General features: G+C 49.8%; 2 protein-coding genes and 1 pseudogene across 2 annotated transcripts; 2 read left to right on the top strand and 1 right to left on the bottom strand.

The window, feature by feature from the left end:
* Positions 1-16,650: 16,650 nt before the first annotated feature.
* On the top strand, positions 16,651-17,595 carry LOC120379855 (paraneoplastic antigen Ma1 homolog). The gene has a single exon (XM_039497378.1). It carries the CDS (start codon positions 16,651-16,653, stop codon positions 17,593-17,595), a length of 945 nt encoding a protein of 314 aa, XP_039353312.1.
* Positions 17,596-33,735: 16,140 nt separating this feature from the next.
* Positions 33,736-43,510, bottom strand: LOC120379854 (annotated as a pseudogene).
* An 18,775-nt stretch (positions 43,511-62,285) lies between these two features.
* Positions 62,286-65,013, top strand: LOC120380953. The gene is made up of 3 exons (XM_039498893.1): positions 62,286-62,349; positions 63,550-63,613; positions 63,860-65,013. The coding sequence occupies exons 2-3, from the start codon at positions 63,587-63,589 to the stop codon at positions 64,904-64,906; spliced, it is 1,074 nt and encodes a 357-aa protein (XP_039354827.1). The 5' UTR covers positions 62,286-62,349; positions 63,550-63,586; the 3' UTR covers positions 64,907-65,013.
* The last annotated feature ends 6,470 nt before the right edge of the window (positions 65,014-71,483 follow it).

Here is a 71,483-nt window from a genome sequence, read left to right as displayed (position 1 = left end):
ATTTCAAAGCTCTACTCTATCTAACATGGCTTTGTCAGCTATTGATAATCATTGTTTGGTGTACTTTCCTCAGATGTCTTTATGCCCCTGCTCTCAATCCGGATGTCTGTGGGAAGTGGTGCTGTCACAGATGGGGGGGGGGGGGGAATCTGGTCACCCTGATCCACGTCCCTCTCCCAGGTCAGGGGAAGGGAGCAGTTGAAAAGGATCAAGGGTCCGAGGTCTGAGTCAAACCATGGCTCCCACCACAGTAGCACCAAGCATCACCCTCCACCCCCCAGGCACCTAAATACCTTTTAAAATCTGGCCCCGTGTCCACTAGTTTAGAGGAACTATACAAGCTTGTGTTTGTTTTCTTTCAAACTGATTGTTGCCCCCTTGGAAGTGATAGGAATTGTCTGGCCCAAGAAGAAAAATGAATATTGAAAGACAGAGGCACCAAATGTGTGTGTCACTTTGAAACATTAAAAGAAATTGCTTTAAAAGAGTGGGGGGGGGACCCAAAGAACAGGCTGGTTTAATACAGAAATGCAGTGTTAGAAATGACTAAATCATAAAGAGCCTCAGATGAGTGAAAAATGAGACAATGTTGATGCACCGTCTCCATCTACTGGCAGTGACAGAAGCAGCAGAGAAAGTAAGACCAGAAATCTGTGAGTCTTGGTAAGTGTCCAATAGAAAATAAGAGAATTGTCATCCTCCAATGAACCCCAAAACAGCATCAGAATGGTGAACTTTAGAGTTTTGCTGAAGCCACCAGTGAAGCTAGGGAACTGAGAAGTTCTACCAGACACAAGGACAAACCATATGTCCCGCTCTCTCCTGTCTCAGGCTTACCAGGCTGAGAAGAAGTGGTGAAACTTCCTGTCAGAGATTTCATCTCTAGGTGTTTCTTTAATGCAGTGTCTGAAAGTTCCCCTTTTGCATGTGCACTTCCTAGCATGTCCCCAAGGAACCACATCTTGGATTTTAACTTGGATGTTTCTGCTTCGACCATTCAAGTCAATGGCCTAAGAGAACGTCCTACAAGAAATTTAAGCAACTGCTTTTGATAGTAAAACTAGTCCCTTTGAAACCAAACACTAGATACAGTTAGGACCACATTACTAGCGTGCCTTCATACATAGTGCAGTAGAGACCTACTTGAAGAGTGGGGAATATATGCAAGATACGGAAGAACAAATGACTATAAAATAAATGAAGTAAGAAATCTGACTGGTTGGTTGGTCTGTGGCATAAGTGTTGGTCCCTAACACTGGTCTCTCTATGGCCACTGAATGCAAGACTGTGAGTAGTTTGAGTTTGGTACATCCCTATGATAACTGGTGTATCTAATCTTTGATCTGTAAAGCTGATGATTATATACCTTGTTGATTGTAGAAGTACTGTCCAGGGTAGAATTAGACCAGAGACGAGTTTAGCATTCAAATGAGAACACTAACGCTCGCTGGATTCAATAATACAGGGTTCTCATTATTAAATGTCATTCAGACATGGACTGCAAATCCAGTTTGCTAGATTTCAGCTTTCAGATCTACTCTGGCACCTTGGCAAATCCATAGTATTGACTCCTGTTCTCACTTACAACACTTCAGGGATTCCTCTGGTTTCTACCAAACTGTTGACTGTGAGGGAGCTCAAAGCAAACTATAGGCTGTGACTAACAGTAACAATTGGAGAGAGAACATGCCATTCAATCACCGACATTACAGGTGAGATTTGGAGGGAGGTTTGGGAAAGGCTGTGAAGGAGGTGGAGGAAGGAAAATGGAAAAAGGAGAAGAGGCTGGTGGAGAAGGTTAGGCAGGCTGTGTATGGTCATAATGAAAGCTGGTTGTATCTTTGGTTTTGCTGGAAAACTGGATTTATTTATTTATTTTATTTATTTTTGCAAAAACAAAATATTTACCGCAAGTGTTGGCTTCCCTCAAAAACTGTGTCTTTTTGGGAGCCAGAAAACCTGAAAATGCTTGGTTACAAATAAAACATTTTTCAGTTTGGGGGCACTTTTTTGTCGGACTAGGAGGAGAAATTTTTTGCCAGACCAGGAAGAGGTGGGAGAAATTTTGGACAGTTTTGGGAAAGATCTGAAGAAGCAATACTAGGACAACAAAGCTCACAAGGGCACATCCAGAATATCATCATGGTGCTGCATTCTCCATCCTCATGGGAGCTTAGGGGGCTGGAGCCAGTGGGATGCGGTCGGGTGGGTTGTTTTCTTTGGTGAAGTGGACGTCCCTGCAGAACAAGATGGGCTCTTGGCCTATGCCAAGACGGTACTGCCAGATGTACAGGTTCTTTTCTGGCTCCGGGGTCACCTGGATTGACTCATCTTCTTCTCGGGCTTCGGTCCAGTCCTCCTGCTCCGTGTGGATGCTTCTCCCACCGTACTCAGCCCTGAGGGAGAACTGGAGCTGGCTGATGAGCTTGATGAGCTCTCCAGTCCCAAGAGACATCTCAGCAGAAATGTTCCAGTTATGCTCAATGCTGGACATCTGCTGCTTGGTGTAGCCGATCCTGCAGATGACCTTGTCGGACCAGGTGACGGAGGAGTCGGAATCATTGTGGAGGGCCTTGAGGCATTCCCAGCCCCCGACTGAGGTGCTTTTTGTGAGGGTCAGCCCCACCCCCGGGAAAGAAGTGGAGTATGTTGGGGTGGATGGAATAGAAGGAGGTGAGGTTGGCAGAGCTAATCTCATTGTACAGGTAGAACTGAGCCCCTCACTTCTCATCCACCTTGATCAGGGTTACCAATTCCTGGATCCCGAAGTAGTAGAGCCCCTTGCAGCATTTGAGGTGGAGGACGGAGGTTTGTTCATCTGCAGCTTTCCTCAAATCATTCACCCACCAGATTTCACCCTGGTTTTGGAAAATGATGAAGAATCCCAAACCCGTCCTTCCATAATGCTCCCTGCCGCAGCACCTGGGATTCAAGTCAAAGACCTGGGGGTTCTCATCCATGCTCAGGTTCGTCACCACCCGGTAGGGGCCGCCTTTGAGGATGTAGATATTAGGTTCCCCAACGCAGCCTACATAGTATCCCCACCTTCACACGAGGAGTGAAGTTTCTGGATCTGGATGTTGCGCCCCTTCTCAAGTAAATCTTTCGTCTGCAGGTAGCAGCCCAGGTCGGAGTGGACGATGCAGTCTCCATTGTCATTGCGGAAGATGTCTGTGCCGGGGGAGTTCTTCCGAGGGACCAATGATCCAGTGACTTGCCTGGAGCCCTGGGGTGGGGAGAAAGGGGGAAGGGAGCAGATGGCAGAAGGCTCAAGGCACCTTGAGAAGATGATGTGTATGTGGGGTTGGACTGGGAGACATCACGGGACCTCTTTGTTTCTATCAAGGAGTAAACTTTTCAGTGACACCAGGAGTGAATCCCTCAGGGCAACAACCCATCTTCACTCACCCCAATGGACCTATGGCCCATTAAAACCAGCTGGGGTCTCAGCCATTAACACGAATGGAGCTAGGGACATTTGACATTAGCTCATCTGATCTTTTGTGAATCTTTGATGCTTGAAGGCCCCCTGGTTCCAACAGTGACCAGGCACCTGGAACAGGCGTTGGGCAGATCTGGGAGATGCCTGCAGTGAAGTCTCCTAGATGTGCCCTGCAGGCCTGTCTCCAGCAGGTGACATTGTCCTGTGGGAAGGAGAGGAAGGCAAATCCCAGGGTCCTGCCCTGGGAGGATTCTGCCTCACACAGGATCCCACTTACCACTGTTGATCTGTGTGACTGGGCCATGTCTCCTCCATCTCACCCCATACATACGAAGGGCTGCCCTGCGTGGGGATACAGAGGTGTGGAAATAAGAAAGAGATCCTGATGTATAACTCTGTGCCCAGCCAGGAGTCCATGAATAGAGCTCAAAAGAAAACAATGCACCAAAGTTCCCTCAATCCAACCTGAAGCTGCCTCCTAGCCCAGCCCTGGGTTCTGCACCACCCCCATTTCTGCCAGTGCACTGCAATCCTGACCCATAGCTCCTTGCTATCCCAGCCGTGGGCTCAGCCCTCCCCTCCCCCAGCTTTTCAGGTGCCCCTTAGTCCTGACCCGCAGCCCTCTGCTATCCTAGACCTGGACTTCACATCAACACCATCTCTGCCGGTGCACTGCAATCCTGATCCATAGCCTGATCCTATCCCAGCCCTGAGCAACCCCCGCCCCCCAGCTTTGCCGGTGCCCCTCAGTCCTGATCCATAGGCCCCTGGTAGCCCAGCCCTGGGCTGGCTGGTCATGAGGAAGATACTTACAGTTAGGAGTTGTGTTTGAAGTCCCTGTCCCTGTCTGGGTGTCTCCCTGTAGGGTGGATGGAGCTGGAGATTTCTGTGAGGGATCCTCTGCAACATGAGAGGCTCTCAGAGGAACCAGGTTATAACAAGTAGAGCTGGGCATTCCCTCCACCTTCCCCCGATCTGCCTCTCTGGGCGTCACCAACACACACTGCGCTTCCCTGGATTCCTGGAATTCAGTTCCCCATGCCCAATGCCTGCAGGGAGGGGATTACCAGACAGCCTCTCTGGGGCAGGGACACAACATTTAATGAGCCACCTGCGTGATGCTCTGCGCCTCAGAGTAAATTGTAATTTCACGTAAATAGTTATGAGCCTGAAAATGTGTCTTCATGGCTTAAAAAAAGCCCAGGCAAAAACTCTCCAGGAGCAGAGGCCCAGGCAAAGCTCTCCAAGAACAGAGAGGCAGTTCACACCTCATCAGGGCATGTATGGGACAAACCCAGCCCAGCCTCACAGAAACAAGGGACACTGGCTTAGGCAGCAACAAAATAATCTGTTAAACCCTCGAGGGAGTCACCCCCTTCCTTTGAACAGTTTGGGACTATGATGAGGTAATTCTCACCTGACTCTGAAGTCGGGGGCGGGAGGCAAAGCCAAAAGGGAAGAAAGAACGTGATAAAAAGGAGAGACATTTTGCCAGGCTCTGTCTCTTCCACTTACTTCTACAGATGCCACCACCAGCAAGCAATGAACCACTGATCAAGGGGGAGAGCCTGGCTGAAGAGCCAGCCTGTGATAAGAAGCAGCCTGGCTTGTGCTTAGGAAATTGCTTGGGAAAGTCCGACAAAGCCAGAGATAAAGAGCAGGGACAATTGGGATTGGTTACGCTAAAGGAACACAGCTCAGGGGTCTGCAGAGCCTGTGTTAGAGGCCCGGGTTAGCTTGACAATGAGCTGAAATGGCCATAGAATGGGAGGGAACTTTTATAGCTGAAAGCACTGAAACACGCTATGGCTGGTGAATGTCATTGGGATGAGGTTGCCATCCCTTCCTTGACTTTGTGTATCTGGGAATAACTCACGAGGAGCGAGGGACAGGTGGAGGGCAGGAGACCCACAAACCATCTCCTGGAATGCTGGGATTCACCATGACGCTCTTGGGCTTTCGTCCTCCAGATCCCAAAATATAGACTGGTCCAGAAAGGGATCCAGATGACTATGACGGGTTAGGTCACAGAAACTCCCTCAAGACTGTCACTAGATGTGCTGGGATACCACTGAGAGCAAACCGCCTGCCAGAGAAGGCTTCCCTCCACTCCCGTCTTGCTGAGTTAGACACTCCAGTCAGCTACAGCACAGACCAAAAGGTTGGGCCATGCCTCCCTGCAGTGCACAGAAACTAAGATTCACTTAGCCCAGGGGTTTCTAAGTTAACAGGGACTTTCCCAGCACCCATTATTCAGTCTTTCTGGGAGCCTAAACTCCAAATAAATCCATTTTACCCTGTATAAAACTTATAACTTGTCCACCCTCTATAACACTGATAGAGAGGTACGCCCAGCTGTTTGCTCCACCAGGTATTAATTACTTGCACTGGGTTAATTAATAAGCAAAAGTGATTTTATTAAATATAAAAAGTAGGATTTAAGTGGTTCCAAGTAATAACAGACAGAACAAAGTAAATTACCAAGCAAAATGAAACAAAACATGCAAATCTAAGCCTAATACAGTAGGAAACTGAATACAGGTAAATCTCACTCTCAGAGATGTCCCAATAAGCTTCTTTCACAGACTAGACTCCTTCCTAAAGGATTTCCAGAAATCCTTTGACAAGATCCCTCACCAAAGGCTGTTACGTAAATTAAGCTGTCATGGGATAAAAGGGAAGGTAATTTCATAGATTGAGAACTGGTTAAAAGACAGGGAACAAAGGGTAGGAATTAATGGTAAATTCTCAGAATGGAGAGGGGTAACTAGTGGTGTTCCCCAAGGGTCAGTCCTAGGACCAATCCTATTCAATTTATTCATAAATGATCTGGAGAAAGAGGTAAAAAGTGAGGTGGCAAAGTTTGCAGATGATACTAAACTGCTCAAGATAGTTAAGACCAAAGCAGACTGTGAAGAACTTCAAAAAGATCTCGCAAAACTAAGTGATTGGGCAACCAAATGGCAAATGAAATTTAATGTGGATAAATGTAAAGCAATGCAAATTGGAAAAAATAACCCCAACTATACATACCATATGATGGGGGCTAATTTAGCTACAACTAATCAGGAAAAAGATCTTGGAGTCATCATGGACAGTTCTCTGAAGATGTCCATGCAGTGTGCAGAGGCGGTCAAAAAAGCAAACAGGATGTTAGGAATCATTACAAAGGGGATAGAGAATAAGACTGAGAATATATTATTGCCCTTATATAAATCCATGGTACGCCCACATCTCGAATAATGTGCACAGATGTGGTCTCCTCACCTCAAAAAAGCTATATTGGCACTAGAAAAGATTCAGAAAAGGGCAACTAAAATGATTAGGGGTTTGGAGAGGGTCCCATATGAGGAAAGATTAAAGAGGCTAGGACTCTTCAGCTTGGACAAGAGGAGACTAAGGGGGGGAGATGATAGAGGTATATAAAACCATGAGTGATGTGGAGAAAGTGGATAAGGAAAAGTTATTTACTTATTCCTATAATACAAGAACTAGGGGTCACCAAATGAAATTAATAGGCAGCAGGTTTAAAACAAATAAAAGGAAGTTCTTCTTCACGCAACGCACAGTCAACTTGTGGAACTCCTTACCTAAGGAGGTTGTGAAGGCTAGGACTATAACAGCGTTTAAAAGAGAACTCGATAAATTCATGGTGGCTAAGTCCATAAATGGCTATCAGCTAGGATGGGTAAGGAATGGTGTCCCTAGCCTGTGTTTGTCAGAGGATGGAGATGGATGGCAGGAGAGAGATCACTTGATCATTGCCTGTTAGATTCACTCCCTCGGGGGCACCTGGCATTGGCCACTGTCAGTAGACAGATACTGAGCTAGATGGACCTTTGGTCTGACCCGGTACGGCCGTTCTTATCTTCTTATGTTCCCAGTCTGGGCCCAATCCTTTTCAGACCAATGTTGTGGTTTATGGCCTGGGTCCAGCAATCACTCACACCCCGTTATTTATAGTTCTTTGTCCCAGTTCCTTTCAAGCATCTCTTTGGGGTGGAAAGGTCATCTCTTGAGCCAGCTGAAGACAAGATGGAGAGGCTTCCAGGGTCTTTTATATTCTCCTTCTTGAACCCCTTTGTTCTTCTATGAAAAATCACAGACCTTGGCTACACTGGCGCTTTACTTTCTCACACCCCAGTGAGCACAGCAAGTTACAGCGCTGCAAAGCGCCAATGTAAACAGTGCCCCAGCACCAGGAGCGCGGCTCCCAGCGCTGTACGCTAATCCCCATGGGGAGGTGGAGTACGTGCAGCACTGGGAGAGCTCTCTCCCAGCGCTGGCGCCGCGACCACACTCGCACTTCAAAGCGCTGCCACGGGAGCGCTCCCGCAGCAGCGCTGTACAGCTGCAAGTGTAGCCATACCCACAGCAACAAGATGGAGTTTGTAGCCAGCTGGGCTAGTCACATGTCCATGAATGATTCAGCTTTTTGCAGGCCAACGCCATTGTTTACATGTTAGTTTGAACGTTCCCAGGAAAGCTCACATGTGGACTGGCATCTCCCAGAGTCCACTGTCAGTTAAGTGTTTCTTGATTGGGCACTTACTCAGAATTGTCCTTTCTCAAGAAGTTAACCAAATGCTTTACTGATGCTATTCAGAAACAAAACACACTGAGATACAAGTACATAGCTAATATTCGTAACTTCAAATGCAAAAATGATACACACATACAGACAGCATAATCATAACCAGCAAAGTACAACCTTTCCATAGACACCTTACTTGATCTCCGTTGTACAAGATTTGGTGCAACTATAGGACCTTGGTTGCAACAATGATCTATATGGTCCCAGTTCATGTCACTAACATCACGATGATAACCCCACCTCCCCCGGCTCTGGCAGAGTCCTGATCACCCCCTTTGATGGGAGATTTGGGGTCTTGCTGTCAACCCCCCTGCTCCCTGCCCAATGTGTCCTTTTCCTTCTCGACCTTATTTCTCCTCTGGTCTAAGGTATGTCTGCACCGCATTGTGTGCCTGGGTCCACATACGCTGTCTGCCAGCCCATGCTTTCCAAGCTCACCTATGAGCATCCATTGTGCACTGGTAGGCCCGCCCCATATCTGGGCCGGTGCATACATACTGGTAATATGCTCACATGTCTCTGGTGCTGCGGCTTCTGGATGTATCCCTCAGACTTAGCCGCCTTTCTAGCTGTAACAACTCCAGGGCTTGGGTCACGGTGCACTGGGGGAGATCCTATCTGTCAGTCACAGCCCTTGGTCAGAAGTGCCCTTATGCTGTCAACTCATCCACTGTGGGATTCCGGGTCTGCTGACTCCCTGCCACCGAGAACTGGCATGGATCCAGCACCAAAGGGAGATTTCATGCTCCTGGCTTCGCCGCTATTGCAGGAGTCAGGCAGTGCAGCTACAAGATGCTCATGGACATTTCTGCTGCAGGTTCCAAGGCAGCTGGTGGAGGGAACACAGCCATGGCAGCCATGACAGAGTTGACATAGCTGCTGCCATCGCTGTGGATTCCCCATATGCAGACTGGAGCTTCTAGGAAACAGTTAACATTAGCTGCTGGTTCCACTTTCTTCCCTGTGTTGGAATCCAGCTTCAATCCCATGTGGTGTCAAATAGGGGATAGCAGCAGCTCCAGCTATGACTCTTGTACAAGGTTGACCCCAACCTAAAAAGTCCTGATATATTTTCCCTACTAACTTTTGCAGCTTGTTTAATCGGTTGGTATTAAATAAACCTCATGTGTTTTCCAAAACAAGTTACTCTATAGCACCAGAGCTATCGCAAACTAATTGCACTGCAATGCTGAAGCGTTCAAAGACCATTCACATACACGGCATTAAAAACGCATTCTTTTAATTCATTGGGTACTCAGTACTCCATGTGTCAGTGTACTAATAATGCTACTAATAGTTTTCACGGTCTCCCTGCCTGGACTGGATGGTATTACAACCCCACAATATACTATCTCTGTTATATCTAATCCCTTGTTTAAAGTCTATTGGGTGTGTAAAAAAAAGGCTTATTTAAACTTGCCTGTCTCCTGAAAGGAATCATGCTATTTGGCCTGGTTAAAACTCCCTGTCCTATATCAAGATCACCTTCCTTCTGGACATTTAAAAAAGGTACCAAAAAAATGTTAACTGGTTGTGACGTTATTGATATAATCTGGGACCATATAGAATATGGTTGCAACCAAGGTCCTGTAGTGGCACCAAATCTTAGGTAAAGGGGGTCATATAAGGTGTCTAAGACCAGGTTATGGGTTGCTGGTTATGATTATGGTGTCTATATGTATGTATCATTTTGTAGTTGAAGTTATGAATATTGGCTCTATCCTGTCTGTATTTCAAATTTGTGCTGTGCTTCTGGGAGACACCCCAGACAAGTTGGTGTTAGCTCTGCCTAGCCTGCTTGATGGCCCATTAAGGACCATCAGCTACACAATTGACCCATGGAGAGGAGGCAGATATGCCTTGTAACTCGGCAGGGTGTGCAGGGACTTGCCCATGTGACTCCAGACTCCATTTTGCTGTAATTTTCCACAGTAAGAACAAAGAGGTTCTTACACCTGGAAGAGCCTATATAAGGCTAATGCCTCATCTCCATCTTGTCTTCAATCCTGCTTCTACCTCTGGAGGGACTTTGCTACAAATGGAAGCTCTGAACAAAGGACTGAATGACCCATCCCAGCAGCGGATGTTCTCCAGAGACTTGATTTGAACCTGCAGTTTACGCCATCACTGCTACAAGCCTGAACTAAGAACTTTGCCATTACTTTATGGAATTGATTCCATTTAACCAATTCTAGTTCTCATCTCTACCTTTTTCCCTTTATGAATAAACCTTTAGATTTTAGATTCTAAAGGATTGGCAACAGTGTGATTTGTGGGTAAAATCTGATGTTTATATTGACCTGGATCTGGTGCTTAATTCTTTGGGATCGAGAGAACCTTTTTCTTTTATTGGGGTGTTGGTTTTCATAACCATTCATCCCCAGGACAAGTGGCACTGGTGGTGATACTGGGAGACTGGAGTGTCTAAGGAAATTGCTTGTGTGACGTGTGGTTAGCCAGTGGGGTGAGAGCAAAGTCCTCTTTGTCTGGCTGGTTTGGTTTGCCTTAGAGGTGGAAAAACCCCAGCCTAGGGCTATAACTGCCCTGTTTGAGCAATTGGTCCTGAATTGCCACTCTCAGTTGTGTCCCGCCAGAACCGCATCGTCACACTGGTCTTGACCCCTTACCTGGAAAGCGCTTAATAATTGGACAGGAACCTGTGCAGCCTTTTTCTTTGCATGTGAAGGTGCCCCTTACCGCATAGGGAAGGGTATATTAAAGTTACAAAAAGCGTTAAAAATAATGGCTAATACCACTAGTAAGGCCCTCATTAATCTTGCTACCAAGCAAAAACAGCTTAGGCAAATGGTTCTTCAAAATAGAATGGCCCTAGACATTTTGTTAGCCTCACAAAAAAAAATGTGCCTTAATCAAACAAAAATGTTGCGTGTATATTCCTAATGTTTATAATGGCACATAAAAGAAAGCAAAACACCTTAAAAAAATTGCAAGAAATCATGAAGGAAGGCAATCAAGCTAAAACTCCTGGTAAAGTAATTTATTTAGCTGGTTGCCTAATGTAGGTGGATGGCTGTATAACTTGCTTAAAAGTGCTGTTGTTCTCATTTGTAGGTTACTACTGCTTTATGTAATTATAAAATGTGGGTGCTCGACTGTGCAGAACGGCCCCTAAGGTCAGGGTCCTTGCTGCCAGGTGGGCAGGTTGGGTCACACGGGCTTGGACCTACCCGCTGGGTGTCTGAAGGAGGAACAGGCACTTGTCAGAGGGCTTTGTGTGTGGACGCTTTGGGCTTCAACATGTGTCAGGGCCTGGGCACGCTGTGCAGTGTAGACACACCCGGTGTGAGCTTGGAAAATCCACCTCCAGTCTCCAAGCCTCAATTACATCCTCTTCTGAATGGGGTTAAAATGATACGGCCTTTGTTACTGTAGGGCAGGGTTTCTCAAACTGGGGTCGCCGCTTGGGTAGGGAAAGCCCCTGGCGGGTCAGGCCGGTGTGTTTACCTGCCCCGTCAGCAGGTCCGGCCAATCATGGCTCCCACTGTAAGTCTCTCAGACAGCACCGCTTCCAGCAGCTCCCATTGGCCCGGAGCGGCCAGTGGGAGCCGCGATTGGCCGGACCTGCGGATGGGGCAGGTAAACACACCGGCCCTGCCCTCCAGGGGCTTTCCCTACACAAGCGGCGACCCCATTTTGAGAAACCCTGCTGTAGGGCATGATCTGCACCCAGGGCAAAGAGACCACTTGATTTAGGGGAGTTGAGAGGGGACCCTGGGCTTGCCAAGACAGGAAGAGGGGGTTACAGCAAAGGGAATTGGGCTAGGATCCCACCTTGTCTGCTGCACCCACAAGGAAATGTTCTTTTCCAGAGAAATCCTGGTTGTAAACTGATTGCTCTGCGTGTGTGGGTCAATTTACCTTGATCTTATCACACTCTGAGGCTCTGCCCCTGGGTCTGCTTAGGTATAATGTCCTGCTCCAAGTTCCTTAGAAGAGGACAAGCCAAGCAGAGAAAGAAACGCCTATGAGGGGAGCAGAGCACACTCAGACACCCCCCTCCCCAGCTTAATCCTTCAGGCAGGCTGGATGGATTGGGTGATTCTGGGGGTGGCAAAACAACCCCTCACCCCTGTCTCTGGCCTGTCATACATGGCTTCTGCCTTTGCTTCCCACTGGGCCAAGTACTTCAGCTCTCAAAAGTTTTGCATCTCTGTGCTAACACGCTGGTGGGTGGGGAACAAACAGCAGTGCCCATGGACTAGACCAGGCGTCAGCAACCTTTCAGAAGTGCTGTGCCAAATCTTCATTTATTCACTCTAATTTAAGGTTCTGCGTGCCAGTAATAGAATCACAGAATATGAGGGTTGGAAGGGACCTCAGGAGGTCATCTAGTCCAAACCCCTGCACATTTTAACGTTTTTAGACGGTCTCTTTCTATAAGTCTATAATATATAACTAAACTATTGCTGTATGTAAAGTAAATAAGGTTTTTTTAATGTTTAAGAAGCTTCATTTCAAGTTAAATTAAAATGCAGAGCCCCCCGGACCGGTGGCCAGGACCCAGGCAGTGTGAGTGCCACTGAAAATCAGCTTGTGTTCCGCCTTGGCACCCGTGCCATAGGTTGCCTACCTCTGTTATAGACTAACAAACATATTGGAGCATGAACTTTCATGGGTGAATACCCACTTCATCAGATGCATGTCAGGGGCCGTGTAACCACTAGATGAACTAGGCAACTGCCTAGGGCGCCATGATTTGGGAGTGCCAAAAAGTGATGCCCCAAAAAAAATTTTACACTACATTGGAGTCACATCTTACGTGGGAGTTAGATTCTAAAGTCACTGCGTGCGAGGAAAATCACATATAGTGAAAATAACCATTAAGTCGAGTATACACTAGAACAGAGGTCCTCAACTTACAGCACGCATGCCAAAGGTGGCACACAAGCCGATTTTTTTTAATGGCAGGCTGCGGGTCCCAGCCACCGCTGAGCCTGCTGCCAACCTGGGGTTCTGTTCACTCATCCGGCAGCGGGCTGAGCAAGGCCAGCAGTGAGCCGGCTCCTGCCAGCTGGGGTCCCGGCCAGCGGCCCTGCTCAGCCTGCTGATGATCTGGGCTTCCAGCTGCCGGCCCCTTGCCAGCCAGGGTCTCGGCCACCACTGCTGGCCTGGTTGAACGGCAGGAGGCTGAGCGGAGCAGCCGGCTGGGACCTCGGCTGGCAGCTGAGTGAACGGCACCCCAGGATGGCAGCAGGCTCAGTGGTGGCTGGGACCCACATCCTGCCATTAAAAACAAAATCGGCTTGTGCACCACCTTTGGCACGTGTGCCGTAGGTTGAGGACCCCTGTTCTAGTGAATACTGTAGTTTATGGTAATTTTCACTATACGCGATTTTCCTCTTGCTCACTGACCTTAGACCCTAACCCCCGCGTAAGATGCGACTCCATTGTATTCATGTTTGAAAATGTATAATAAGCGACGCTCCGGGGGGTGCAGGGCGGGGGGGGAGCAAGGTGGAAGTTTTGCCCAGGGTGCAAAATAGCCTTGCACCTGCCCTGGATCCTGTGTCAGCTGATCCCCACATCCCCAACCTACCTGGGCAGTACAGCAGCCATGGCCCTGCCCACTAGCTCCTCTCCACTCCTTAGCCCAACCACCACTTCCCCCCTTTAAGGCTTAGCCCTCTCCCCTCTCCCGCCCATCACCCCCCCCCCCCAGGCTTTTCTGGTTGCCCTGTTGCCAAGTATCCAGTTTTAGACTGGAAACTCCAGTAGAAAACGGGACCTGAGTGTCCGGTTAGCAGTGCTGACTGGAAACTAAATGTCCGGTTATAGGAGTAACCACATTAGCCTCCGCTCCTCCCACTCCCAACCCCCAACCCCGAGGGCTGGAAGAGAACCTGTCCTGCTGCTGCGGGAGGAGGGGCAGCTCGGTGCAGAGAGAGACAAAGAGACTGGGCTAGAGCCAGGTAGGTACCTGCTCCATGTGGGCAGGGGCGGGGGGATCCTATTTACCCCCTCCCCAGCCCTGCTGCACTTGCAGTTTACCCCTGACCCCTCCCTAGCTCCTGCCCCACTGTGCTTTTAACCCGGCCCCTTTTACAATCATTCTCCGGGGGCCCAGAAATATATTTGGTGCCGGGCCCACAAAAAGTGAATCCGGCTCTGACTGTAGGGCCTGATGTGCAGCCAGGGGAAAGAGGCCATTTGATTTCAGGAGGGTTGGGAGGGTGCCCTGGGCTTGCCAAGGCAGGCAGAGTGAGGTAGAGCAAAGGGAACTGGGCTGGGATCCCGCCTCCACTGCTGCACCCACGAGGAAACGTTCTTTTCCAGGGAACCTGTTGCTGTAAACTGATCGTTTTGCAGAAATGGACCTGGATCATCTAACGCTCTGAGGCTCTGACAAATCCATGCTGGCTAGTCTGTAGAATCCTGTTATCTTCCAGGGGTTTACAAGATCAGGGGCGGCTCCAGGCCCCAGCACGCCAAGCACGTGCTCGGGGCGGCAAGCCACTGGGGGCGCTCTGCCGGTCACCGTGAGGCAGCCTGCCTGCCGTACTTGGGGCGACAAAATGCCTAGAGCTGCCCCTGTACAAGATGATTGTTAAGTAATTTGTTGCAGCTAGAGCAAAGGAAACTTGTCTGGGATCCCACCTTGTCTGCTGCACCCACAAGGAAATATTCTTTTCCAGAGAAACTCTGGGTGTAAACTGATTGCTCTGCAGGTGTGTATCAATTCATCTCGATCTGTGCTAACACGCTGGTGGGTGGGGAACAAACAGCCAGAGGCCATAGACTAGAGCGTAAAACCCTCTCCGCTGGAGCAGGCTGTTAACTCTGAAGGCTGATTGACAAGCCAAGCATCAGAGCGAAAGGTGCCTCCCCACACAGCTGTGTAAGGAATGGAAACCATTTCCCGGTCAGACAGGAAGTTGAGCAGGCAGAGCTCTTTGCCTTGGCAGTGGGGCGGAACCCAGGGCCGGGATAGGAGAGGGCTGCAGCCTGGGATGAAGAGTCAGTGGCAGAGCTGTGCAGGGGAGCCCAGTGTGGGGAGGGTTTAGGATTTACGGGGCCGTACGCAGTATTGTTAAACTGATGCCCCTCGGACCGACTTGCTCTTAGCAACACAAGCATAAGATCCAGTACTGGAAAACTTGCCACATGGACTTTATTAAAAGCAGTTTAATTGTGCCGCCTTAACGCCTAACCTCTGCATAGTGCTGCCTTCATCACAACCCCTGCATTTCCCTCCCACCTGCACCCCCAAACCCAACCCAGCGCTGCCAGCGTGCCCTGCCCCACCACCCCCTGCCCGTCTATGCCCAGCAATCCCCATGCCCGGTGGCCCCTCACCCAGAGAGCTCTACCACAGATCCCTATGCACAGCAATCTCTCCCTCACAAATACCCCTCCACTGCCCAGAGCCCCTCTCACAGCCCCTGCCTCACTGCACAGCACTGCATAATCCTGAGGGAATTCAGCACCAAACAATTAAATTCTGTGCACGGAATTTTAAAATCTGGCAAATTTCTTCAAATATTGTCAATAAATAAATGTGGATATAGCCCATCTACTGCTTTCCCCTATACACTAGGGCTGTAACCCTGTGAAACAAGGAAATCAGCTTGGTTCGGCCTGGTTTATTCTTGACAATCCATGCTGGCTAGTCCTTATAATCCTGTTCTCCAGCGGTTTACAAGATGATTGTTAAGTGTAACCCCTTTAAATCTTTCTCCCAGGGGGGAGAGGGAGAGTAAGAAAAAAGGAGGGAAACTCCAGGGCACGGGACTGGAGCTCCAGGGAGAGGGAGGCAGCCTGCGGGCCCTGGAGAGGGAAGCGGGGAGAACCTGTCTGAGGCCTGAGGAGGACAGGCCCGACCGGGGACAGCCCAGGACAGGAGCCAGGAGCAGTCCTGTGCCAGGGGGAATCGCCCGAGAAGGACAGGCCAGAGCTGGACCCAGTATCACGGCTGCCCGGAGCTGCATGGGGCTGTGAGTACTGGGGCTGGTCACTCTGCACTGGGAACAAGGAGGGAGGCTGTAGCTAGTTAAGTGGGGAGGTGGTCGCTCTGGGGGGCTTTGCAGAGAGCGGCAGAAGAGGGCAATGGAGGGGAGAGTTCACTGGTGCTGAAGGCGACCAGGAGCACCCAAGACTCACCACTGGACTGGAAATTTGCTCAGGACTCGTGAACTCTGTGCGCAGACACATTGCTCAGTGTCTGCCCTTCCAGACTGTGCTACCACTGGGCCTGTGGGGCCTGGGTTTGGATGCAGCCCTGTTCTACTGCTCCCCCTATATTTCCCCTTGTTGTTTTTCTCCTCTCAGCCCTCTGTAAATAAATATCTCCCTTTGTTATATCCATTGTACTTTTCCTGTGGGTGGGTGTGTTCACTCTGGGGGTTTGGAACAGGTGCCCCTGGGGTGGAAGGGATTTCTCCTGCTGCATTCCTGCACGCACTGTCTCTTGGCCAGAGCTGCCTGCAGAGCAGACTCCATCTTGGCCACGAGGGCGCTAAAGTTACACTTGGTGGCCCGTACGGGGACTTTGCAGCACACACACACACATACCCACACCCCTACGTTGTGCACCCTGGGCTCTTCTTCACAGAGCAAAGAAATTCCTGAGTGACTTTCATCTCAGTTTAAAAAAAAAATGGAGAGTGGAGTATTAGAAGACCTGTGCCGAGGGGCACGAATCCCAGTAACCAAAGCTGTGCTGGTGGCGGGATTCCCAGAAGAGATGGAACCAAATGAGATTGAGGAGAGCCTAGATGCAGCTGAAATACTGGGGAGGGTAAAGGTCCACACCTGTATTTACAACCGCAAAGTGCAGGGCATGGTAGCACTATGTACTCACTCCAAGGAAGCAGATCTTGATAAAGTGCCCAAAGAGGTGCAAGTAGAAGGTATCCCCTGGACAATTCTTGGGGCAGAGCCGTCCCCTGCTAGTGTGCCTGCGTCACTTGAGGTGGATTCTTTAGCGCAGAAATTGCAAGCTCTGATGGTGGATGAGAAGCGGACAAGAGAAGAATTAATTTTAGCATTAGGAGGGGCTCCAACACCTACAGCACCCAGCCTGGTGGGATGGGCCAAAGAGCTGGGAAAGGCTCTCAAAGGTGCATTGAAGCCGGTATATGACAGTGCTCCATACAAGCAGTTACGTTCATTCTCGGGGATGTCACCTGTGCATTATGATTATGAGACCTGGAGGGATTTTACGGTGCCACTTGTCCAAGAGTGGGAATGCTCTGATGCTGAGAAGTGGAAACGTGTGCTTGAGAGTCTGAAGGGACCTGCCATGCGACTTATCCGAGCCCTGAAAGACTCCCAACCAGCTGCCACAGTGCAAGACTATTTAATCGCTCTTGAAAGTGTCTACGGTGCTACTGACAGCAGTGAAGACCTGTATTATCATTTCCGCCATACCTATCAAGAGCCCCACAAACGATTGTCAGATTTCATCAGGAGACTAGAGGATTTGCTGCAGCAGGTAGTGCAGAAGGAGGGCATCCCCATCAAGCACATTGATTCTGCTAGGTTGGACCAAATCCTTCGGGGCACCCGACAAGATGAGTTGATGTTGTGGCAGCAGCACTGAGAGATTTGACCTGAGAAGTGGCCATGATGAAGGCTCAGGGACATATTGTGCCATCCTCAAGAGGGGAGAGCAGCAGGGTGAGTGACAGCTGGCAAGAAGGTTTCTGTTATAACTGTAGAAGAGATGGTCACTGTGCCTTGGACTGCCAAAACGAGACAGATCATGCAAGGGTATCTCAGAGATTGCAGCAAACCATTAGGAAGTATCAGAAAACACCAACATGGCTTGGGGAAGGAGCAACCCAAGACCCTTGAAATTCCAAGGCTCCCCAGAAAAAAACACAAACAGGGGTTACCCAGATGGGCTGATAGGCCCCCAGGCTATAGCACCTGTTCGTATAGAAGGACGATTGTGTGAGGCATTGCTGGATAGCAGATCACAGGTCACTATACTTTATGAATCTTACTACCAAGAACACTTTCAGCATCTACCCTTGCGTCCCCTGTCTGGCCTGACAGTCTGGGGAATTGGCTGTGACTCCTGCCCTTATCAGGGATATATCCTGTTAAATATCCAGTTCCCAAATAATGTTGCAGGGGTAAACCAGGAAATAGAAACATTGGCACTGGTCTGCCCAGATCCAAAGGGAAGAGAGTATGCACCTTTAATCCTAGGAACAAATGCAAACCTGTTCCAGAGGTTGGCATGGAAATGCCGTGAGATGGCAGGGAACAACTATCTGCAGGAGCTGCCAATGCACGCTTTATGTAAAGCCGCATACCAGCGAGCGATGGGGTCCCCATCCCAAGAGGAAACCAAGGCTAGACCTTTTGGAAGGGATAGTTTCCAGTTTGGGGATTCCCCCATTCCTGCTAAGTGGAAGGACTGCCTATGTGAGAAGTTAGTCAAAAGGAAGGCTGTTTTCTCTATGCACGAATGGAATGTTGGGTGTGCACATGATGTGGAGCACCATATCCAACTGCAGGATGGTCGGCCTTTTCGACAGAGTCAAGACTATTAGCCCCACCTGATATTGAAGATGTGAGGCAACACCTACAGGAACTGGTTCAAGCAGATATCATTGAGGAATCCAGGAGCCCCTACGCATCACCAATTGTTGTAGTCCGAACGAAAAGTGGAAAGATGCGCATGTGCGTTGACTATCGCACTCTGAACCGGAGAATGATCCCTGATCAATACACAATGCCCCGGGTGGATGATGCCTTGGATAGCCTGAATGGTAGCCGCTGATTCTCTGTCCTTGACCTCTGCAGTGGATACTATCAAGTGCCCATGGCACCAGAGGACTGGGAGAAGACACCATTCATCTGCCCCTTAGGGTTTTACCAATTTAATTGCATGCCTCAGGGAGTATCTGGAGCTCCAACCACGTTTCAGCGACTCATGTAGCGGGTGGTAGGGGACATGCACCTGTTGGAGTGTCTGGTATACCTGGATGACATTATAGTGTTTGGGTGCACTTTAGAAGAACACGAGACTCGGCTGTGCAAAGTCCTGGATCATTTGGAACAGGCTGGCCTCAAGTTATCCTTAGACAAGTGCATGTTCTACCAGACATCTTTGTGGTATGTGGGACACTTAGGCAGGGTCCACACTGGGGGGCAGTGTCGAGGTAAGATACGCAACTTCAGCTACGGGAATACCGTAGCTGAAGTCGAAGTATCTTATTCCGACTTACCTCCCGTCCTCACTGCGCAGGATCAACATCCGCGGCTCCCCCATCGACTCCGCTACCGCCGCTCGCTCCGGTGGAGTTCCGGAGTCGACGGGAGCGCGTTCGGGGATCGATATATCGCGTCTAGATGAGACGCGATATATCGATCCCCGCAAAATCGATCGCTACCCGCCGATTCGGCGGGTAGTCTGGATGTACCCATAGTGTCTGCAGATGGTATAGCTACAGACCCAGAGAAGGTGAAGGCGGTAACCACCTGGCCGAGGCCCACAACTCTCAAGGAATTACAGTCATTTCTGGGATTCTGTGGCTATTACCGCAGGTTTATCAAGAATTTTTCGCACATCGTACATGCACTCACAGAGCTCACCAAGGGATACCCCCCCACAAATAAGAAGAAGGGGAACTCACCTGGGCATCGATACTTTAATGTGGGTGCATCTTTTGGAAAGCGGTGGACTGCTGAGTGTGAAGAAGCTTTCTGTAAAATCATTCAACAGCTCACGCAAGCACCTGATTTGGTGTATGCTGATCCCACCCAGCCATATGACCTTCATGTTGATGCAAGCTACAGTGGTTTAGGCGCTGTCCTTTATCAAGAGCATGAGGGCAAACTCCGACAGGTAGCATTTGCAAGTCGAGGTCTCACACCACCTGAGAGAAACTACCCTGCTCATCAAGTGGAGTTCCTTGCATTGAAATGGGCCATCACAGAGAGGTTCCATGACTACCTCTATGGGGCCAAGTTCACTGTAAAAACCGATAATAACCCTTTGACATACATCAAGACAACAGCAAAATTATCCGTAGCAGGACACCGGTGGTTAGCGGCACTCTCTGCCTATGATTTCACTCTGCAGTATCGACCCGGTCGAACAAACATGGATGCAGATGCCTTGTCTCGGCAACCTCACTCTAAGGATTTATTACTCAATGATCAGATGAATGTGGGGACCTCTGAACTGAGAGCTTTATGCCAACGGGTATCCATTGTGGGGGAAAAATCCACAGCCAATGGAGAACGAGCAATTGACTGTCTGGGCGCACCACCAGAAGCCATACCCATAGTCTACTCAAGTTTTACAGAGTACAGGACCCTCAGCTGCCCAAATTAAAGGATCGAGAGGTGGGGCATGCCCAGCGAGCTGATCCATGGATGAAGGACATCCTTTATGCATTGGAAAGGGGAAAGGATCACAGGGCTATTCGACCGAGTCACCCAGAGGAGGCCCTTTTGCTGAAAGAATGGGATCGCCTATTGGTTCGGGATGGACGACTTTACCGAGGGCAGAAGCATCCTCAGAGGCCTCACCATAAGCAATTGGTGCTACCGCAGAAGTACCAGCGAGGTGTGTTAGAGGCCTGCCACGATCGAATGGGGCATTTGGGAATCAAGTGATTGGAGGCCCTAATTAAGGCAAGATTCTATTGGCCCCGGATGGGGTCTGACATTGCCCACCATATTCGCACCTGCACCAGATGTATCCAATGAAAGACTCTGCCTAAGCAGGCAGCTTCTCTTGTCAGTATCACGAGTTCTGCACCCATGGAGCTTGTCTTTATGGACTTTCTGACATTAGAGCCTGACCGCCGGGGTACTGCAAATATCTTGGTGGTCACTGACCATTTTACTCGTTATGCCCAGGCTTATCCCACCAAAGATCAAAAAGCTTGCACGGTTGCCAAGATCCTGTGGGAAAAGTTCTTCGTCCGCTATGGGTTGCCTGCCAGACTACATTCAGATCAGGGACAGGATTTTGAAAGTCGGTTAATAAAAGAACTTTGTAAGATCATGGGGATCAAGAAATCACGCACCACCCCTTATCATCCCCAAGGGGATCCACTACCAGAATGATTCAACCGCACACTACTGAACATGCTGGGAACTCTGGAGCCTCAGCAGAAAAAATACTGGAGCCAGCATGTGGAGCATTTAGTACATGCGTATAACTGCACTCCACACGATGCAACTGGGTTCACACCATACATGTTAATGTTCGGTCGAGAGGCCCGCTTGCCGGTCGATCTCTGTTTTGGAGTGTCTTCAGATGGTGCACTCCCAGAAACATACTTGGGGTATGTGACTCGCTTAAGAGATCAATTGAAGGAGGCATATCGGATAGCAACACAAGCAGCTGGTTACCAGAATCAAAAGAATAAAACCCGATATGATCAGCGAGTGAGGCAACAGGAGATTCAGGTTGGTGACCGAGTTTTGGCCCGAAATCTCGGATTACAGGGAAAACACAAGATTGCCAATCGTTGGGAATCACACCCATACATTATAGAGAAGAAACTTGGGGATCTACCAGTGTATTGCATACATCCTGAGGGCAGTCACGGCCCCACCAAAACGCTCCACCGGAATCATCTGTTACCTATAGGACAAGTATTGTTTCCCTGTGAGGATGTTTCCACAGATTCTGAGACTCCTGGACCTGCAAGTCGGACACAGTCCCAACGACGGAAATATACCTGTCCTCTGCAAACACCCAGCTCCTCGGAGAGTGAGGATGAAATAAGGTTTGGTGAACATCCAGTTGGGAATGGCCCGACCCTAATGGATCCTCTTGTTGTCACACAAAAAAATAGTGATGGGGAAGAACCCACACTGAGCACTCCTGAGGCCTCACTGTCCCAAGCTGTGGAGACCCCCCAAGAACACGATGAGGAAGGCTCAGTGCTGGCAGAGAACCCTGTACCCGAAACAGCCACTTTAAACCCAGATGCCCTCGAAGTCATGCCTCAAGGACCCATCATCTTGCCTCCATGTCCAGTGGTGTCACCTCAGCCAACACCCCACATCCAGCCTAGACGTTCCTCTAGGGAAGGGAAGCCCAGGTGTGTGCTGACGTATGATCGTTTAGGGGAACCCAGTGGCCTGCAGATTCCTGGGGTGCCACGGGGGGTGAGCTGCCTCATGGGAAACCTGTTCCACCCCTCGGGGTCCTGTGGGATGGATGATGGGAATACTTCTGACGAATGGGAGCCCTGGGTCTCCTGCTGGGGATCCATGGCTTACAGTTGCCTACTTTGATGGGGACATCAAGGATTATTTCTTTTTGCAGGGGGAGAGTGTAACCCCTTTGGGGTCTAGAGAGCACGGCCCCTTTAAATCTTTTTCCCAGAGGGGAGGGGGAGAGTAAGAAAAAAGGAGGGAAACTCCAGGGCATGGGACTGGAGCTCCAGGGAGAGGGAGGCAGTCTGCAGGCCCTGGAGAAGGAAGCAGAGAGAACCTGTCTGAGGCTGAGGAGGACAGGCCCGGTCGGGGACAGCCCAAGACAGGAGCCAGGAGCAGCCCTGTGCCAGGGGGGAATCATAGAATCATAGAATCTCAGGGTTGGAAGGGACCTCAGGAGGTATCTAGTCCAACCCCCTGCTCAAAGCAGGACCAAACCCAACTAAATCATCCCAGCCAAGGCTTTGTCAAGCCTGACCTTAAAAACCTCTAAGGAAGGAGATTCCACCACCTCCCTAGGTAACCCATTCCAGTTCTTCACCACCCTACTAGTGAAAAATATATATATTTTTTTTCATTTCACCTTTAATAGTACTTTCTACACACGTAAAGCTAGTCAGCCAAGGATCTCACAGCATTTGACAAAAAAGGTGTGATGTTATCCTCCCCATTTTACAGATAGGGAAATGGAGGCACCGACACGGCAATGTAGCCTAGGTTAAACAGCTAGTCACTGTCAAAACAGGACTAGAACCCACGGCTCCTGGCTCAATCCCTTTCTCTAATCACTAGTGAAATCCAGTATCAGAGGGGTAGCTGTGTTAGTCTGGATCTGTAAAAGCAGCAAAGAATCCTGTGGCACCTTATAGACTAACAGACATTTTGCAGCATGAGCTTTCATGGGTGAACACCCACTTCTTTGGATACAAGTCTTTGATTGGAACTCTGTGCACAGACACACTGCTCAGTGTCTGCCCTTCCAGACTGTGCTACCACTGGGCCTGTGGGGCCTGGGTTTGGATGCAGCCCTGTTCTACTGCTCCCTCTATATTTCCCCTTGTTGTTTTTCTCCTCTCAGCCCTCTGTAAATAAATATCTCCCTTTGTTATATCCATTGTACTTTTCCTGTGGGTGGGTGTGTTCACTCTGGGGGGGTTGGAACAGGTGCCCCTGGGGTGGAGGGGATTTCTCCTGCTGCATTCCTGCGCGCGCTGTCTCTTGGCCAGAGCTGCCTGCAGAGCAGACTCCATCTTGGCCACGAGGGCGCTAAAGTTACATAAGTAATTTGTTTCAGCTAGAGCAAAGGAAACTTGGCTGGGATCCCTCCTTGTCTGCCGCACCCACAAAGAAATGCTCTTTTCCAGAAAAACTCTGAGTGTAAACTGATTGCTCTGCAGGTGTGTATCAATTCATCTTGATCTTATCACACTCTGAGGCTATGCCCCTCGTTTTGCCCGGGGTAACTTTCTGCTTTGAGTTCCTTAGAAGAGGACAAGCCAAAAAGAGAAAGAAACATGAAGGAGGGGAGCAGAGCACACTCAGACCCCTCCCTGCTTAATCCTTCAGACAGGCTGGAGGGATTGGGTGATTCCAGGGATGGCAAAACAAGCCCCTCACCCGTATCTCTGGCCTGTCATACATGGCTGCTGGCTGCATAGTGCACAGCTAAGCTTGTAAGCCAGGGCTCGGACTTTGCTTCTCACTGGGCCAAGTACTTCAGTTCTCAAAGAGTTTGCTTCTTTGTGCTAACACGCTAGTGGGTGGGTTACAGCTAGTGGCCATGGACTAGATGGCAGGACAGAAAACCCAGGGGTTCTCTCCCTGCTCAGTCCTTCAGGGTGGTTGGAGGGGAACGTGTCATTTCAGAGGTGCCAAGACAAGCTCCTCAGCCCAGCCCCTCACCCTGGCTCTGGTCTGTCCTTTGCAGCTCTGTGTTCTTGGAGTATGAGGGTGAAGTACCCGCCTGTCTGACTCATGAAAGACCCCACCCCCCAGCCTCTGCTTGAACCAAAAGTGTATCAGAAGAGAGACTTACAAAGAGCAATGAAAAGACTGTGGGAGACACCCCTAAACCCCTGGGATAAGGGTGACAGGATTAAGGCAGCTCCCCTGGCTTCATTTGCATCGAAGATGTGACAGGGAGGCATCTCCATTAGCTTCAGAATGGAGAACAGAGACTCCAAGGCAAGAACTGCATGGAATTCTGGGAACAGAACAGCAGGGAAGCATTGCATCATGGGGGATCTCTACTCCAGATGTTAAAGAACCCACCTGCACACACCCAGCTCAGTAGTTATCAGACCAACTCTAGTAATGAATCCTTTATTTGTATCCAAAATGGTAAAACTCCCTCCAAGGAACACCACCCAAAGCCAGGAATGATCAGCTCCCATGATCTAGCCTGAACAAAACAACTTTGGTATACTCCCTTGTTTAGATATAAACAAATCTGGTGTTCTCATAGACTCATAGACATTAAGGTCAGAAGGGACCATTATGATCATCTAGCCTGACCTCCTGCACAACGCAGGCCACATAATCTCACCCACCTACTTCTATAACAAACCCCTAACCTATGTCTGAGTTATTGATGTCCTCAAATTGTGGTTTGAAGACCTCAAGCTGCAGAGAATCCTCCAGCAAGTGAGCCGTGCCCCATGCTGCAGAGGAAGGCGAAAAACCTCCAGGGCCTCTGCCAATCTGCCCTGGAGGAAAGTTCCTTCCTGACCCCAAATATGGTGATCAGCTAAACCCTGAGCATGTGGGCAAGACTCACCAGCCAGCACCCAGGAAACAATTCTCTGTAGTAACTCAGAACCCAACCCATCTAACATCCCATCACAGACCATTGGGCATACTTACCTGCTGATAATCAAGGATCAATTACCAAATTAATTGCCAAAATTAGGCTATCCCATCATACCATCCATTCCATAAACTTATCAAGCTTAAAGCCAGATATGTCTTTTGCCCCCACTACTCCCCTTGTAAGGCTGTTCCAGAACTTCACTCCTCTAATGGTTAGACACCTCATAGGCAGGGATAGCTCAGTGGTTTGAGCATTGGCCTACTAAACCCAGAGTTGTGAGTTCAATCCTTGAGGAAGCCACTTAGGGGTCTGGGGCAAAACTTGGTCCTACTAGTGAAGGCAGGGGGCTAGACTAGATGACCTTTTAAGGTCCCTTCCAGTTCTAGGAGATTGGAATTATTTATTTATTTAAACCTTCATCTAATTTCAAGTCTAAACTTCCTAGTGTCCAGTTTATATCCATTTCTTCTTGTATCCATATTGGTACTAAGCTTAAATAATTCATAAGAACATAAGAACGGCCGTACCGGGTCAGACCAAAGGTCCATCTAGCTCAGTATCCTGTCTACTGACAGTGGCCAATGCCAGGTGCCCCAGGGGGAGTGAACCTAACATGCAATGATCAAGTGATCTCTCTCCTGCCATCCATCTCCATCCTCTGACAAACAGAGGCTAGGGACACCATTCCTTACCCATCCTGGCTAATAGCCATTTATGGACTTAGCCACCATGAATTTATCCAGTTCTCTTTTAAACGCTGTTATAGTCCTAGCCTTCACAACCTCCTCAGGCAAGGAGTTCCACAAGTTGACTGTGCGGTGCGTGAAAAAGAACTTCCTTTTATTTGTTTTAAACCTGCTGCCTATTAATTTCATTTGGTGACCCCTAGTTCTTGTATTGTGGGAATAAGTAAATAACTTTCCCTTATCCAATTTCTCCATATCACGCATTATTTTATATACCTTTATCATATCCCCCCTTAGTGTTCTCTTTTCCAAGCTGAAGAGTCCTAGCCTCTTTAATCTTTCCTCATATGGGACCCTCTCCAAACCCCTAATCATTTTAGTTGCCCTTTTCTAGTGCCAATATAGCTTTTTTGAGGTGAGGAGACCACATCTGTACACAGTATTCGAGATGTGGGCGTACCATGGATTTATATAAGAGCAATAATATATTCTCAGTCTTATTCGCTATCCCCTTTTTAATAATTCCTAACATTCTGTTTGCTTTTTTGACCGCCTCTGCACACTGCGTGTACATCTTCAGAGAACTGTCCACGATGACTCCAAGATCTTTTTCCTGATTAGTTGTAGCTAAATTAAGCCCCCATCATATTATATGTATAGTTAGGGTTATTTTTTCCAATGTGCATTACTTTACATTTATCCACATTAAATTTCATTTGCCATTTTATTGCCCACTCACTTAGTTTTGTGATATCTCCCTTCCTAATATTAATCCCTCTGATATATTTATAAAGAGCAATCATATCCCCCCGCAACCTTCTTTTGGTTAGGCTAAACAAGCCAAGCTCTTTGAGTCTCCTTTCATAAGACAGGTTTTCCGTTCCTCGCATCATCCTAGTAACCCGTCTCTGAACCTGTTATAGTTTGAATTCATCATTCTTAAACATGGGAGACCAGAACTGCACACAGTATTCCAGATGAGGTTTCAGCAGTGCCTTATATAGTGGTACTAACACCGCCTTATCTTTGCTGGAAATACCTTGCCTAATGCATCCTAAAACTGCATTAGCTTTTTTAACGGCCATATCACATTGACGGCTCATAGTCATCCTGTGATCAACCAATACTCTGAGGTCCTTCTCCTCTGTTACTTCCCACTGATGTGTCCCCAATTTATAACTAAAATTGTTGTTATTAATCCCTAAACACATGACCTTGCACTTTTCACTATTAAATTTCATCCTATTACTATTACTCCAGTTTACAAGGTCATCAAGATCTTCCTGTATGATATCCCGGTCCTTCTCTGTGTTAGCAATACCTCCCAGCTTTGTTTGAACCATTGTTGTTTCTCTACACACAAAAAACCCTACCTATGCTCAAGTAAGTGTTCTGATGCCTCGATCCAAAATCTGTTAGTCTTTAAGGTGCCACTGGACTCCTTGCTGTTTTTGTGGCTACAGACTAACACAGCTACCCCTCTAATATTTTAAATAGTAATTTGTTGTCTTCAGCCAGCTCCACCAGTGTCTTCCTCTCATTAATTAATTTTAAATGTTTTCTTTTATTTCAGAGGGTTTAGTTCAAATTGTTCACTTCACCCAATCAGAAACTGCTTTTTATTCCTGATCACCAACAGTATGCCCCTGTCCTTTAACAGAATATGTTTGGCTATTTCTAAACAAGTTTAGTTACTGATGCTATGCTAAGTTTGGACTGTCTATAACGTTGGGAAACACTCTTACTTTGGTTATAACTGTGACGGGTTGGATCACAGAAAACCCCTTGGGAACTGCCAACTGATGTGCTTAGCCTACCTCTGAGCTGTTTCCCCTGCCAGACTGGGACTTCAGAACCCTTCCTTCCTGGTTTGAGCCAGACACATTAGCCTGCTACAAACCCAAACCCAGGTCTGAACCATCTCTCCCAGCAGCTGCAGGCTTAACTGAAAACAGCTTAAGAAGTGTTCCTGTCTCTAACATGCAGATGCCCAGCTCCAATAGGGTCCAAACCCCAAATAAATCCATTTTACCCTATATAAAGCTTATTCAGGGTAAACTCATAAATTGTTTGCCGTCTATAACACTGATAGAGAGATATGCACAGCTGTTTGCTGCTCCTCCCCCGCCCCCCCCCCTGTATTAATACACACTCTGGATTAATTACTAAGTGAAAAGTGATTTTATTAAATACAAAAAGTAGGATTTAAGTGGTTCCAAGTAATAACAGACAGAACAAAGTAAATCACAAAATAAAATACACAAGTCTAAACCTAATACAGTAAGAACGTGAATACAGATAAAATCTCACCCTCAGAGGAGTTCCAGTAAGCTTCTTTTACAGACTAGCCTCCTTCTAGTCTGGGTCCAGCAATCACTGACACCGCTGTAGTTTGTGATATAGCATGGCCAGAGGGCAGCAGGAGAGTGATACATGGAACATATGTAAGCCCCAGGATGACGAGAGCCTTATTCCCTGTAGAGGGAAGAGAGGCTGCTACAGATTAATTAGAGCACCTGAAACTAATTAAGCCAGTTAGAGCACCTGAAGCCACTCACCTGATAAAAAAAAACCCTGCTTCAATCAGACAGTTAGAGGAGCTGAAGCAGAGCAGTTTGGTGTTGGAGCAGAGAGCAGTTTGGAGAAGTGCTGTGGTGGTCCAGAAGTCCAAGACTCTAGGGAAAGGGAAACCCGGCTTGTGCAGAGCAGAGGGACTCTACAGACACAAGGGGTTGGGAGAAACTTGGCCCACACAGAGAGAGGGCAGGAAGCCCCACAAGCTGAAGGGCTGGAGAGGGAAGTAGCCCAGGAGAAGGAATCGCTAGTTCAAGTGATTTACTGCTATCCCTAGGGACCATGGGCTGGGACCCGGAGTAGAGGGTGGGCCTCTCCACTCCCCTTCTCTGGGACACTAGTGGGATAGTTGATGCCTCAGTTCAGGGGTGAGAAACAGTGCCCTGAACCCCCACAAGAGGAGAAAGTGCAGGATCCATCATAATAGTGCCAGCAATTTGCCACAGGTTACTGTCCTTTGTTCCAGTTTCTTTCAGATATCCTTTGGGGGTGAAGAGTCTCTCTCTTGAGCCAGCTGAAGACAACATGGAGGGGTCTCCTGTGGGCTTAAATAGACTTTCTCTTGTGGATGGAGACCCCCTTTTCTCTCCTATGCAGAATCCAGCTCTAAGATGAAGATTTGGAGTCACATGAGCAAGTCACATGTCCAGTTTTTACAAGCGGCAGCCATTGCCCACTTGCTATCTTGAATGTCTCCAGGAAGACTTCTTATGTGGATTGGAATCTTCCAAGATCTATTGTCAGTTCAGTGTTTCTTGACTGGGTGCTTAATTTGCACATTCCTTTCTCAAGAAGCTGACCAAATGCTTTACTAAGGCTATGTTAGGCCTAAATAAAATGTAACCCAAAGCCAGTTGTGTCAACCTGAACAAAGTCAGGCTAACAGCCTAACAGAGGTTTATGGGTAATTCATAAGTGGAAAGTCCCAGGGAGTTACAGGTCTGTCTCTCACAAAATTAAGCAACCATGAGATAAGAAAGGGACTCCATTTCTAGCATGGTACCAAATGTACTGATGTAGAAACAATTCATTTAAAGAACTCATAAGAAGCCAAGATTCCAAACTTCCAGACTCCCTGTGCAGTACTCCCTGTTTCTGTTCTATGTCTATTCCTAACAATTACATTTTAGATTGATTAGTGATTGTTACGGTATCATAAATCATGTAAAACATTTAATCTTGTAGAAAATAAAAATGTATGTATGGTAACAGTTTCTAGTTTCAAAAGAACGGGGGTGACTACTTTACTAGGTAATTGCAATTATGATGATGCGACGGAACTGTCTATATAAACCTAGGTAATTTTGTAAAGAGGTTAGCTGGTTCTCTTTGGAGACGAGCTCGCTCTCTATTGTCATGTGCACTCTTCAATAAAGAGCATTATATTTGAACTTCGCTGGTATTGCCTGTCTCTCGCAGTCAGACAACGAACTTTGCCGTTTGGGGTACCAGAGTCCCCAACAACTTTTGGTGACTCCGCCGGGACTCATCTGACTCTCCAGTGGGGGATTGGACACTGAGGCAACGCAGCGCGCATCTTCTGGTTTAGAAGAGCCTTGCCTAGTGATCTGATCTCTGTGTTGGCGATAAGGCAAGTTCTGTGAACCCCAGCTGAAGCTCGTAGAAATCCAGCAACATCCACCTACCCGTTGAGTAGGATCCAGGTTGCCTGGGTTTGAGTCCCAGTCCAGGTTTGCTCAGGATCCAAGTTGTCTGGGTTAGAGTCCCCAGCCTGGGTTTGAGTCCCAGTCCAGGTGTTCAAGTCCCCTGGAGAGGTAAGTGAGCGCTCGATGTGGGGGTTAGAGTCCCTTTTCCTCGACGTGAGATAGAAGGGTTAGAGTCCTTTTGTCAAGATGGGACAATTTGGCAGTAAATGCCTGGGGGATGCCCCATTGTCTCTGATACTTAGAGATTGGAAGGAAATTTCTGGGACTACTGGTTTAGCTAAATCCAAGATGAAAAATTTGTGTCAAATTCAATGGCCCTCCTTTTCTGCTCATTTGTCCCCGACTAAGGATTGGCCAAGCTGCGGAACCTTTTCCACAGACAGGATGAATTCCCTGCGGGATATTCTAGTTGATCTTAGACCGGGACAAATGGATTATTTATTTGTGTGGTATAATTATAAGCCAAAAGAAGGACGTACTGCTTTTGAAGCAGTTTGTTTAGAAGATTCCATTAAAAAAACCCTACCTTATGCTCCGATAGTTCAATCGGAAGGAGAGGAGGATAGGTATATTCCCTTGAATGTTCCTTTGCGGCGAAGTCCTAGAGGAGGGGCAGATGTTTTGGAAGGGGAAACTTCTGAGGATAAACCAGAATTTCAAGCTCCTTTGCGAGCTTATCCTGTACCTCAGACTAGCAGATCGCCTACGATGGTGCTCACACATACGCCATTTACAACGGCAGATTTATTAAATTGGCAACGATCTATGCCCCGCCTTCGGGATAATCCTGAAGAGGTGGGAAGAATGTTTAAAACCATTTTTTCTATTCACGTACCAACCTGGGCAGATGTGAACCAATTACTAGATACCCTTCTAACTGAAGATGAGCATCAAAGAGTTAAGGAAAAAGCTGTTGCATTTTATGGATGACTCACAATGAAGCACTGCCCACAGCTGATCCTAACTGGGATCCGAATAAGGACGGGGATAAGGAAAAATTGAGTCAATATCGACAGGCTGTGTTACATGGGTTAAAAGCAGCGGGAGAGGCTACCCCAAATTGGAGTAAGGTTACTGCATGTGTGCAGTTCCCTAATGAGCACCCCTCCGAATTCTGTACTCGATTAACGAAGGAGGTTAGAAAACACAGTAATTCGGATATAGAATCAGAATCTGGACAAGAAATGATTAAGCTGGTATATATGGCACAGTGCGCAGAGGACATTGCAAAAAGGTTTAGGGAACATCCAGATGGAATGCAAGGCAAAAGCTTATCCGAAGTAGTTAGTATTGCAACCCGTGTTTACAATGGGAGAGAAGAATTAAAAGAAAAGGAAAGAAAGAAAGAAAAACCAAAGGATCTAAAGGCTCAGGTGTCACTGTTGGCGGTGGTTATGTTGGGATGCAGAGGAAGGGGCCAAGGCTGGAGTCACGGCTTTAGGGGTGGACGAGGGGGTGGATTCGGTAGGGGGTGCGGACAAGGTGGAAATGTGAGTTCCAGTAATACTGGATGCTATCAGTGTGGTGAAGAAGGACATTGGCAGAGAGACTGTCCCCTCAGACTACAAGCTGACTGTAAACCTGTAGTGGGTCAGTTCTCTGTGGATCATGAATGAAGGGAGGCGCCGCTCCCCTGGGGTCCTGAAGTTTATGAAGCCGGAATGGTACAGTTTAAGTGTGACGCACGATTTCCAGTGGTTCCCCTAAAATTAGGGCAAAAGACTTTTGAATTACTAGTAGATACGAGGGCCACTCATTCAGCTATACTAAGGGAGCGGCACCACAAAGCAGAACTGAAAAATGTGTAATAGCAGTTACTGGAAAACCTGAACGACATTTCATGACTAATGATTGTATGGCTACACTAGGTCCTATCTCAGTTCAGCATTCCTTTCTGATAATGAATGGTCTGGTGAATTTATTAGGAAGGGATTTATTGTGTAAACTACATGCTCAAATCTTTTGTACACCCGAAAGCCTCTCCCTCCAATTCCCGGTGGAGAAAGCTTATCTGTTAATGCAGTTCACTGAGCGTAATTGTGAAATGCTTCCCCTCCAAGTCCAGAATGAAGTTAAACCTATAGTGTGGGGAGGAAAGCATGATGTGGGGTTGGTGGAATCTGCTTTACCTCTAAATCCAGTGATAAAGGCTGACATGCCTCCTCTGGCTCAAAGACAATATCCCCTTAAACTCGAGGCTATACATGGACTATGCATCCCCTTGTGCAGAATTTAAAGAACAAAGGAATTTTGGTGCCATGTATTTCTCCATGTAACACCCCCATTCTGGCTGTAAAAAAACCACAGCTTGGCTCTGATGGAAAACCTGTATATAGAATGGTGCAGGACTTGAGACTTATTAACCACTATGTGATTCCAGAACATCCTGTGGTGCCAAACCCAAGTACTATTTTAGCAATGGTACCGCCTGAAGCAGAGTGGTTTACTTGCATGGACCTGACAAATGCCTTTTTCTCTGTGCCGGTGGCCCCAGAAAAACAGTATCTTTTTGCATTTACTTGGGGGGTTCCGGGTACAGCAGAAAAAGGGTATGAGAGGTTTTCCCCGGGACAACTCACTTGGACTAGAATGCCTCAAGGTTACGTGGAAGCCCCGGGTGTATTTGCTAGAGTTTTAGCAGAGGATCTAAAAGATGTTCAGCTGCCAGCTGCCTCTACCCTAGTGACTTATGTTGATGATATTTTGGTGGCTTCAAAAACTCAAGAAGACAATGAAGTTGACTCTGTCTATTTACTCAATCAGTTGGCAGTGAAAGGATATAAGGTCAGTCCCACAAAGTTACAATGGGCCCGACAGGAGGTAAAGTACCTTGGGTACACTCTGGGCCCCGGAATCTGTAGTCTGGACACAAAACGAATTGAAGCAATTTTAACATTCCTTTTCCTACCACTAAGCGAGGCATGCAGGGTTTTATTGGCATGATTGGATTTTGTCGTCCTTGGATTATTTCGGCTGGTGAATGGCTGAAGCCTTTACATGAACTAACTAAGGGTTTTATAATACTGTGACCTAATTCAAAAATATTGGTCCTAATCCAAATTTTTTAGGACAGCCATTCAATAAGGCCACTCAACCCTATCAAATGCTTTCTCTGTATCTAGAGATAAGGTTATGAAGGGTACATGTGACATATGAGTTTGCTGGATCAAGTGAGCAATTTCAAACCGACTGTTGCTGCCCAAATCAGCCCGAGGTACTCTGTAAGGACGAGACCGACTCCACACTGAGAGTAATTGGTTTTTAATGAAGGATACCGTGACACACCGGCAACGGGGACTCCGCTCGTTGCGGCCACTGATATGGGGAACCCAGCACCCTACAAGTCGGCCTGGTTCGAAGTCCAAAACTAATAAAAGCAAGCTTCTATTTATCTCACTAGCAGCAAAGCAGCATAGACATAATAAAACGTAGCTCTCTACCCCGCACACCTGTTTCCCATGGCTCACCGCCAAGGACTCTTCACATGGCGGTCTAAATCGGTCATACTTGGCTAAAACTAATACATAATGACCGATAGTAACCGGAGCTGAGAAAGCGAACATAAACAACGCCTAGCTAAGCCGTAACAATTTCTTCCGCAGCTCCCTGCTCTCCTACAATCCTCCCCTCGCTTTCTCCAGCGACTCCAAAGACCAGGAGGGCCTTACAAGGGCATGTGCCATACCGCAACAGCGTTGACTACACAGGCAGCATACATAAAGGCAAGCAAGGCTAAACAAACATATAATGCCAAGTATTACACCCTGAACTATATGGTCAGTCCATCCACGCTACGAGGACAGCCAGGATCACAGCCAGGAATCCCCCTGCTGCTGGCGAATGCCGTCTGCCAGACGCTGGAGGCGCTCCACATCATCGGTAACTGCAGGCTCTACATCTGTAATATTAAAACAACACATACCAACAAAATCCATACAGGAATAACCATGTCGCAGCAACAAATAATCAATAGCCATGCGATTCTGCAACACCCCTCGGCGAACTTCTCCAAGTTCCTGGGTCAATAAAGCAAGAGCAGTAGAGGTTAAATTAAGAGCCTTGGCCACAACACAAGCAAGGTGTGCTACAGCATGGTAATTATGTGCTACCATGCCTGGGAGGCCAATCAAGGTAAAAGTAAGGGCTGCCACCTCTTGTTCTGAAAACAAAGTGACTTCTGCCTTACAGGTGGAATCCAGGGGAATACTCCCCCGCCGATAACGGTATCGGCCCTTATCGCTCCCCACCGGATGGGGAAAAAGAAGGGGGGCTACTCGACCAATGGCACACGGACCCCCAGAACTATTGGCAGGAACATATGTAAATGCGGTGCGGCCATACAACAAAAACCAGCCCATGGGTAATTTCATATGCCCATATGCAAAAGATGCCTCACTCTTATGGCGGCAAATTAACTCATTATTGGTATGATTCACTGCCACATGCCGGGCATTCACAAAATACACACACATTCCTGCGGCCGTCACATTGGCTAAGCGAAAAGAATACATGCTTGCATCCATGGTGTATGTAGCAGCTCCAGGACCTAGGGCATACAAATTTTTGTACGACCAATCTTTGGGAATTGCAAACAGCCACGAATGTTGTCATAACACATCCAAATCAGTACAAACACCAACAAAACAGGTTTCCATAAGGGCCCCTACAGCATACACTCGAGGAAGGCAAAAGGCAGTTGCATTCACAGCACTTCGTGCCAACACCATCCAAGCATTTTCAGGCAACGTATCAGTTTGAGCAGCGCTGCCCCTCACAAGGAGCGCTGTGACAAGCGCGATAATGAAACCATTCGGGGATAATCCTCTCCGTCTGGCAAGATATAAGTCCAGCCATCTCCCGTTGCTAGAACCACGGCAGCTTGCGGATCGCACTGTGGTACCGTCCACCACACGCTCGCTAGGACGTGCCATGCTGTATCGCTCGGGGCTTGTAACTCCACACCTGCAGGAGGTAACGGAATAAGTTTACATAACGCCTCCCCTTGCTCCCATTGCACAGGCTCAGTGCCCACATTTGCACACGTAAGGCAACTCAGTGAGCGATCAGTGCTCAGCCAGTACGGGGGGTAGCACAGTATGTTCTTAAGAATCGGTGATACATAAAAAAGGCAGGGGGGGGTACACCACAACTGCGATCGGTCAGACCAGGGGGTCACTGTGTGTCCCACCGGCACTGCGCAGGGGCTCTGGGCATGCAACACCACTATACCTTGCGCTGGGTCTACAACTCCTGGTGTATTCTGGAGTTCCATCCGCAAGACAGTTGGCATCTGGGGGGCCACCGCTAATCGCTGAAAAGGTGTTTGGCCTCCCCCCAGCAGGCGATTATTGAGCAGCCAGACCGCCTGCTCTAACACCCCCGTCCAGCCTCGTAGCATGTGAGTAGGTGTAAGATGGCGAATTTGGTCCTTCAGAAGCCCATTGAGGCGCTCAATGAGGCCACTTGCAGTCGGCGCATACGGAAGATGGTAGTGCCAGTCAATACCCACATCAGCAGCCCAGGTACGGACAGCCTGAGCCGTAAAATGGGTCCCCTGATCGCTTTGCAATGAGTGAGGGGTCCCATAGCGGGAGCACAACTGCTGCAGCGCAGTCAGTGTAGTTGTCGCCGTTGCTGATGCGCTTGGGTGTACAAATAATACTCCGGTGTAGGTATCCACTGCTGTTAGGGCGTAACACCAACGTCTTTCCCGGGGCAGCGGGCCAACATAATCTACCTGCCAGTCCTGGCAGGGGCCGGTGGCCCGATATATGTGGCCAGCTGGCCCTGGAAGGGCCAGGGGCGTCACGCGGGAGCATACCGAACAGCTTGCGTGGGCGGTGCGACACGCGGCCAGCGGCAGACAAACACCATGCCTTGATGCCGCGTATCGGGTCGCATGGGCCCCACGATGGCCCCCCTCAACATGGTAGCGCTCCGCCATCTGGACCGCTTCACTACGAGTCATTTCATCAGCCGCTGCATTCCAGTGGGCCTCCGTTGTGTCGGCCTTGGTGTGGGCATCCACATGACGTACAGCCAGAGGGGCTCGCTTGGCATAATCTAACAGCTGCTGCCAGAGTGTCGCCCCCCACAAGGGCCGGCCGGCTAGCTCCCAATCTTTAGCTTCCCAGGCCGTTATCCAGGTACGGAGACCTTTATACAGCGCCCAGCTGTCGGTGTATAAATACACGCGTGGCGGGGACCCTTCAATAGCCAAGGTCGCCGCCCTCAATTCCGCCCACTGGCTGGAGCCGGCTGTTCCCCATGCCATAGCCACAATGTCCACGTATGGGGCATACGCATTGGCTCTCCATCGCCGGGTCCCCTGGGCGGTGTAGGCTGCCGATCCGTCTGTAAACCACACATGGCATCGTTCCTCAGCTGACAGCTGGTCCACTGACGGGGCCTCCGTTATGGGTGAGGGGGGCGCCGGGTCTTCCACGGGGGGCAGATCATCCGTGAGGGAGGGCACATGTTCAAAGGTAACTGCCCCCAGTAATATAGCATGGGGGGTGGAAATCGCGGGTCGGCCGAGCAACATGCGCTTCTGCAGGTAATGCTGCCATTTAAAATGAGTAGAACTTTGCGCCACTCCGGTCTGCACTTGGCTGGGATCCTCTTGCACCCAACGACCCAAAGGAATGGGTGTCCGCACCACTACTGGCGTGGGGCCAGTTATGCGCTCGGTGTCCTGTAGCGCCCACACAACTGCCAGAATCTGCTTTTCCAGCGGGGTATATCCGGGCTCCGCCCCTTTTAGGGTTCGGGACCAAAAGCCTATTGGCTCTTTCTGCTGGCCCCCACTGGCTGCCACAGCCCCCAGGACGCCACATCTGCCACAGTGGTAACCTCCAACTCAAAGGGAACTCCCGGCAAGGGGGCGTGGAGCCGGGCATGTGTCAGCAACGCATCCTTGCACAACTCAAACGCGGTCTGATGGCTGCGCTCCCACTTCCAGGGAGCTGCTTTACGAACGAGGGTCTGCAGCGGTCGCATCAGAAATGCGAGGTGGGGGATAAAGGCCCGCCAAAACCCCAAAAGGCCCAGAAACGCTTGTAATTCCCTCTTGGTCTGCGGCACGGGGTATCCCTGTACCGTTTGCCGTACCTTCTGGGGGATTTGCCGCTCCAGTCCTGCCCACATAATCCCCAAGAAAAGAACGGTCTGAGCTGGACCCTGTATCTTCTGTGGGTTCAGGGTCCAGCCTCGTCCTTCCAAGCCGGTGGCCACGGCATACAAGGCATCGGCTACTACCTCCCGGGAGGGGCCAGAAACCATAACATCATCGATATAGTGGTAACTGTGGGTCATAGGAGGTAATTGCACTCGGGCCAAATCCGCACTAACCAGCTGGTGACAAATTGTGGGGGAGTGCTTCCATCCTTGGGGCAGTACACAAAAGGTATACTGGCGAGCTTGCCACGAAAAGGCAAACTGGTCCTGACAGCTGGGGGCAATAGCAATTGAGAAAAAGGCATTAGCAAGATCCAACACAGCGTGCCATGGCTGGGCAGCCGCTGCTATATGCTCTATCACCGTCACTATATCTGGCACAACAGCTGCCAGCGGGGGAGTCACTTTGTTAAGCTCTCTATAGTCCACTGTCATACGCCACGTTCCATCCGGCTTTCACACTGGCCAGATGGGGCTGTTGTAGGGGCTCAATGCGGGTCTAATTGTTATATCCTTGGGGCAGCCCGGTGTAGGAAGCAATCACTTGAGGCCAGAGAGCAGGCAGCTAACCAAACCCTCCATTTTATTTACAGATATACAGAGAGCTCACACAGCCGGTTGAAACCGGCTGAGCTAACCCATAATAATCTAACTCAGTTGCCATAGCAACAAAAACCATGACAACCAAATACACAACATATTCCTCCCCCCCTAATAAGAACATCCCCTAAATAAAACACACACTAGACTAGAGAAGGAGGGTAGACTGCCTCCATTCCCGGCTAAACCCTGGGGATTATTTTGCCCCATAACCGTGGGTTCGCCCTAGCTAAAGATCCAGCCGATGAGGAGGCCTTCTGTCTCTAGGTGGATTACGGCGAACTTCTGGTGTTATTGCACCCGAAAGCACTAGGGGCTCAGGGTCCGCAGCACGAACAGGTGAGGAGGTGGTATCAGCTCGTGCTGGGCAAAGGGGTATCTCAGCCGCCGGCAGTAATGGAGGAGAACAGTCAGAAACAGGTGACTCGTGATTCGGTCCCTCACCAGAAGAGGTGAAGTCAGCCCCCTCAACTGCAGATGGGTCCTGAGGACTGGCATGACCTGGCAACAGCTGATCTACATGTCGCCGCCAGGTAAGATTCTCTGCAGTCCGGACTGTGTAGGAAACAGGTCCTGTTTGAGTGATGACTGTGGCGGAACCCATTTAGCTCTGGAAGTATAATTCCGAGCCAAAACTGGCTGTCCCGGGCTAAAGGTTCGGTCTTTTGCTCTGGGTGCCCGTCTGATGACTTGATATTGCTGCTGATGTTGCACAATTTGTCGGGGTTCAGAAGGTTTCAGCAGATCAAAGCAAGTGCGCAGCTGTCGTCCCATCATTAGAAAGGCCAGAGATGCGTGGGTCGTAGCATGAGGTGTGTTTCTGTAGGAAAGTAAAAGGTATCCAGACGCTTTTGAATGGAGTGTTGTCCCTTGCTGATTTCAAAGCGTTTTCATTGTCTGCACAAATCTTTCAGCTAATCCGTTGGTGGACGGATGATATGGTGCTGACGTGATGTGGTGTATCCCATTTGCCTTCATAAAATTTTGAAACTCCTGAGAAATGAACTGCGGTCCGTTGTCGCTCACAAGTTGTTCTGGCAGACCAAAACGACTAAAGAGTCCTCGTAGTTTTTGGATAGTACTCTCTGCAGAAGTGGACTGCATTATAGAGACTTCTGGCCATTTAGAATGGGCATCTATTGCCACCAAGAACATGCTTCCTTCAAGGGGGCCAGCAAAGTCAACGTGAATACGTTGCCACGGGTTTTCAGGCCAGTCCTATGGGTGTAGGGGTGCCCACTGGGGTGCATTCCTCACACCCTGACATGACATACAAGCTTTTGCCTTCTCTTCAATAGCGCTGTCCAGTCCAGGCCACCAAAAATAGCTTCGTGCAATTTCCTTCATGCGCACTATTCCACAGTGACCGGAATGTAGCTGTTCTAACATCTGTGATCTCAGTGGTGGTGGAATAATGACACGTCTCCCCCACAACAAACAACCAGATTGGACCGATAACTCCGTCCGCTTGGACATGTAGGGAACAAGGTCGGATGAAACCGGAGAGGTTTGTCGAGATTTTCCATGCATCACCAGGTCTATAATGTGGGACAATACTGGGTCAACGCGAGTTGCCTTCTTTATCTGAGTAGCAGTGATGGGTGTATTCTCTACCTGTTCAAAGTAGAAGATTTCCTTTTGGGCACTATCTTGGTGTTTGACCGGCAAAGGCAACCTTGAGAGGCCATCTGCATTGCCGTGCAGAGTGGATTTCCGATATTTGATTTCATATGTGTGTGCTGAAAGTAACAATGCCCAACGTTGCATACGACTAGCAGCTAACGGGGGAATGCCTGTGTAGGGTCCAAAAATTGATGTCAGAGGTCGATGGTCTGTGAGAAGAGTAAATTTTCGTCCAAACAGGTACTGATGAAACTTCCGAATTCCAAAAACAATTCCTAATGCCTCACGTTCGATTTGGGCGTAGTTAGTTTCTGCTTTGCTTAGAGTGCGTGAAGCAAAAGCAATAGGTCTCTCTTCTCCTGAAGGCATAATATGTGACACGACTGCTCCCACTCCATAAGGGGAGGCATCGCAGGCCAATTGCAGTGGTAAGGATGGATCAAAGTGCGTTAGAACTTCAGAATTTAGCAATGCATCCTTAGCTTTGTTAAACGCAACATCACAGGCTTCAGTCCACTTCCAGGCCTTGTTCTGCCCAAGGAGCTCATGAAGTGGTTTTAGCAGTGTGGCTAACTGTGAGAAGAACTTTCCATAATAGTTCAGGAGTCCTAGAAACGAGCGCAGCTGGCTTACATTTCGAGGTGGGGGAGCCTCCACAATAGCTTTAACTTTTGCAGTGGCCTTATGAAGACCTGCAGAATCAATGATGTGTCCCAAATATTCAACAGAGGGCTTGAAGAATTCACACTTGTCTTTGCGAACTCGTAGGCCATACTCTTCCAGTCTTTGTAGGGTAGCCTCTAAATTCTTTAAGTGATCCTCTTCATTTCTTCCAGTGACCAGGATATCATCCAGATAGCACTGAACTCCTGACAAGCCACACAAGATCTGGTCCATAGCCCTCTGGAACAGGGCGGGAGCAGATGTTATTCCGAAGGGTAGGCGACAGTATCGATAAAGCCCCTTATGAGTCACAATAGTCAACAGCTCTTGGGACTTTTCATCGACGTGCATCTGTAAATATGCTTGACTCAGATCGATCTTACTGAACTTTTGTCCCCCAGCCAGGCCTGCGAAGAGGTCATCGATGTGGGGAAGCGGGTATTGCTCTGCACACAACACTGGGTTGACAGTGACTTTAAAATCACCGCAAATCCGGAGAGAGCCATCTTTCTTCACGATTGGAACAATAGGAGTGGCCCATGAGCTATGGGTAACTGGTATTAGGACTCCATTGGTGACCAGGCGCTCCAGGTCTGCTTCAACTTTTGGCCTGATGGCATATGGCACAGTTCGGGCTTTCAGATATTTTGGTGGACTGCCAGGTTTAATGTTCAATGTCACAGTGATTCCCTTCATACTTCCCAAATCATCTCCAAAAACAGCAGCATGTTTCCTTAGTATAGGGGTTATACTGGTTTCTTCTTTAGTCAGCCGGTGCACTTCTGCCCAGTTCAGTTGAATCTTCCCAAGCCAAGACCTACCCATTAAGGCTGGGTAGTTACCTCTCACCACAAACAGTGGCAATTTAGCCACCTGTCCATTGAGCTCCACCTTAACATCAATAGTGCCCAGCATAGGCACAGCTTCTCCCGTATACGTCTTCAGAACAGTTTTTGTCGCCTTAAGCGGAAGATGCTGTAGCTTTTCTTTATACACAGTCTCGGAGATCAGTGAGACGGCTGCACCGGTGTCCAGTTCCATGCGTATACGTTTGCCATCCAATAACGGGGTTACCCAGTATTCATGTGAGCCCATTGCCAAAGACAAAACATGCAGTGGCACTTCCTCTTGTGAGGAGGTGTCACCTTGATCATCCTGGGTCTGCTCTAGGGTATGCAAGGTTCCTCTTTTTGTCGGCCAGACCACAGGCCTCTTTTTCTTTTGTTTACAGGCATACTCAATGTGTCCCTTTTTGCCACAGTGTCGACACACCAGGTCCTTACACCAGCATTCTGATGCCTGGTGACCCAGCTTACCACAGCGGTAACATTCTTGACTCTGCACCATTTTGTGGGTCAGTTCTTGTGACACTTTTTGCACCCTAGGGGATGCACCGATGTATTGTGCCTCCCTTGTAGCCAGTTCCATGGAGACAGCAATATCAACAGCCTTCTGTAATGTAAGCTGAGCCTCTGTCAGTAGGCGCTGCCGTATAGCTTCACTGCAGAGGCCACACACTAACCTGTCACGCAGGGCATCATTTAACATCTCTTTAAATTCACAGTGTTCTGCTAGCTTTTTTAAAATGGCTACAAATTGTACAACTGTTTCATCTTCCTTTTGGTCTCTTTTGTGGAACCTATATCTTTCAGCAATTACCAGTGGTTTTGGGGAGAAATGAGACCCCAGGATTTCCACAATGTCACTGTAAGATTTAGTCTCAGGCTTAACAGGGTGCAGTAAGCTGTGTAGCAGAGAGTAGGTTTTAGCCCCTACAACAGTTAAGAATATTGGCACCTTCTTCGCTTCTGTAATGTCATTTGCAATACCAAAAAGCTCAAAACGCTCAGTATACACATGCCACTGCTCTGTATTCTCATCAAAAGGCTCCAGGGGCCTGGTCAGAGTAGCCATGATTTTTAGTTTCACTTTCACAGTCAGTGCAAACAAGCAGCTTTTTTTCTTTGTTTGTTCTTTACCTTAACTTCTACTTCCTTCTGTTACTGGAGCAGCACCGGAATCCCATCCTCGTCGCCAGTGTTATATCCTTGGGGCAGCCGGTGTAGGAAGCAATCACTTGAGGCCAGAGAGCAGGCAGCTAACCAAAACCTCCATTTTATTTACAGATATACAGAGAGCTCACACAGCCGGTTGAAACCGGCTGAGCTAACCCATAATAATCTAACTCAGTTGCCATAGCAACAAAAACCATGACAACCAAATACACAACACTAATAATCTTGGCTTCTAGCAGGGCGCTCACTGTCTGAGTGATTTCTTCCTCCCCTCCAGGGAGACGGTACTGTTTACTGTAAACCACGGCGGTTGGGGGTGGTAATACCACCGGCTCCCAGCGCGGAGCGCCCCGCAGGATAGTAGTCAGTAGTCGCACTTCTTGCACTCGCGCTGCGTTCACATACCGAGGGTGGCCGAAGGCAAACAGACCGTACTGTGTATCCACCGACCGACCTCGCAAAACATCAATACCCAAAATATACTCCCGTATAGCCGCGGCTAGAATCGTGGCTCGGAATGGGGGTGCCTTTCCCATAGTCAGCGTAACGGTAACTTCATACGCCTGAATCTCGGCCCCTCCAAGGCCCCTCACCAGGGCCACACGGCCGTGAGTCTGCGCTGAATGTAGAATGGTGACCTCAGCCCCCGTATCAATCAATGCCAGTACATGCTGCACACCTCCCCTCGGCCAACGTATCATGAGGGGTACGTAGGGGCGTTGGTCCCCCGCCTCCCTCCCAGGTGCGACAGCTGCCACACACGGGGCGGAGGACCCGCCCCCCCCTCAGTAGGGTCGCGGGAGTCGCCACTCCGCCGGTGGGGGAGGCAACTCGCTCGTGTCACTGTGCTCCACTCCCTTTTCCCCCTCGGCCCCAACGCTTCTCTTCGAGGGGGGCAGCTGCATCCACCGTTTGTATAGTTCTACGGTCGGCTTTCCGTTAATATCATCCCGGGAAACACCAGCTCGCAACAAGTCTTGCCACAGAATCTTCCGGGGTACCCGCACCTCCCCTTTTTCCTGCCCCCCCCAGCGGGGTCCTTCCCTTGCTGACCTTTAGAGGCCCGAACGGCCCGAGGCCGTGTCCCAGCTAAAGCAGTTTCCAATTGTGTAAAGGTGACAGCCAATTCACCCACTCGCCCATCTGCTGCCATAACAACTGCAAGGAGGGAGGGCTTCAATTCATCCGGGGCCAAACGTAGGAGGGTGGCTTTGGTTGATTTAGACACCGGAATGTCATCGGGTCCCTCTGTGCCCCCCATCCCGACGGCCCACGCCATCCCCAACTGCCGGAGGGCCCGGACCCCCTCAATCATGGTCTTCCGGGGAGTTACTAGGGCCTCCAGCTCCCCCACTGATGGGTAGGCTACATCCACCGCCACCGCTAGCCAGCGGTACAGGGATGGGGCTTCTAAATCGATCCCGTTCTCCTGGGGTTGCGGGGGATTTGACAGCTGTGCGCGTACCTGTGAGTCTTGAGAAAGGACTCCTAGCTGCTGCAACTCCATCCGGAGGAGTAGGACAGTGTTCCCCGCGCTGTCCCACACTCTGACCAGCCAGCCTAGGACGTTCTCACCCGGCTCTTGTCGGAACGTCTTCACAATTTCCTGTAGCTCCGTCGTTTTGTACGTCCTTGTAGCGGGCCGGTGTGGCTCCCCTCCTCCCCGGGGAGGGTTGAGCCCCGGACACAGGAAGGGGCGGGGCTACAGCGTGGTGAGCCCGCCCCTCAGAGGGTCAGACGGCGACCCGGAAGAATAAAAGCAGGGCCTTCCAGCCCAGTCAGGCCGCAGCCACCCCAGGGAGCAGACCTGCCTGAGGGAACTCCTGACGGGGAAGTCGCTGGAGCCTCGGGCCCTTGCCTGGACTGGCCGGAGATACCCCAGACCCGCTACTGGGAAGACCCGCCGGAGCTTCCCCGTGCTACCTATGATGAGGAGCCGCTAGGAAACTCCCCATCGCCGTGCTGCTATCCTGAGGAACCCCCGGATCCGAGTTGGCCAGCTTTCCCCGAGGACCTACCCGATCTACCCCCCAGCCCGGGGGTTGAGCAACCAATGCAGTGGGACTTCCCGGAACCCGACGCCGTGGGTCAGGTAGGACCAGAGGGGGATAGTGGAAGTGGCCCGGGGGCAGCCGACCTCAGTCAGGCTGCTGACCAGACTGAGCCTATGTCAGTGTGTTGCGGTCAGGATCCCCACTGACCGGCAGCGGTGACGACCGCTGTCTAGGGCCCCGGGCCGGGACACAGTGGAGTGGGTGGGCCTGTGTCCCCCCCTGCCACCCCACTCACGGGTGGCAGTTTTCCCCCTCGCTCAGCCCCTGCTTCAAAGGGCCTGAGCTTATTGACTATTTGCTGCTCAGCCCCTGCTCCAAAGGGCCTGAGCTCGTTATTGATTATTTGCTGCTCAGCCCCTGCTCCAAAGGGCCTGAGCTCGTTATTGACTATTTGCTGCTCAGCCCCTGCTCCAAAGGGCCTGAGCTCGTTATTGACTATTTGCTGCTCAGCCCCTGCTCCAAAGGGCCTGAGCTCGTTATTGACTATTTGCTGCTCAGCCCCTGCTCCAAAGGGCCTGAGCTCGTTATTGACTATTTGCTGCTCAGCCCCTGCTCCAAAGGGCCTGAGCTCGTTACTGACTATTAGCTGCTCCGCCCCTGATCCAAAGGGCCTGAGCCCCTGTACGGTTTGCTACTGGCTCAGCCTGCCACAAGAGGCCTGAGCCCCTGTACTGTTTGCTACTGGCTCAGCCTGCCACAAGAGGCCTGAGCCCCTGTACTGTTGGTTTACTGCTCAGCCTGCCACAAAAGGCCTGAGCCCCTATATTGTTTACCGCTCAGCTTGCCGCAAAAGGCCTGAGACCTATCTAGACTGTTTGTCGCCCAGCCCCTGCACCAGAGGGCCTGGGCCTTTCCTAGCCTTAAAGAGACAGGACAGAACCCCTGTGAGACCAGCGGGCTGGTGTGGCTCCCCTCCTCCCCTCAGAGGGTTGAGCCCCGGACCCGCCTGTTACAAGTGGCACCTGACCAGGGACCGTGATCCCTTGCCCCTGTGAGAAGGGGCCGGTGAGAGGGCGGCGGACCGCCCCTCTTAGCCAGGAAGATGGAGACAGACCGGCTGTTCCAGCTGCTGGTGGAAAGCCAGGAGCGGCAACAGACGGCTCAGCTCCTACAGCAGCAGCAACAGCATGCCGCCCAGCTGGAACAGCAGCGGCAGCGAGATGCGGCCCAGCTCCAGCAGCAGCAACAGCAACAGGTAGCTCAGCTAGAGCAGCAACAGCAGCTGGTGCAGCAGCTTGGGACCCAGCTGCAGCACCTCCTCGGGCCCGCCCCCCGCCCCGCTGAATGGCCCGCGGGGGAGGGCACGGGGGGGGGGTCCGCGTCTGGCGACCCCCCTGCGTCTGACCAAGATGGGCCCAGATGACGACCCGGAGGCCTTCTTGGTCACTTTTGAGCGGGTGGCCCTCGTGGCGGGATGGGCAAGAGACCAGTGGGCCACCTTGCTGGCCCCCTATTTGACCGGGACGGCCCAAGCAGCCTACCGGGGGCTGGCGACCGAAGAAGCCCGCAACTACGACCGCGTGAAGGCTGCAGTCCTAGACGCTTTGGACATTAGCCCGGAGACGTTTAGGCAGCGATTCAGGCGACATACCTACCCGGCGGGAGCCCGTCCCCGGATGGTGGCCCAGTCCCTGAAGGAGGCCTGCCGTAGGTGGCTGCAGCCAGACGTCAGGACGGCGGAGGAGGTCACCGAGCAGGTGGTGTTGGAGCAGTTTGTTCACACCCTGCCGGCCAAAGGCAGGGCCTGGGTACTCCGCCACCGACCGACGACCTTAGCGGACGCCGTCGCGCTCATGGAAGGCTTCCTGGCTGCTGAAGCCTCGATAGGGCCCACCTTCCGGCCACCTACCTTGGGGCCCGAACGACCCCGGGACGAGAAGAGGGCGTCGAACATGCCCCACCCACGAGGCCCAGACTACGGGCCGGGACCCCGACAGGGAACCCCGACTCCACGCTGGGAAGCAGCTCCCCGGCTGACTACCCCGGCCTTCACCCAGGGAGCGCCCAAGGTCCGGCGGAGCCCCCCCCGAAGTACCAGAACAAGCCTTCCCCGGAGTGGACGCCCCGAGCTTGGTCCCTGCTTTAGATGTGGGAAAGCAGGACATGTACAACGAGACTGTCCCGAGATGGATTGCAGTTTCGGGCAGGTTTACGTAGGGGCCGGTCGGGCCCGCCGGGTGGAGGCCCCCAAGCTGATAATCCCGGTGACGGTTGAGAACCAGACCACACAGGCCCTGATCGATTCAGGGTGCGGCCAGACCCTGGTCCGCCAAACTCTGGGACCACCGGCCGACCCCCGTCTGACGCCGATACAATTACAGTGCATCCATGGAGATGTCCGACCTTACCCGGGTGCCTGGGCCCAGCTAACGGTGGGAGGCATTACCCGGCGGGTAGTCGTCGGCCTGGCGCCCGGCCTGGCCTATCCTGTGATTCTGGGGCGAGATTGGCCCTCATTCGAAGAGGTCCTCCGGGCAACGCCGGGGTTGGCTGCTGAACCCCGGAGACCTCCGCCAGAGGCGGGGCAGGCGGGTGAGGAGAGTGAGGGAGGAGACCAAGAAGGTCAGGGGCCGCCAGGACCAACTCCCTCAGCACCTCGCTTCGATACGGACTTTTGCCGCGACCAGCGGTCGGACCCGACGCTTAGCCGGGCCTACCAACAACTTGCGGCCGTCGACGGCTCCGTAGTGGATTCTCATCGGGCCACGCAGTGGCCTCATTTCGAGCTGCGGCGAGATCGGCTCTACCGCATCGATCGAGACCCACGCACCCGGGAAACCTTGACGCAATTGCTGCTACCCCGTTGTCACCGCAGGGCCGTGATGCAGTTGGCCCACGATGTGCCCGCCGCCGGGCATCTGGGGCAAGAAAAGACCCTCACCCGAATCCTGGCGCGGTTCTTTTGGCCCGGTATCCATCAAGAGGTGAAGCAATATTGTACCTCCTGTCCCGAGTGTCAGCTGGCTGCACCGCCTCGGGTATCCAAGGCCCCCTTAGTCCCTATGCCAGTCATCGAGACCCCCTTTGAGCGGGTCGCCATGGACCTGATAGGTCCGCTTCCCCGAAGCGCGGCCGGCTTCCAGTATGTCCTCGTCCTCGTGGACTACGCCTCCCGCTTCCCCGAGGCCGTTCCCCTGCGGAGCATCACCGCCCGGACCATTGCGGGGGAACTGATGAAGATTTTTGCCCGAGTAGGGTTGCCTAGGGAGATCCTCACGGATCAGGGCACTAACTTCACGTCCCGGCTGCTCCAACAGGTCTGCAAGCTCCTGGGGGTGAAACAGCTGCATACGTCGGTATACCACCCGCAGACCGACGGGTTGGTAGAGCGGTTTAACCGCACCCTTAAGGACATGCTAAAAAAATTTCCCCCCGAGGAATTGCGGCACTGGGACCTGCTGCTGGCCATCCGGGAGGTTCCGCAAGCCTCAACCAAGTTCTCCCCCTTTGAACTGTTGTACGGGCGGAGACCCCACGGACTTCTAGATTTGATGCGGGAAACGTGGGAGGAGTCGGTCTCCCCAACCCAGGGCCTCCTCCAGTACGTCCACCAATTACGGGAATACCTAACTCAGGCCGGGACAGTAGCCCGGGAGAATTTGCGGGCAGCCCAGGTGAAGCAGGAGCGAAACTATAACCAGGAGGCACGGGCCCGGAGGTTCGCTCCTGGGGACCGGGTCCTACTGCTTCTACCCTCCAGCGAGTCGAAGCTGTTGGCCCGTTGGCAGGGGCCCTATGAGGTGGTGCGGCAAGTGGGACCCGTGACATACGAAGTCCGCCAACCCGACCGACGGAAGAAGCTCCAGGTCCACCACATCAACCTGCTAAAGCCATGGTGTGACCGAGAGGGCCTACTGATCGACCCTTGCCCGCCTGAGCCCGAACTGGGCCCGGACACGGCCGAGACAAGGGGTGTGGAGGAACCCCCGATAGGCCCCTCGCTCACGGCAGAGCAGCGTAAGCAGGCTACATGTCTCCTGCAGGCTTTCCAAAAAACCTTCACGGCAGTCCCGGGGTATACAACCCGGGCCTGTCACACAATTCTGACCGATCCAGGGAAAACGATCAGGGAAACCACCCGGCCTTTGCCATACCGGATGCGGCAGGAGGTAGAAGAAGAGGTCCGAACCATGTTGGCCTTGGGGGTCATCGAGCCTTCCTGCAGTGAATGGCGCAGTCCGGTGGTGCTGGTCCCCAAACCGGACGATACGCGCCGATTTTGTATAGACTTCCGTCGGGTAAACGCCATCTCGTGGTTTGACGCCTATCCGATGCCCAGGGTGGACGAACTCCTGGGCCGCCTGGGGGAAGCCCAATTTATTACCACCCTGGACCTGAGCAAAGGATATTGGCAGATCCCACTCAACGAAGCGTCCAAAGAGAAAACGGCCTTTGCTACCCCCTCAGGCCTTTATCAATTTAATCGAATGCCGTTCGGCCTCCATGGGGCCCCTGCGACCTTCCAGCGGTTGATGGACCACCTCTTGCGGCCCCACCAGGAGTATGCGGCCGCCTACTTGGATGACGTGGTAATCTACAGCCGCCACTGGGAAGATCACCTCAACCGGGTCGCCACGGTCCTACGAACCTTGCGAGAGGCAGGGTTGACCGCCAACCCTAAGAAGTGTAGGATCGCATGGCAGGAGACCACCTATCTTGGCTACACGGTCGGCGGAGGACGAATCAGACCCCTGGTAGGCAAGGTACAGGCCCTAGCGGACTGTCCCACACCCACGACGAAACGCCAAGTGCGGCAGTTCATGGGGCTCGCCGGGTATTATCGGCGGTTTATTCCGCAATTCGCATCAATTGCCGCACCCCTAACTGAGCTCCTCACGAAAAATAGCCCCCGACAGGTGCGCTGGACGTCCGAGTGCGAGGTGGCCTTCCAGACCCTGAAGGACCGCCTGTGCCAGGAACCAGTCCTGTACAGCCCGGACTTCGACAAGCCGTTTATTCTACAGAAAGACGCATCTAAGACCGGCGTAGGGGCGGTCCTGTCGCAAGAAGCGGAGGGGGGGGACCATCCAGTGATATACCTCAGCCGGAAACTATTCCCCTGCGAGCGAAACTATTCCGTGATCGAGAAAGAAGCCCTAGCAGTGAAGTGGGCCTGTGATGCCCTCTGATTCTTCCTCCTAGGTGCCCCCTTCACCCTCGTCACGGACCATGCACCCCTCCAATGGTTAATGAGGATGAAGGATAACAACCCCCAGATCATGCGGTGGTACCTAGCCCTACAGCCCTATGCCTTTACCATCCGGCATCGGGCGGGCAAGGACCACGCAAATGCCGACTTCCTGTCCCGCCTTGAGGAGATGGAAGGACCTGGCCCCAAGGTATGGGAGCCAGGCTTGAGGGGGGGGAATGTAGCGGTCCGGTGTGGCTCCCCTCCTCCCCGGGGAGGGTTGAGCCCCGGACACAGGAAGGGGCGGGGCTACAGCGTGGTGAGTCCGCCCCTCAGAGGGTCAGACGGCGACCCGGAAGAATAAAAGCCGGGCCTTCCAGCCCAGTCAGGCCGCAGCCACCCCAGGGAGCAGACCTGCCTGAGGGAACTCCTGACGGGGAAGTCGCTGGAGCCTCGGGCCCTTGCCTGGACTGGCCGGAGATACCCCAGACCCGCTACTGGGAAGACCCGCCGGAGCTCCCCCGTGCTACCTATGATGAGGAGCCGCTAGGAAACTCCCCATCGCCGTGCTGCTATCCTGAGGAACCCCCGGATCCGAGTTGGCCAGCTTTCCCCGAGGACCTACCCGATCTACCCCCCAGCCCGGGGGTTGAGCAACCAATGCAGTGGGACTTCCCGGAACCCGACGCCGTGGGTCAGGTAGGACCAGAGGGGGATAGTGGAAGTGGCCCGGGGGCAGCCGACCTCAGTCAGGCTGCTGACCAGACTGAGCCTATGTCAGTGTGTTGCGGTCAGGATCCCCACTGACCGTCAGCGGTGACGACCGCTGTCTAGGGCCCCGGGCCGGGACACAGTGGAGTGGGTGGGCCTGTGTCCCCCCCTGCCACCCCACTCACGGGTGGCAGTTTTCCCCCTCGCTCAGCCCCTGCTCCAAAGGGCCTGAGCTCGTTATTGATTATTTGCTGCTCAGCCCCTGCTCCAAAGGGCCTGAGCTCGTTATTGACTATTTGCTGCTCAGCCCCTGCTCCAAAGGGCCTGAGCTCGTTATTGACTATTTGCTGCTCAGCCCCTGCTCCAAAGGGCCTGAGCTCGTTATTGACTATTTGCTGCTCAGCCCCTGCTCCAAAGGGCCTGAGCTCGTTACTGACTATTAGCTGCTCCGCCCCTGATCCAAAGGGCCTGAGCCCCTGTACGGTTTGCTACTGGCTCAGCCTGCCACAAGAGGCCTGAGCCCCTGTACTGTTTGCTACTGGCTCAGCCTGCCACAAGAGGCCTGAGCCCCTGTACTGTTTGTTTACTGCTCAGCCTGCCACAAGAGGCCTGAGCCCCTATATTGTTTACCGCTCAGCTTGCCGCAAAAGGCCTGAGACCTATCTAGACTGTTTGTCGCCCAGCCCCTGCACCAGAGGGCCTGGGCCTTTCCTAGCCTTAAAGAGACAGGACAGAACCCCTGTGAGACCAGCGGGCTGGTGTGGCTCCCCTCCTCCCCTCAGAGGGTTGAGCCCCGGACCCGCCTGTTACAGTCCTCCAGACAGGGGGCTGCAGCTGGTCACCTTCTGCCCGCAACTCCCGTACAGGGCGGGCGCGGGCTACCATAAGTTTCGATTCCCCTTCCGATGAGGAGGAAGAGTCCCATATGTTACCATCCCAGGCGGCGGGGTCCCAAGAAGGGGCCGCGGTCACCGCCCGCACCTGCGCTGTGGTCACCGGCCGGCGCCCCAACTTGAGCCGCCGCTTATTCGCCACGCGAGCAACCAACACTTCGCAGCGTCTCGTCAACTCCTGGGCTCGTTCTGCTTGGGAGGTAACAACCTCCTGAGCCACGGCACAAGCTTCAACTAAAGCCGTGCACTCAGACGTTTTTCCCTCTAGGGCCCGCCGCAAGCGGAGCACCTCTTCGTCCTGGGCCCGGAGCGCGGTGAGGAGGAGCCATCCCAGCTCTCCCATCGCTCGCCGCTCCGTCCCAGACCGCCGGCCTGCCCGCAGCCGCTGCAACCCCTCGAGTAACCGCTCGGGAGTAACCTCAGCCGACTTCTGGAACTCCGGCCAATCGGCTGGAGCCGCCCAGCCTGCCAAAACCCGCGCTACCGGTCCCCAGCGCTCCGACTGGGGCCACCCCGGTATGCGCTGTAGGGACAGCGACGGCTTCCCTACCTCCCCTGCCTTCAGCCAAAACGGCATCGTCTCACAGAGTACCCTGCTCGCTGCGCCACTTGTTGCTGCCCAAATCAGCCCGAGGTACTCTGTAAGGACGAGACCGACTCCACACTGAGAGTAATTAGTTTTTAATGAAGGATACCGTGACACACCGGCAACGGGGACTCCGCTCGTTGCGGCCACTGATATGGGGAACCCAGCACCCTACAAGTCGGCCTGGTTCGAAGTCCAAAACTAATAAAAGCAAGCTTCTATTTATCTCACTAGCAGCAAAGCAGCATAGACATAATAAAACATAGCTCTCTACCCCGCACACCTGTTTCCCATGGCTCACCGCCAAGGACTCTTCACATGGCGGTCTAAACCGGTCATACTTGGCTAAAACTAATACATAATGACCGATAGTAACCGGAGCTGAGAAAGCGAACATAAACAACGCCTAGCTAAGCCGTAACAATTTCTTCCGCAGCTCCCTGCTCTCCTACACCGACAGATACATGTTTAATGCAAAATGTTGAATGTCTTCTTCGTTCAGCAAATTACAATATCTTGCTAAGAAAAAACACTAACGGAGCATATTTTTGGAACAAAATAGGGCATGTTGTAAAATAAAATGTCAGTTGAAAATAACTGTGTGAAGTGTGTTTTTATGGTGTACAGGGGGTGTGGGGTTTGTCAAAGGGGAAGTAGGTTGCTCCTATAGTATGCATGTAGTTAGGTTACAGTTTATCAACAACAACAAGAGGTATATGAATGGCCTGTTCCTCTAACAAAGGCCCACCCAGCCCAGGCACTTGTGCATGAGGGATATAGGCTATTGGGGCATCTGGACCATTGCAAAGCAGCTGCAGAACCCCTCTTAAATCAAACCATCTTCCATTTCAGCTGTACCTTTTCATTTCCCCACCCCCACCCCCGCCACCCAGGCCCTCTGCATGAGGACTTCATCATGAGCCCTCTGACTTCAATAATGACTCAGGTCTCTCATCTACTGCTTCATATTTGTTTAATGCCCTACATGATCTGGGATCACAGTTTGCCAAAAAGTGTTTTATAAAAACAAAACAAAAAATATTTTCTAGGGGCTTAGCCAAGATAATGATCAACAACATTGTAATTGTTGCTTTGCAGGCCCTGCTACATAGTGTCTTTAAGTTCATATTTCTGATAGGCCATAGGATGGGGGAGATAATACCTCATAAAGTGGGAAAGTGCTTCCAGATGACAAACACTTGCCCATGCTAAAGTGTAACAACTAACACAGAATGGCTGCCTACAAAACTGTTCCACTTAAAGAGTTATCAACATTCCCCCTAAAACTCAGGACAGCTTTCTTATCTCCATGGCCTGATCTCTGTGGCTGTAGCTTTTTTTAAAAATTGTTTGTCCTTGTGTTAAGGTTCCCTCCTCACTCTGAACTCTGGGGTACAGATGTGGGGACCTGCATGAAAGACCCCCTAAGCTTATATTCTACCAGCTTAGGTTAAAAACTTCCCCAAGGCACAAATCCTTTCCTTGTCCTTGGACGGCATTGCTGCCACCACCAAGTGATTTAGACAAACATCCAGGGGAAAGGGCCACTTGGAGACCCTGTTTCCCCAAAATATTCCCACAAGCTGCTTCACCGCCTTTCCTGGGAGGCTTGAGAATAATATACTAACCAATTGTTTTTAATAAAAGTACAGACCAGACCCTTTATCTTTAGGACTCTAAAATCAATCAGGTTCTTAAAAGAAGAATTTTATTATAAAGAAAAAAGTAAAAGATGCACCTCTGTAAAATCAGGATGGAAGATAATGTTACAGAGTAATAAAAAGATTTAAAACACAGAGGATTCTCCTCTAGGCTCAACTTTAAAGTTACAAAAACAGGAATAAGCCTCCCTCTTAGCATAGGGAAAAATTACAAGCTGAAACAAAAGATAATATAAGGCATTTTCTTGCCTTTACTTATATTTTTTGTAATCTTAGATGCTTATTTCAGGTAGGGTGTTAGGAGATGTTTTTTTCCTGCCCTGGTCTCTCTCTGTCCCGAGAAAGCACAACAAAGAGAGCACAAACAAAACCTCCCCCCCACACACACACACACCACATTTGAAAGTATCTTCTTTTCTTATTGGTTCTTTTGGTCTGGTGCCAACCAGGTTATTTGAGCTTCTTAACCCCTTACAGGTAAAGGAGGGATTTTATGCTACCCTTAGCTGTATGGTTATGACACCTTGGTTTAGATTTTAAAAAATATTAGAAAAGAAGACGGGGGAGTGTTGTTGGAAAATCATAGTGCTAATGAAGCCTTTCCGTATTAGGCCTGAGTAAACCAAAGTTATGCTATGCTTGTCCAAACTGTGTTGGAAAGCTTACAGAACTCATTAGACTGAAGGCCGTGTATTTACCTATGTCAGCTATTTTGCTTATCAGTTTTATTTGGCTCCCCAAGTATATGTTGGCTCCCCAGTATATGCAGCTGTGTTCCCATGAATGTTTCCAAAGTATATAGCACAAAGGGTCGACGGGTGTATCTTGTTTCCCCTTCAGAATGACAAATGTATCCTCAACAGCTGTATGTATCTTGTAGCCCCCACAAAATGATATATGTATCCTGCATATCCAATTATCCCCTAATAGATACATGTACAGGGTCTATAGGTCAACCAAATGACGTAGACAAACGTAGGCTAAGTTGTTTGTTACCGGCTATAAAGGTAGGCCGCTTGGCCATGAAAGGTGTGTCTCTTTCTCTGGCACTAGCCGAGAGGAACACCCGCTCAGCTGACCGATCAATAAAGGGTGTGGTACTCGTCTTCCTGTCTCCGTGCCTCCTTGGTGTAATTAGGTAAGCTCCAGGGGGAAACGAGCCCTTTTGGCTAACAAATGGCGACCACGAAGGGACTTCTCTCCCTGTTGGGGGCGCTGACCGGCGGCCGAGGACGGCTCAGGAGAGTGGCCACCTTGAGCTATTGGTTTGCTCGAGCTCCGGGTCGCCGCAATCGGCTGGGACGGCTACGCCCCCTCCATAGAGAACTCCAACCGACACGGAGACAAGACGGTACCAGAAGAGGGGAGTCCACCTGCCGGACGTGGCCACTCTGGGCGTGGTAAGTGCGTTACCTCCTGGGTTTGAGGATTAACGCCCCCGAAGTGCGGGTTGGGACCTTGGGCCCCTAACGGTAAAGGAACCCACAAATAGGAAGGTGTGTGGGTAAAAGCTTTCTGGTTAAGGTACCTAGGTTCAGACACGGCTAATAAATAATTCCATTAACTCCACGAGTCCGTGGGCCGTGCTGAACAATTACTGGGACTTAGAGCAGCCCCAGGGCTGGCTTTTCTTTTTGGTAGGGGTACTTTTGTTTCTTGTTCTATTGGTATGCTGGAAGCCAAAACTGTAACCAGGTCTAGGAGCGTGTGAACCCATCTTCTCTCCCCCCCTTCTTTTCCGTGTGGGTAAGGGACAGTCTAAACATTCCACCTCACCCCCTAAGGGTACCCCAGCATATTATATGTACGTACATTATGGTTCTAAAACCTGCAGGTATTTAGAGAATTGGAATCTTTATACGCGTGAAGATCCATCTAAACAATGCCCATTAAAAGGTACCTTTAATCTAGATAAGATCATATATCTCAGAGGAGCTTTTAATCACCAAAGAAAAGCCTCTGACACAGTGTGAGCAATTTGTCTAGAAACGGGTTAATTTAAAACTCAGCTTCGCCCAGAGATAAAAAGAGAAAGTTGTTTTATGCTCAAGGTCAAGAATCAGTACAGACTATGTTAAGTACAAAAAAAAAAAAACTGCTTTCAGCCCCAGCTGGCTGTGGAAAAATAGAGACAGGCAAACCAAAAAGGCAGTACAAGTTACAGAACTAAGATTACATTTGCAAAGCTTAACTGTTCGGTGAGATCCAACAGTCTGACTTTGTGATGGATGCCGGTGCTGGTGTGGCTTGGTGACACTGGAGAAGCCACAGGTAGCTGACCTGGACTGGAATCTCTGAAAGAGACACCGCAGGAGATTCCAGGGTGTACAAGAACAGCCTTCCCAAGAGCGGAAGCATGTTGGAAATTCTGAACAAGCTGTATACAGGATAATCTCCCGTCCACCTATTCCCCTTTTCTGAACGTTATATACAGACGTGGCCAGTCTGGATATGTGTAAGTATGGGGCATTCATATCTTTCTTGAGTGATGTGGGAGCATTCCCAACACTCTCCATTGTTGTTTTATCATTTTAATGAAGCTTTAAAATTTGGTTATATGGTGTATTTTCTCTATCCTCCTGCAACGTCCTGCAGTGTCAGCCTGATCACCTGACATGAGGCATAAATTGGTAACAGAAATTTGTCACAGTTTGGTGAGCAATAGAGAATGGGGGAGCCCTGCAGAATGTACACCATCTATTTGTTTTACCCTTGTTATTTTATGTTTGTTCTGTTTGGTATTGTTGGTGTTATATGTTGAGGATTGCATAATTAAAGGTGTGCCCATTCTCAGCTGCAGTAAGTCTGAGAACTGGAGAAGGGTTTAGCATTCCTCTCTCCACCCTGGTTGACCAGGAAGGGTGGCAGGTGAAAGGATCTACCCCCAGTCGTAGCAGGACTGGGCAATACAGTAGTTGGAGAAAAGGAAGCCCTGGCTAAGCAAGTACCAGTCCTTCAGGGACTTGTTAAAATTTAACCATTTGTGCTCAGCATACGCCGTAACAGCAGTGTGTTTGCTACAAGAGGCAATTAAATAGTTAAACGCCAGTGGGCCATGCGTTTTGCCCAGGTGGCGAGCCTCACACGGGAGGACTCGGGTAGTCTTGTGAATAAAATGTTTTAGGAAAAAGACCAGAAAGGTGGGGGCAGAAGCCCATGAAAGAAACGGTTCAGCGCAAAAAAAAAAAAAAAAAGGATCGGGCCCAGACGGGCAGGCAACAGACAGAGAGCTTGGAGAACAGGTTGGAAACTTTTGAGGGTCTAGTGGAAGGAAGAAGTAAGTGAGTGTAAGCATGGGGATTTCAAATACTCAGAAGGATATTTGGAATGGGGATTTGAATTGGTAAGTGGCTGTTGGAAGACAGGCAAGTGATTTAAGGGAAGAGCAAGTGATTTGAAGGACAGTGAAAACTTAACTCTGTAGTTGCTGGAGGGAGTAGTAGTTGAACTTTGTAAAAATGCTAAAGAGAAAAGTTCTTGGTGTTTTTTTTTAAATGTTTGTAAATAAATTCAGGCAAAGAAATTATTAAATTGCAATCATTTGGCTATGAACAATTTTGTTGAATTAGCTAAAGAATGTATACAGTGCTGTGTAAATGAAAATTTATTAGGCTCTCTAAGGCACTATCAGTGGTGATGTTTTCTTTCAGTGTTTAAAAGCAGGAGTTAAAAGTAAAAAGCAAGCCAGAAAGCATCTGTATTAATGCAAATCATCTAACTGATAAGGTAGAGGCCACTGAAATCTGGGCTGTCTATGAAACACATACAAGAAAATATGGGGTAATTCCCATTTTGCCTGAAATCAACAAGGGTATTTGTATATTTTAAGCAATGATTGACTGCCCAGAAGGGGTAGACCTTTGTTTTTGTCTTTCAGATAATCAAAGAAAACTAATGCCAGCTAAACAGCATACAACATACCTTGATTTACTGGCAGAGTAAAAATTATGTTTTGTGTTCTATGTTCTGTCTTGTGGTGTTTGTCTCGTGATCAAAATTGTTGTGTTTAATATTTTCATGGGATGGTCTGGTTTGAAATAAAGCACAAGGCTTGAATTGAAATGCAGATATTTGTTTTGTTCAACTTAAAATACAAAGTGTTTGGATACATCAGAAAAATGTGATATACTAAAGTCTTATGTATTTTCTTAAGTAAAAGAAAAAAAACTGCATTGGCCAAATTGCATACTAACAGTCTTTGAAAGCAAGGACATAAAAAGTTAACCCACTCCCCATATTGTACATGGGATCCTTCTGGCTACCTCAGATTTCTAGCCAGAGGGCTGGGGATGGTGGGAAGCTATTGAACTAGAGGTTGTATTGAATGAACTCATCAAAGTGGGTGTGCTTGTCCTGGCTTGTTGTTCCAAAGCTCTGTAATAAGGTTATTTTAGTAGAAGGGTATATGTGGCATACATTAAATAATAAGACTAATGTACTGTATAACAGCAATGTGTATGTGTTCATTGTTAACAAAAGGTATATAAGTAAAAAGTAAAAGTTTCCTTTGTAGGTTAAAAAAAAAGGAAGCCAAAAAGGGGAAAAGGAAAAAGAACGAGTTAACTGAGAAAAACTTTAATTAGCAAGCTCAGTCCAAAAAAAAAAAAAGAAAAGAAAAATACACTGACTTCTTTCAAGGACACTTGGCTAACAACCAGAAAAGGGGGGCTTGAATATGCCCAACCAGCTGTAAAATCTGCAAAGACACTAATGCAATGTGTTAGGTTTCCTTTTTACACAGGTAAAGACGCACTACCCGAAGACCCTAGCAGCCCTGCCACTCCATGGAACCTGGAGACCGGATCAATGTATAGGTCCACCAACGAAAGACTGCTTTGGCTCCACGCTGGAAAGGCCCTTATTGAGTCCTGCTGATTACCAACACCGCTGTGAAGTGCCAAAGACTGACTGCCTGGACCCATGATTCTTACTGCAAAAAGACCCGTCCACATCAGGAGAACTCTCCTATATGATTAGCCTATTCCTTCTTCTAGCTCCACTGTGCCTTCTGGACAGCAGGGAAAAAGGACAAGGTGACGTGCTAGCTAACCTCTCCCTTGTCCGCTGACAAGACCTACTGTGCCTTTGAACTTTTCTAGAAGAATCAAAAACCATTACAGGGTGATGTGCTGATAATCTCTCCCCTGTAGAATGCTAAACTACAATTGTTTTGGGAAAGGAGAAGGAACGCTCACTCCACTGACATTGCCAAAGTCCAGGAATTCCTGACTAAAAAGGACATTGAGAACTGACCCTGGTAAAGAAACAAAAATTCTACACTGGCAGGAAGAAACTTGTGGGATCCTGTTTGGAAATGTGGTATTAATTGGATTTTGGGGTTTATTCTACAGGCTGCGCCCTGTGTTTTGGATAAATCCTTCAGTATGTATTGCCCTCCCTAATTGGATTTTAAATGACATTGCCTTTATCCAGTTTTCAGATCACTTTTACATACCCAGATTGCTCACAAGGGGCTGCCATTAGATTAGCACAACAAAGAGCCTGGGTTATTTCCTCTGGAAAAAGAAGAAATTGGGCAGATCCCTGTGGGCTGGGGCCAATAGTGTTGCAGTCATCTGAATTATTTTTCAAAGCCGAGAATATGCTAAGAAATTGGGCCAACTAGAAAAGGCCACTAGCCTTATTTTTGAAGCTCAGCTATCTTAAGTATAGGCTGGAGTTGGTAAGTTACATGTCATTTCCACCCTTAGTTCTACGACCCAGAAGTTACTGACAGAGATGGTATTAAAAATCACTGAGACTGGGAAGGCATTGCAATGGGACCTAGTATGTTTAGAAATTCAGGATTTCCTGAATGACCAGCTGATGGCCATTCAGAGTGATCTTGAGCACCAGACTTGGCCCACTGCCCTTACACACACATCAGAAGTACCATCTGATCTGTGGTCATGGAGACATACTTGGACACTTTCTAAATGGAAGTGTGAACATTTACAGTGCTCCTTCCAAGCATTTTGGACCAGTTAGGGTGGGTGTGGCTCCCACATACCGAATCTTGCCGGGTCCATGGGGAGGATGCCTATGGGACTAAATTATTCACCGAGACATCTGGGAAATTAAACCATTAAGTATACCTACCTGAGTTATAGTCAGTGCCCTGATCCCTTAGTTGTTAAATGAACAAGGTTCCACTCTTTTGTCCATGCATTCATTCCTGGGTTGGGGGTGACTAAGCTTAAAAAAGCAGTTGTAAATATTTCTGCAGAGCTTCATTGCTTTTTGGCCTCAAAGTGTGAGAAAACTCAGCCAAAAGGTTTGGTGAGTATTCTCAAAGGGGGGAGTTGTTGGAAAATCATAGTGCTAATGAAGCCTTTCCGTATTAGGCCTGAGTAAACCAAAGTTATGCTATGCTTGTCCAAACTGTGTTGGAAAGCTTACAGAACTCATTAGACTGAAGGCCGTGTATTTACCTATGTCAGCTATTTTGCTTATCAGTTTTATTTGGCTCCCCAAGTATATGTTGGCTCCCCAGTAAATGCAGCTGTGTTCCCATGAATGTTTCCAAAGTATATAGCACAAAGGGTCGACGGGTGTATCTTGTTTCCCCTTCAGAATGACAAATGTATCCTCAACAGCTGTATGTATCTTGTAGCCCCCACAAAATGATATATGTATCCTGCATATCCAATTATCCCCTAATAGATACATGTACAGGGTCTATAGGTCAACCAAATGACGTAGACAAACGTAGGCTAAGTTGTTTGTTACCGGCTATAAAGGTAGGCCGCTTGGCCATGAAAGGTGTGTCTCTTTCTCTGGCACTAGCCGAGAGGAACACCCGCTCAGCTGACCGATCAATAAAGGGTGTGGTACTCGTCTTCCTGTCTCCGTGCCTCCTTGGTGTAATTAGGTAAGCTCCAGGGGGAAACGAGCCCTTTTGGCTAACAGTAGGAAGGTGGGGGCTGCAGGGAGGGCAGACTCCTTATCTTTGGTTAAAAAAAAACAGCTAACTTTTTTTACATAAGCTAATTTTTTTCTTGTTTTTTGTATAAATGCAAACTTTAAAAAACAATCTTGTTTATTTCTTTGTTAATTAAAAGATGTATGTAAACTCCCGTCAATTGCCAGCTTTCATATTCTTACCCAGTTGCTGTTTTGGCACTTTCGAAACACTATTTTTAAAAGGACTTAAGAGGATTCAGGGGGCCTGGGGTCTTCGGCAGCGGGGGGGGCCCCGCTTTGGCGGTAATTTGGCGGCAGGGGGGTCCTTCTGCTCCAGGACCCGCCACCAAAGTGCCCCGAAGACTCGTGACGGGACCCCCCGCCGCCGAATTGCCGCTGAAGTCTAGCCAGGCCTGCGGCAGGGGACCCCCACCGTGAGTCTTCGAAGCACTTCAGCGGCGGGGGATCCTGGAGCAGAAGGACCCCCCGCCTGCCACCAAATTACCACCGAAGACCCGGCTGCACTTCGGAGGCAGGTCCCGCTTCGGTGGTAATTCGGCGGCGGGGAAACACCCGGAGAGGAAGAAGTTCCGAGGGCCCGGGCCCCGTGAGAGTTTTCCAGGGCCCCTGGAGTGAGTGAAGGATCCCGCTCCAGGGGCCCTGAAAAGCTCCTGTGGGGGCCCCGTGGGGCCCGCGGCCCGGGGCCAATTGCCCCACTTGCCCCCCCCCCCCCCCCCCCGTCTTGGCAGCCCTGTACAAAATGGCCCTAAGAGGGGCCTTGATTTGTTACAGCTCAGTCAATGCTGCTTTCTCATGTTCAACTGTTAAAAAAACAAACATAATGTTTCAAATAGGCCTCACTGCATACAGAATATCCTTTAAAAATGTCCCGTTATATTACATCTCAGTCAATGCTGTATTTTCATGTTAAATGTTAAATAAACCTTTATATAATGAAAAACCACATGTTTAGCAAGTGTTAAAAGTATGGGGGAAAAGTTGAGGGGTGGGGGTGTTCTTCAGATGGGCTACCTCTGAGCTTCATGCAGTCACAAAGCCACAGGTTTTGTCTTTTACAATCAGTAAATGGAATAAAATACTTGTTATAACTTTCACAAAGTGTCTTGCAATGCAATCTCATCCTTTGTTAAAACTTCAACAGCGTTTAAAAAGTTAGGAACGAAGTCTGTGTAAAAAACCAAGCAAACTGAAGGGGTGACCCCTAGAGCCTTGCTAAGGCAGACTATAGTGCATGCAGCACTGGCTAGCCTAATTAGTCTGATCTGTTTTTAAAATGTAGAGAAAGCCACAGCTCCAGCCTGTACTCTATTATTTTAATAAAATCTATAGACTCAAAACAAACACAGGAGCCTGTACCTGTGTCTCTGCATTTAAAAAACACAGACATGCTGATAATGCACAGAAAAATTCATACTTAAATCTAGAAGTCCTAAGAAAATCAAAGCTTAATATAACTTTCGCATGGATTTGTTAAAAAGAGGGGAGGAAAATAAACTTTTTTCTGATCCACTTGTTTACAGAATAAGAGGAATATAAACTGGCTGTTACTAAGGTTCTGTGGTTTTCACTCTGGCGTGTTTCGGCATGCTCGTTGTTGTTTTATTGAAAGACATGTAAAAATGTTAAATAAAGGGCTCTGTCTTCATATAGGCTTTGTCTTGTAAAATAAAAGTGTCTATTCCTTTACAAACCTTAATATAACTTTCATCTGTGTTTGTCAAAAAGTGAGGGAAGAAACAAACTTCTTTCTGATTCACTGATTTACAGAATAAGGGGAATATAAACCGGCTGTTACTAAGGCCCTGTGGTTTTAAACCTGAGGTGTTTCTGCCTGCTCTATTTTATTGAAACACACCTGTAAAAATGTTAAACAAAGGGATGTATCTTCATATAGGCTTGTCTTTTAAAGTGTTTATTCCTTTACAAACCTTAATATAACTTTCAATTGTATTTGTTAAAAAGTCGGGGAAGAAGCAGCTGATCCACTGACTCACAGACACTGTTTTTGCTAACAGGGGCTTTGCTGCAGCTTCAATTTGTCCTCACTAAAAAATAACCAATGTTAGTCTAAAACAGGTGGGGGAGGGGAAATTGTTTGTTACTAAGGGCTTATGGTTTTAACTTTTATTAAAGCCCCGATGTAAAAGGGCTACATGGCAGGGAAATGCTCGGGGTCTGTTTTTCTACATAAGAATAAAGCAGTTAAAGGGCGGGGAGGGAGATGGTTCTTGTTTAAAAATTTGGGGATGAAAGGATTGGTTCAGAAAAACTAATTCTATGACACTGCTGTAGAACATCATCTGATTGGTCTGATCCAAAAGTGGCAAAAACAAGCCTGAGGGGCTGTGAGCCTGGAAAGTTGCCTCTTTCCGCAGAAACATTTGGAAGGGTAAGAGCTCTCTCTCTGACTCGACCACATGCTGTCTGTCTTTGCAAAGGGGCTTTCTTTTCCCTTTTCTTGCCTTGTTCGTTCCTTTAACCTATGTTTAGATGTTTAACCTATCTAAATGTTTTTCTTTTATTTAACTCTTTTTAAATGCATTTTCTTAACCTACCCTTATGTTTAACAGTTTACATGTGTTTTTCTTAACCTACCTTTCAACTTTTTACCATGTGCTTACTAAACAGGCTCTGCCTTCGTAAATTCCCTTTTTTTTTGCCATGCATGTTCTTTTCAACCTATTTTTATCATTTTTAATATTATTTAATACTTTTAAATGCTTTTTTCTTAACCTACCCTTATATTTAATAGTTTAAATGCAACTTTCTTAACCTGCCTTAATATTTTTTACCATGTGCTTACTAAACAGGCTCTGCTTTAAAAAATGTCTTTTTTTGACATGTGTTCTTTTTAAACCTATGTTTATAGTTTTCAATCTATTCTTTCAAACTAACCCTTTAAAAACAAATATCTCCATTTTTCTTTAAGTTCTTTCTATTCTTTAATAACATGCAAAACTAGGTCTTTAAAATCATCTCTCCTTACTAAACCTAACTAAACAACCTTTCTTTCTTTTTTTAACTCTAAGCCTTACCAAATCTTTCTTTTTTTAATATTTAAGTGCTTTCACTCTATTCTTTCAACCTTTTTCTCTAAACAATCAACCAAATGTATAAAGCACAAGCACGCAACATTCCCGGATTCAAACATAAAAAATAATCAAAAAGAAGCATTCAAAATGGCCAACGGTGCCTCAAAACCAACGTGGATACCTGTCAAAAATACATGGTGATGAATGCTATTGAGTTATATACTACTCTGTTGGTCCGGCTCAGGAGTTTGGTCCTGTACACCAAGAGGGGCTGTCATCAGCCGAGAGCATCTACCAGGTGGGAGTGTCCGTTGGAGCTCTGCGGGGGACTGTGGGGGGAACCCCAGGGCTGAGCTAGCAAGGGGCTGCAGGTCAGGACTGAGGAGCACCAGCAGACTTGGACAGAGGGCTGGGATAGCTGTGGGGCTGCAGGTTGGGACTGAGGGAACTTTGGTGCCTTGTTTTCCTGTGAGCTCTATTCCTGGACTCCTGGCTGTGCGCAGAGTTATACGTCAGGATAACTGTTGATATTTCCTCCCCTCTTTATCTCAATGCAGGCAGCCCTTCCTACTTACAGGGTGAGACAGAGGATACATGGACCAGTCAGAGAGATCAGTGGTGGTAAGTGGGATCCCGTGTAAGGTGGGATAATTCCAGGTCAGAACGTAGGGTTTCCCCTTCCTCACGTTCCACCCACAGTACATCTAGGAGACTTCACTGCAGGCACCTCCCAGGGCTGAACCAATTCCTATCCCAGGTGTCTGGTTGCTGTTGAAATTGGGGGTTCTTCAAGCATCAAAGATTCACAAAAGATCAGGTAAGCTAAGGTCCTCCCCTCCCTTCTCCCTTCTTCTGTCCCCACCTCAGGACTGGACTCCTGCCAATGGATCATTGGTGCCTCACAAAGACGCCCCGGGCACCGACATCTTCTATAATCAACGGGGATTCTTCATCATCCGCTCCGACCTGGGCTGCTACCTGTGGACAGAGGATCTAAAGAGCGGGGCTGGCATCAAGATCCAGAGACTGCACCCTGCGTGCCAGGGCGGGGATCACTACCTGAGCGACAGTGAGAACCCCCCCAACATCTACATCATCAAGGGCGACTCCTACCGGGTGGTGAAGGACTTGAGCACGGATGCAGAGGCTGAGGTCCGTGAGCTGGCACCCGGCTGCCGAGACGGGGACCACTACACACACTGCGGTTCCTGGTTCTACATCGTCTTACAAAGGGAGGGAGGCCTGGTCTATGTCTGTGACCTGAGCACACCTATTCGTGGGGGCCGCACTCCTCTGCAGCCTGAATGCTCCAAGGGGCTCTTTTACTTCACCATGGACAAACTCCCAACCCTGATCAAGCTGGATGAGAAATGGGGGGCTCAGTGCTACCAGTACAAAGAGCTTTTCTCCAACCACCCACACTCTTTCTCCATCCACCCCGATGTGCTGGCCTTCTTCCCCGGAGGGCTGGCCCTCACCCAGGGCGCCTCCACCGGCGGCTGGGAGTGCATCAAGACCCTGCACAATGACTCCGATTCCTCCATCACTTGGTCCGACAAGGTCACCTGCAAGGTGGGCTATGCCAAGCAGCAGATGTCCAGCATTGAGCACAACTGGAGCATCTCCGCTGAGATGTCCATTGGGGCCGGAGAGCTCACCAAGCTCATCACCCAGTTCCAGTTCTCCTTCAAGACCGAGTACGGTGGGAGAAGCGTACGCACGGAGCAGGAGGACTGGAACGAAGCCCGTGAACAAGAGGAGTCAATCCAGGTGACCCTGGAGCCCAAAAAGAACCTGTACATCTGGCAGTACTGCCTTGGCATAGGCCAGAAGCCCGTCTTGTTCTGTAGGGACGTCCAGTTCACCAAAGAAAACAACCCCCCCGACCGCATCCCTCTGCCTCCAGTCCCCTAAGCGTCCATGAGGATGGAGAATGCAACACCATGAAGCTATTGTTGATGTGTGTGTGAGCTTTGGCTTCCTGGAAATCAATGGGATCGAATCAGTCCCTTCAAATCCATGCTTAGCACTTCCCAGTGCCCTCCTCCCAGCTTGCAAACCCGGTTCATCTGCTTCCCATTCCCCTTCTTCTCTCCAAATCTTGTTACCAAGGTAGATGATTTCATGACATGTTCTCTTGGTCCTCTCTCATTATACTCCACAGCCTGAACTGAGCTTTGAGGTCATTCTGGGGTCAAATCTGTTGCCAAAAAACAAAGACTGTATCAAGCCTGAATAAAAAAATGACTTTTTTTCAGCATTCACCAAGTTGTTCGAGTTGAATTTCCTTGATTTTCTACTTGGTGGGGTCTATAGAAGGGGAAAAAATGGAGGCAAAAGAAGGAAATCAGGAGGGAGCCAGGATGATAATAATCATCTTTGTACAGGGCTGCAAGTCCTAGGAGCATGTTGAGCTGCACTGAGTTAGTTCCTTAACACCCCACCCCCATTCATCTAGAGGGGAAAGGCCCAGTGTCCCATTGCCACCTGCCTGAGCTACCAAACCCCCCACCCTGGGGCTGGATTGGAGCCAGCGCCCCCTAGAGGGGAAAGGCCCCATGACACAGTCACTGACCCCCTGACAAAAGGAGAATCTTTCGCCACAGTTGGTTACATCCTGCTCCACCTGAACTGGCCCCTGGCAGACGTTGCTGGCCCTTTTTATCCTGCCTGCTGGGCCCTGATTGGCTTCTGCCCACTCCTGGCCCTTCTAGCCACTGTGGGACCAATTCTTATTGGTTCTGCCTGGGTTGATCCCGGGGTGGGGGAGGGGTCTCTCTAGGGGGTCAGAATTCGCTGCTTTTTCCCACCAGACGGGAGAGCTTCTTGCAGCCAGGTGCCCCCACATGGCAGAGGCCCCAGCAAATGCCTGGCACACCCTATAATGGGGGGTGGGGCAGGGGACACAAGGCACAGGTAAGGGGGAGGTGCCCAGGCAGGGAACCTATCCAGTCCCAGTGAACCTTCCCTATACCCCTCCTCCATGTCTGCCCTGCCCTCTCCCTCCTGAGCACCCAGCATGTAGCGGTAAGGATGTCACCTCTGGACAGAGCTGGTGGGTGCGGTGGCAGCAGGAATGGGACCCTGAGCCCCATGAGGAAAGGAACAGCCTGTGGAACTCACCACCACGTGAATTTAACAGACACGCAAGGGCCAATCAGTGATTCTTGGGGATCACTCCCAGCAAGGCAGAGGAGCCACATGGTGGGGCTGGGGGGCAGGAGGAAAGCCTGCAATTGAGGGCATGGCCCAGCAATAAAGGGGGCAGGAGGGAGTGGCTCCCCCATGGCAGGTTATTCCACAAATGTCCACAAGGGGGCGCCACTCTCAGAGGCCAGGTTAGATGGGCTCCCTGGGCTGATGGACCCTAGGGATCCTTCAGCAACAGCACAGATTTAGGGCAAGCATGGCAGAATCTGGGCCGGTTACCTCCCAGCTGCATTCCAGCTCCGGACGACTCACCAAGGGGGAGGGATCCATATACAGATGGGGAGAGCTGGGAATGAAACCCCAAAAGCCTTAACTCCCAGTCCCCCGACCTCCCTGCTCTCACCACTAGACCCCACTCCCCTCCCAGAGCTGGGGAGAACCCAGGAGTCCTGGCTCACACCACCACCACCACCCCCCGCTCTAACCGCTAGACCCCACTCCCCTGCCAGAGTCAGGGAAAACCCAGGAGTCCAGGTTCCCCCTCTCACACACACACACACACACACACACAACTCGAAGCAGGATAAAGATTCCAGGATTCCTGATCCCAAAAGCCCCCCATACACACACACACACACACTCCCACTACAAGACCCCACTCCCATCCCAGAGCTGGGGAGAGAATCCAGGCGTCCTTCCCCCTATTTAACCACTATCCCCTCCCTCCCATCTCTGAGTACAGGATAGAACCCAGGAGTCCTGATCCCTAGCCCCGCAACACACACACACACACACACACACTCTAATCATTAGACCCAACTGCCCTCTCCGAGCTCGGGACAGAACCCAGTAATCCTGGCCCCCAGCCTTCCCTGCTCTAACCACTACAACTCACTCCCCTCTCCGAGCCAGGGAGAGAACCCAGGCGTCCTACCCCTCCCCACCAGAAACCCGTCCCTGGCCCTTTAATGGGGATGGAGTTGAGAGAAGGAGCTGGACGGCCGCTTCCCGTCCCCGTTAGCTATGACTTCTCGTTGGGAGGTGGTCTGGGCTGATCTCCGGACCTGGAAAGCTTTCAGGATCCTGTTCCCATCCCAGCCCCACTGGCTGGAGGTGCAGCGCCTTGGGGAGTGGGGCACGGGCCATGTCTCCACTCCCAGCACTGGTGAGATTCAGGGACCATCCCTGCCCCTTTCCAGGCTGCCCCATTGCCCTACAAGGCTCTGCAAGTTGTGCCTCTCCAGGGGGGTCCCCACTTTCTGGGATCGGGGAAGCAGAGTCCACGCTGGGCTGCTGGTTACCCACAGTACCAAGTTTAGAGCCAAATACCACACCGACCCACCCAGGGCCCAAGCCCCTCTCCCTCAGACACACCCAGGGCTTGGCCCCTCTTGGTGTGACTCTACCCCCCGCCCCGAGCCCCTCACCAACCTCCCCTTCTGGGGCCTGTCTGGTTTCAGCATCAGCCCAGCCCCATTCTTCCCCCACCCAAATTCCTTCCCCATGTCAATTCTGATGCGCAGCTGGACCCTGAGTGCCAGCCTGACCCAGCAGCCAGGCATCTCAGAGCCCTGGCCCACCCCACCCTGTCTCCAGCTGTGGGTGATCCCTGATGCTTCAGAGGAAGGTTAAGGGACATCCCAGAATACAGGGAACCAATGGGGCATCAAGGTAACTCTTCCTGCCTGACCCCTGTTGGGGATGCCTTGAAGCATGAGACTGGATGATAGTAATTATCTTCTGTGATAGACCCAGGCCAGTTGGGTACAGCGGAATAGCAGAAGGCAGATATACTGGCCACTGGATTAACAGTTTTCTGTTCCCTGACTGACCAGAGCAGGGGCTGCTCCCAGCTAATGAGAACACCTGACTCTCATTAACCTACAAAGAGTCAGGTGAGGCCATTAAGCTAATGTGACCACCTGATTCTAATTAAGACCCTGCTGATACTATATAAAAAGGGCTCACTCCAGTCAGGCAGGGGAGAGCAAGTGCGGCTGAAGGGCTGGTTACTGAAGTCACCCTCAAACCATCGTTAAAGAAGCCCTAAGGTAAGGGTGAAGAAGGGAGAAGCAGGAGAGCTGTGGGGAAGTGGCCCAGGGAAATGTAGCAACTCTGGCAGTGAAAGGTTGGCTGCCAACAGCTGCTACCATTAGGGTCCCTGGGCCGGAATCCGGAGTAGAGGGCGGGCCCGGGTTCCCCCCAACCCACCACTACAGGAACAGCTCCTGGAAGGGGAAGTCAGGCCCCTGTCAGGACAGGAGGCTGAACAGAGACTGTGGGAGTTCTCTCACCACCCTCCTTGCAGCCTATGATGAAAAGGGCTCAGTAGACTGTGACCCTGGCCCTAGAGAGAGACGGGCTACGTGGAGGGTCACAGTGAGCCACTGAGGCTAGCATAAACCACCTAGAAGCGCAGTTTTCCTTTCTACCGTAGGTATTAACCTTTAATAATGTAGGTTATGTTGGTTTAGCCTCCTTGTGTAGTTATCACTATTATTCAATAAATAACTTGTATGGTTAAGCTGGTTGCGTCTCTCTCTCTTGCTGAACTTTTCTCTTTTGTGTTTTTAGCTTCCCCCATTCACTCTACAGCAACACTTCTCTTACCTACGCTAAAGATCCCTGCAGCGCCCAGAATCCTGTGGGGTTTGCTCACCAAGTAGGTTACTGCCAGTACAATTGTGCTGTGAGAGTGGGGATGGGGACATGCTGAATCTGGGACGCAGAAGGGCAACAGCTTGAAAGTGCTGCTTGACCCAGTCCATGGAGCCCAGGGGCATATAAGGAGAGTCAGCTTGAAAGTGCTGCTTCCTCCAGCCCAGTGAGTCCAGAGACATGTAAGGGGTCAGCTTGACAGTGCTGATTGACCCGGTCCGCTCAAACTTGCTCTGTTAATGTATGTGTGGGTTTGTTCATCCGCTTTTGGGGCTGGAGAAACCCAGCCCTAGGGAACCGAGGCCCTGCAGGACAGCTCCATTGGGAGGGGACTTGCTGAAGGGAGAAGTAGAGCTCTGCATGAGAACACAAGTGACACAAGCAGCACATTGATAGAATTACAGAATCCCCTCCCCAGAAGAGTAACCCGAATAAATGAGACTTCGGTTTTACTCCACTGGCTAACCACAAGTCATACAAACAATTCCCTTAGACACTCCAGTTTCCCAGTATCACCACCAGTGCCACTCATTATGGAGATGAGTGGTTATGAAAACCAACACCCCAGTAAAAGAAAAAAGGTTCTCTCGATCCCAGAGGACGAAGCCCCAGACCCAGGTCAATAGACAAGTCAGATCTTACCCACAAATCACGCTGTTGCCAATCCTTTAGAATCTAAAACCTAAAGGTTTACTCGTAAAAAGAAAAATATATAGATAAGAGCTAGAATTGGTTAAACTGAATCAATTACATACAGTAATAGCAAATTTCTTGGTTCAGGCTTGAAGCAGTGATGGAATAAACTGCAGGTTCAAATCAACTCTCTGGAACATCCCCAGCTGGCAAACTCAATGTCTCTTTTTCCTCCTTGTCCTGCAGGATCAAACCCTGATTGCTTTTGCTTAACAGAAGTCACTGGTTGATAGGGTGGGCTTTCTATGCTAACAGCTATTAGCAAGTCTTTTCTCTCCCTGTGAGCCAGGTAATTTGCATCAACACAGACACTGGCTTTTAGATTCTCAGCTGCTACCAGTTTCAAGGCTGGACACTCATTCTTTCCTTTAGCAGGACTGAGTTATTTCTCTCCCCCTCTCCCCCCCATTTTTTTTTCCCTAGAAGGTTAAAAACTGAAACTTCCTGCTTCAGGAACACAGGAATTGCTTTGCTGGCTAGGTGTGTTCACCCACTGCAGACCCTGAAGCACAGACTGCTCATTTAAAGAATTAGCCTGAAGACATTCCTCGCTCAACCACTTTGGGCTTGGCTACACTTGCAAGTTGCAGCGCTGGTAGAGGCTTTCCAGCGCTGCAATTACACCCTGTCCACACTTGCAGGGCACAACCAGCGCTGCAACTCCCTGGCTGCAGCGCTGGCCGTACACCCAGGTCTGCTTGGGGTATAAGGGTTGCAGCGCTGGTTCTGCAGCGCTGGTCATCAAGTGTGGACACTCACCAGCGCTGTTATTGGCCTCCAGGGTATAAGGAGTATCCCAGAATGCTTTTAACTAAATTATTCCCTTTGTTTTGTTATGCAGCCTCTCTTTGTTTTGTTGTCAATTCTTCAAATAGCTCCTGTTTGCTGTCATTAATCTGTAACTACTGTCAACAATGAAATGAGATAACCACTGCAGGGGTTGAGTGTTTGCTTTGCTTGAGAGAAACGGGGAGGGCAGAGGGGAAAGGGAGTATGTTGGATGCAGGTTGTTTGCAGTTAACAGTAAGGGGGTGGGAAAATTTTCTGATTTTGCACAGTGTCGGTTCCAAAAATCCACTCTCTCTCCGCCCCGGTCCCTGTCACACTGCCCCACACCCCCCTCTTTTGAAAAGCACGTTGCTGCCACTTGAATGCTGGGATAGCTGCCCATAATTCATCACTCCCAACAGCGCTGCAAATGCTACAAATGTGGCCACACTGCAGCGCTGGTAGCTGTGAGTGTGGCCACACACCAGCGCTGGCCCTGCACAGCTGGACGACCAGCGCTGCAACTACCAGCGCTGCAGATTTGTAAGTGTAGCCATACCCTTTGTCTTCCCAACAAACCAGTTATGCAAAGCTGCTTGTTTATAGGGCTGCTTAACTTTCTTTTACACCAACTAACCCTAACCCTAACCTTCTCAAAGCGACCCACACTGGATCTTTCGAAAAGAAAGTCAGTCGATCCATTCACAACAGAAAATTTCTGGCGGTTGGGAACTGAAACTTCCTCGATTAAACTACTTCCACGCCCTTCAGCTACAGTGAACTACTTGCACAGATTACCATGAGGATTCCTTTTCCTAGTAGCTTCTCTAAGCAATGATTCACCCCTTACTGAAATTCTGCACTTACCCTCTTCACCCAGACTAACACGGCTACCCCTCTGATACTTGGTTCCAAAGTTATTAAATCCATCAGTTTTTCAAAACTCCCATGCGCCTTTGCTCCCACAACCCACTGCTGTTGGGCTAGCAGTGGGCTGCATGTTGGTACTGAGGGGAACTGGCAGAGTTGGGCAGAGGGCTGAGCCCAGGGCTGGGATAACAGGGGGGTTGTGGGTCGGGATTGAGGGAACTTTGGTGCATTGTTTTCCTGTGAGCTCTATTCATGGACTCCTGGCTGGGCACAGAGTTAGTCCTCAGGACACTGTTGATATTTCCTCCCCTCTTTATCTCCACAGAGGACATCCCTATGTAGTTACGGGGTG

This window comes from Mauremys reevesii, linkage group 13 (genome assembly GCF_016161935.1).
Source record: "Mauremys reevesii isolate NIE-2019 linkage group 13, ASM1616193v1, whole genome shotgun sequence".
NCBI classification, from domain to species: Eukaryota; Metazoa; Chordata; order Testudines; family Geoemydidae; genus Mauremys; species Mauremys reevesii.
This window is presented reverse-complemented; position numbering and strand designations above follow the sequence as displayed.

What these genes read in the sequence shown, in the direction of transcription:
- LOC120379855 (XM_039497378.1), top strand. Translation starts at nt 16,651, where the DNA reads ATGGAGAGTGGAGTATTAGAAGACCTGTGCCGAGGGGCACGAATCCCA.
- LOC120380953 (XM_039498893.1), top strand. Translation starts at nt 63,587, where the DNA reads ATGGACCAGTCAGAGAGATCAGTGGTG. An exon ending in AGTCAGAGAGATCAGTGGTG is followed by an intron (nt 63,614 to 63,859) that starts GTAAGTGGGATC and finishes TCCCCACCTCAG; the next exon opens with GACTGGACTCCTGCCAATGG.